The sequence below is a fragment of the Podarcis muralis genome, chromosome 6 (assembly GCF_964188315.1).
Source record: "Podarcis muralis chromosome 6, rPodMur119.hap1.1, whole genome shotgun sequence".
Lineage (NCBI taxonomy): Eukaryota > Metazoa > Chordata > Lepidosauria > Squamata > Lacertidae > Podarcis > Podarcis muralis.
Window position 1 is genome coordinate 73,535,119 of NC_135660.1, and position 72,089 is coordinate 73,607,207.

The 72,089-nt window shown below is 42.8% G+C and overlaps 1 protein-coding gene across 1 annotated transcript; it reads left to right on the forward strand.

Moving 5' to 3' along the window:
* Positions 1 to 21,014: 21,014 nt before the first annotated feature.
* TMEM26 (transmembrane protein 26) lies at positions 21,015 to 43,674 on the forward strand. The gene is made up of 6 exons (XM_028729356.2): positions 21,015 to 21,410; positions 27,120 to 27,198; positions 35,181 to 35,273; positions 38,351 to 38,571; positions 41,229 to 41,305; positions 42,128 to 43,674. Exons 1-6 carry the CDS (start codon positions 21,220 to 21,222, stop codon positions 42,544 to 42,546), a joined length of 1,080 nt encoding a protein of 359 aa, XP_028585189.2. The 5' UTR covers positions 21,015 to 21,219; the 3' UTR covers positions 42,547 to 43,674.
* Positions 43,675 to 72,089: the final 28,415 nt, after the last annotated feature.

Genomic DNA, 72,089 nt, shown 5'->3' on the forward strand with positions numbered 1-72,089 from the left:
AAACTGTGGGAGACAGTGAAAGACAGGAGTGCCTGGCGTGCTCTGGTCCATGAGATCACGAAGAGTCGGACATGACTAAACGGCCAAACAACACATAACTATATGCATACCAAACATGGTGAGATGCAAACAAAAAAGAGAAAAAGAAAAAGAAAAACACAATCCGTGCAGGACAAAGGAAGGAGGGGGGAAACCCCAAACTGTATATTTTACAAGGTTGTTATTGTACTTCACCAGACCTTAACCTATTACAGTATATGGAAGAACGAATTCCAAATATCATTGAATTTGTCCATGGCAAGTCTGCGTTTCTACGCAAGTTGTCCATACGTTGCGAGTTTGTACAAGTCTTCAATCCAATTGTAAAAGGGAGCCGCATTTTTATTTTTCCAATTCATCAGTATCAGTCTTTTTGCTGTGGTAACGGCACTCATATTGTCCTTTCTGTAAGGTTCCATGTGCTGGGTATATAATTCAAGAGGATATTTTGCCCTGTAAATGTAAGGTTGTTCCATACAGTTCTGTTGGTGGTTTCGGTTACATTTTGCCAAAATCTTTCAATATAGCACAATATAGGACAAAATATATGTTTTAGAGAAGCATTATCCCTATTGCATCTCCAACAGTTAGATATCTTAGATAGCCCATTTTTAAAAAACACACAGTGGGGTCCAGTATATTCTAAAAGAAGTACTTTCTTTTGTTCTAAACATGCCTACATTCAGCTTCATCAGAAACCTTCAACTTCCATTGTTATTGAGAGGGAGAAAAATGTTTCTCTATCAACCTTCTACACAATGCCTAATTTTATACACCCTTGCCATGTCTCAACTTACTTTCTTTTTCTTCAAACGAAAAATCCCCAAATGTTGTCACCTGTCCTCATAGGGGAGTTGCTCCACCCCCTGATCATTTATGGTTGTTGTTTTCTCAACCTTTTCCAGCTGGAAAATAACCTTGCTGAAGTGAGGTGACAAAGAACTGTACACGTGCAGTTGTATCATAGATTTGTGTCCTGACCTTATGAAATCTGTAGTTTTATTTTCCAATTCCTTACCACAGGGTGGAATGCAGGCTAATGGAGGAGACAAGGAGAGAGAGAAATTTGATTCTAGGTCTGTTTAGAATTCTTTTATATTTCTAAGAAGAAGATGCTGAGTCTATGCTTTGACAAGCATATGTCTTATGGAACTATTTGGATGTGTCAAGTTTTTGTTTTGTTTTTCTACCTGTTTTGAAGAAGTTCTGATTAGTAAACTTCGGATAATATTTATGGGAGCTGGGGGCACTGTCATACAGTGGTTTTGCTCCTTCCTCCTGGGCTGCGTTCAGAAAGTGGTGGTGGGGGATGAGTGTTCAGACCCCTGGTCCCCTGAAGGAGCGTCTCCACCCCCATCGTTCTACCCGGACACTGAGGTCCAGCACCGAGGGCCTTCTGGCGGTTCCCTCACTGCGAGAAGCCAAGTTACAGGGAACCAGGCAAATGGCCTTCTCGGTAGTGGCGCCTGCCTTGTGGAATGCCCTCCCACCAGATGTCAAAGAGAACAACAACTACCAGACTTTTAGAAGACATCTGAAGGCAGCCCTGTTTAGGGAAGCTTTTAATGTTTGATGTATTACAGTATTTTAATATTTTTTTTTGGAAGCTGCCCAGAGTAGCTGGGGAAGCCCAGCCAGATGGGCGGGGTATAAATAAATTATTATTATTATTATTATTATTATTATTATTATTATTATTATTATTATTATTAATCTGGACAATGTTTTATTACAAGAGGAGTAAGTTTTTATGCACCCAACTGCTTCAAACTGCACAATACCTGCAATATAACCACCCTAAACTATTTTGTATGATCAGCAAACTTGATAAGAACGTACTTAGGGTGAACTCTGAGGCCTTCCCCACTACCATTCCTACTTGTGTTAGGGGAGGCACCAGACGCAGTCTCTTTAATGCTGCAAAGGATGGGTGCAGGAGGCATCTAGGACTCAAGTGCCAAGGAAGAGCAAGGGCTGTGGGTCAGCTGTAGCATCTTTATCCAAGCAAGGAGGCAAGCAAAAGAAAACCAACCAAGAACAGCCTGGACCTGAATGGATATGCACACCTCCTGATTCACCCCATTGTTGTGGCATTGTCAAACCGACCTGTTTCCCCCTCCCTTCCCTCTGCCCTCCCTTTCCTCCTTGTAAGTCTGGTCTTTGTAACTTGTAAGCCTGAGGACAGGACCCCTCTCTTTCTTAAAAAGAGAGAAAAGAAGAAAAAAAACCCTCTGATGGGAGATTTTGGAAACAACATTTGTCTCAAAGGATGAATTAAAACCCTTTAAAAAAACCACCCACCACCCTCATATCTCTTCTTTATATAAAAGGTTTTGATCGTATTGAATTCATCGCTCCCAGGTCTTTGCTACCGTGCAATATACTTCACAGAAAATGGAGAGTTCCATTCTGTGAGGGAAGGCCTTGGGCACTGTGATAAAGTGGATCGAAGATGACAGGTAAACAATTTCCTTTTTATATATCTAAAAAACTTTTGTCAATGAAGGGCCTGCTTCATTCCATATTTCAGTTAACAGGATGGTGGTTGTATTCAGCAGAGAATTATATCAGACATTTAATGAAAGGCTCAAATACAGCAGGGCTGTTTTGCACTAAAGAAAGCAATATGATAAAGTTCTGTGGGAACACCTGTGTGGTGACTCGGTTTGAAACTCTCTTTTGTGTTTGGGGAATTGGTCCCAGGGCACATATGCGAGTGTTCTTGACACAGCAGGGACCCTTGACCAATTGCCAGAACTGCTTGTGCCAAAGTTAGAAATTTGGACACTTGGTGCATCTTTCAAAACGAGATGTTGTTGGATTCCAACTTCCATCAACCCAAGCCAGCAAGGACAATTGCCAAGGATGATGGAAGAGGGAGTTTAGCAATATTTGGAGGACCACAGGGTTTCCCACCCTTTTTAGAAAGTATGAGCAGATGTTGGTGTAGGAGAGAGACTGTGTGTTTGTGTGTGAGAGAGAAACCACCAGTTTGAGGCCAGGTACAAAGGAATGAGGGTGTGCAGAGCATCTCTCAGTATACCATTTCACATTCAGAGTGCAGCACCTAAGTGTGGTAGTTCCTCTGTAGTTTGGCCACACAGGCTCTGTAGAGATTGTAGCTAAGCTCCAGAAGGAAAAGGAAATGGTGGGAGCAGAGCAAGCTGCTTTCCTGCACAGCTCCTTCATTCTGACCCAGAGCTTCAGCCCTGCTGGGCTCTGTCCAGGTAGCAGAATGTTCAGAATCAAAAGCTGGTAACTCTTTGCTTTCTGGTAATTGTTAAATGTACAGCCAAGCACTGTTTTGTATTGGAGAGTGCCTGGAAGCCCCACCTAGAGCACTCTGCTCTTGCCAGACCTCCAGGACTGACCTGAAGTACATGCTCCTTGGATTGATTTGTAAATAGGGAAAAAATAGGAGAACAATCCATTTTCTATTATTTCAGCCTTATAACCTCATGAACCTGCCAAATATAGGCCATGCTTGCATTCCAGAGTGATATGTCATCATCATCATCATCATCATTATTATTATTATTATTATTGCGTGGACAGGCGGAGTCCCCAGATCCCGCGCGGTCCCCCCGTCATGTGGAATAACGACTCAAGACAACGTGCTATGGGATTAAATTGGCCACAACTTTATTAAATTTCAAATGTGGGTAGACCTTGGCTCAGGCATTCGGCGTTCTCCCTCCCCAGTCCCCAGCCGGGGACCTAGGGAGCATTGTGTGTGGGGGGGGAGCATTGTGTGCGGGGGGGATGGGCCGGCTCTGGAGAACATATGTTTAAGCAGAGATAGCCGCCCCCGTAACGCCGCCGCCGCAGGGGAGAGCAATGACGACCTTTCGACGTATGGTCAAAGCCTCCCTTCAGAAAGCCCCTTTAACGGGGAACCCTGGTATCGCCGCCGCAAAGAGGAAGATGGACAAAAGGATTCCGCCCAAGGCCTGATACCGCCAAAGTTGTGACGTTTTGCTACGGGAAAGGCGAAACCTGCCAATGCAGGGAAATTCCTTTCTGGCCCTTTAACAGCGACCTTAACGTAGCAGCGCCCGCATACCTGTGAAGAAAAGTTAACCTGCAAAACCTGTGAAGAAAAGTTAACCTGCAAAATAAGACATTAACTGAGGGTGGGTAGGGTGGGAGAAGCTCTGGAGCCAAGTGAGGATTCCCAGATAAGATCCTCCCTCTATTGTGTGGGCAGGTAATCCCTCCCCTACCTGGCCTGGTCTCCTTGGCAACGCTTCCCCCAGGTGGGATTGGACAACTGACTGAGGTAGGCGGAGACCTCCAGGTATCCCACCTGAGGGAAGGCAAAGCCAAGCCTATGCTGTTGGAGCCGCTCCAGATCTAGGGGCTGCACGCGTCCACGCAAAGGGCGCCCCCCGTTTTAAGCGGGGAGCGGTCATTATTATTATTTGTTATGTACTGAAGTTCTCACCCTGGGCCAGCAGGGGGATACTGTAGATAGTTTTCACTCAGGTCCACATATGCAAATAAGGAATTGAAAGTGACATTCAGTGATTGGATAGTTACAGAAAGTTGTTACTGTTGCTTTGTAGTTGACCTCTATATAAGCAGGTTGGCTGAACCCTTCAGCCCAGTTCTGTTCTGGCCTGTGAATAAACAAGAACTGTTTGAAGTATCGCTGCGTCGTCTGATATGTTCACCCACAACTTAACACTATTTATTTTTAACAGCAGTTAAGGGATACAGGCAGGATGTGTTTGCACACCTGAAGAACACCAATAGCCCAATCCTGTGCACACTTACATGCACCTACCACCATTGTTTTCCTTAGTCCTAGACTTGCATAACTTTGCAGGCTGTTGGTGAGTGTCTGAAGTTATTCCAGCTAGGCTTGGTGGCCGTGTATGCTTAAATACAGTGGCTTTTGTCCTGGCAAAGTATAGCCATTGTTGGTTAAACTGTGCTCATTGGAAACTAGCCATAAAAAACAAATACAATCTGCAGGCTACCTTTTTAGGCTACTGTTCATAGACTGTCTTTTTGTTGTTGTTGTTCCCATATTTTGATAATGAAGTGAAGCAAAGACTCAAAGGCTAAAACTGCCACATTATTCAATGGCTACCCTCTCATGAAATGTTCGAGGCAGTTTAGAAACATGAAACTGACCAGCTTTCCCCATGAACAGTCTCTCACAGACGATTGCACCATACTGGAGAACACCATTTTCCAGGGCCCCTCTTCTTGAGCCTACAGAACAGTCCAAACTTTTTACAATAGGATCTCAAGAGCCAGTTCACTCCCCAAATGCCATTCCCATGTCCACAAAGGCCTTATCAAGATGAACTCTGTATATACCTGGCCCCCAGCCAAGCATTTCAGTGGTTAGCTGCTTACAGAATGCAGCAGTTCATTAGCCTGGTCAGGAGCCAGTGATATGCATTAGTCATCCAGAAACATCTGCTCAGCTTTGCAGATGCATCATAATCCCTCTCTGTCTCTAAAACATGTTGCAAGGAGCATCACAACCTCAGTTCTGAGCTCTTGCTTAGCCTAAGGCTGAGGACCGAAGCAAGCAAATTTGTCCAGTGCATCAGACCATATTTCAGTGAGCCTTCTGGATTTCTCAGTGTATGTGTCTGCCACTACTATGAATGAAAGGATGCCCTTTCTCTTGTTTCCGACGTTTCTGAGCACAATTCAAAGTGTTGGTGCTGACCTTTAAAGCCCTAAACGGCCTCAGTCCAGTATATCTGAAGGAGCGTCTCCACCCCCATCGTTCTACCCGGACACTGAGGTCCAGGGCCGAGGGCCTTCTGGCGGTTCCCTCACTGTGAGAAGCCAAGTTACAGGGAACCAGGCAGAGGGCCTCCTCGGTAGTGTCACCCGCCCTGTGGAACGCCCTCCCACCAGATGTCAAAGAGAACAACAACTACCAGACTTTTAGAAGACATCTAAAAGCAGCCCTGTTTAGGGAAGCTTTTAATGTTTGATGCATTCCTGTACAGTGGTACCTCGGGTTACATATGCTTCAGGTTACATATTCTTCAGGTTACAGACTCCGTTAACCCAGAAATAGTACCTCGGGTTAAGAACTTTGCTTCAGGATGAGAACAGAAATTGCGTGGCGGCGGCGCGGCAGCAGCAGCGGGAGGCCCCATTAGCTAAAGTGGTGCTTCAGGTTAAGAATAGTTTCAGGTTAAGAACAGACCTCCAGAACGAATTAAGTACGTAACCAGAGGTACCACTGTATTTTAATATTTTGTTGGAAGCCGCCCAGAGTGGCTGGGGAAGCCCAGCCAGATGGGTGGGGTATAAATAATAAATTGTTGTTGTTGTTTGGATGAAAATGGCCCTCAACACATCAAGCTCCACCCTTCCCTAGCTCTATACCCAGCTCCATCAAGCGGACCTTACAAAAAACCTGAGGGGAAAAGGCCCACATGCCCCTCCCCCCACTGTAAAACATACAATAATAGCGCATTAAATAAGTAGAAACTTGCTGCTGTTTCATAACCCCCCCAAACCAGCTGCCTGTGGTGGCTGCTCACTTTGCCTAATGTTATGGCCCGGCCGTAAGGAGATGGAGCATTAGACTATTCCAAGAAACAAAGAAGCTAAGAGAACAGTCCCAAGTTTCAATTGTACTAATGCTTAGCATTCATATATACTACACTTAACAGTGTTCAGAGCACTTTGTGAGGAAAACCCCCTCAAAACTTGGCTTTACAGAGCTGTTGAGCTTGTATTACTCCCATGTTTGAATCAGGGATTGAATCTTTAGGCCTCTTTGTGAAGTGCAAATGTGAAAGTCGTAAAATAATTTCTGTCGCGGTTTGCTGAAAGTACACATTTCTTCGCTTTATCAAATCCTCTGATTCACATTCCATTTCATTAAGCAGACATTCTGTACTTGATGTGTTACTTGAGGAAGCTATTAATGGCTCTCTCACTGCTCGGTGTTACACAAGCTACCTCTTCTGTAAAGATTGCTGAGCTTCTCCCGGTCCTAAGCATTAACTGGTCCATGCATCATTCGTACGAGGTTCACCTGCCTCCAGTCTAAGCTTCTGATGAAATAATATAATTTCAATGAAACGTCTTGTAATTGTCTTATGTGCTGTAATTTGAAGGCATGTGTACTGTAATGGAAAGGGCCATGTGTTGTATGCTAGTGTTACATAAGCACTCAATGAATCATTTGAAGAATCAATTTTTTGTGTGTATGTGTGTGTAGGAAGAAACTCTTTAGCACGGTGGCTACCCTCTGAGGTATTTTCAGACACTGAAGTGCATCATGGATGGCAATAACATGTCTGTTTTGATATCACACCATAATAGAAGAACAGAACTGAGGAAGTAGGTTAGGCAGAAATAATGTTATCCGTGAGAATAGGTTTAGTTCAAGTTTTCGTTTGGCTCACATGGGGTTAAGTTAAAAGCCGGGATCCTTGTGCAAATGAAATGAAATAAAAATAGCAGCAGTTTGTGAAAATCATCCTTTTTCCTTTGTGGGTGTGAGTAAGTTTGAAACAGGGGAGAAAACGTCCACACATTCTGAGAGGGCAGAAAGCAAAATGAAATGAAATAAATTGACACAGTTTAGCCAGGGCGAAATGGGAACACCCTCAAACTTTGTGTGGGGACAGGGTTAAGTTAAGCAGGAGGGGAATTTGATATTGGTAGGCCAACGACAATGCGAAAGGCAAAGCATGTGAGTTTGGTTGGAATTCGCTGTTGACGCTGCTTTCAGTCCACTAATGAAACATAATTGATTATTCCCTCCATATTTGCATTATGGTTTCTTTGCCCCGGAATGAATGGAGTGGAATACTGTGGTAACAACCTAACTGACATAAATAATTACATAAATTGCATAAGAGAGATAATTTCACCACAAGATGAATAACACAGTTTTTTGGTGTAAGATGAACTGTAGTGGAATAGAAGTGGTGCTGCGGGCAAAGAGAAAAGGGCAGAACAGAAAACGATGCCTTCCTACATTCCTCCTCAGAAGTACCATTTATTGTATATATGTTGCGTACAACATATTCGGTGCTTTCCTTGGTTCGAAAAGAAATTGCAAATTTTAAAGTTCTTACGATAATGCACTGGGGATATTAGTTTCAATATAATAACTTTTCCAAACAATGACATCATTGGTAACTTTTCCAGAAAGTACGGAGACACCTGGCCTCCTGTCTCCGCCTTTCACGGCAGTTTTCAAGCTTCCCCCTGTTTCGTTATGTTGCCTCAGAAACGTTCATTTTTCTTGGGTAAATTGCCGTCATTCCATATGTGTTTGTTTCTGGAGTGAATAGCCGAGAGAGAGAGAGAGAGAGAGAGAGAGAGAGAGAGAGAGAGAGAGAGAGAGACTTTGGACAATTTAACTGCTGAAGAAATTTGACTTCCTGATGGAGTCCACGTTTTGAAGGACCACTGCTATTCCGGTGAATCCTTTGGGGGAAGCCTGAGGCTGTGAAGCTGCACTCAGAAGCACACTTATTTGAGAGCTGAGCGTTTAGTTCAGGTGGGGCTTGCTTGCAAGTAAATGAGGGAGAGGTTGGTGCTATGGGGGTGGGGGCTCCAGATCATAGCTGTCAACTTTTCCCTTTTCTTGCGAGGAATCCTATTTGGAATTAGGGAATTTCCCTTTTAAAAAAGGGAAACATTGACAGCTATGCTCCAGATAGGGTGCTCTGAGATTGCTGCAGAAATGTAGAGAACCACATTTGAGATTGGAAGAACGAGAAACTGAGAAAAAGGAAACAGACCGATCCTTCCATCTGCATTGCTTGACAATACGAACTGCTTTGCAGTGGGATAGATTGCCAAAACCACTGGTGGTTGGTTTTTAAGCTGGTTCACACTGCACATCACTGCCAGCTTGGCTGCACTGCTGCAAATACCAAAAGCAAATAAGCAGATTTTTTTGGGTTGTGTGTTTTTTAACATTTTCATAAAATAATATTAACTTCCGACTAGTTCATACATTGTCTGGATTCCTACGTAACTGAAGTCTGAAGAAAGGAATCCTTGAACAGGGTATAATAGCCATTGACAGCCAGTGCATTAGTATAATTTATGCATTCATAAAAACTTATAATAGACACTTATTTCTAAAAAGTAATGGTAATAATGGAGCAAGTCAGCTCTTTGTCACTCCTAATAAATCACTCTTCTCAGATTCACAACATTCAATTTTTGTTCTGGCTATTTGAGGCACAGTGATTCTTTGGCAGAAGTTTCACAAGTCCACTAATCACGGGCATCTCCTAATTGCAAAGTCCTAGAAATCATTCTATCTCCACTACTTTATGGTAATTTGTAAAGCATTAGTCATAATGCTTCGATTTTATTTCTAAAAGCTACTTTCCCTTGCAGTGACCACGATCTAATTAAGAATTTTAACTAGAGATGAAGAATGCCAGGAAGCTGCTGATTTGGTACTCTAAGGTTGAGAATCGTATTACCACTTCCCAGGAAGTTCTGTTGGACTCAATTACTTGCTTCTGAGTAGACATGTATAAGATTGCATTGTGACAGTGCAATCCTACTTAGAAGCCTCTTTCTTCTAATGGGCTAAGACTGCAATCCTAGACACACATACCTAAAGAATGAGCCCATTTGGACTCAATGGGACTTACTTCTGAGTAGATGTGCACTGAGGTATAATATTATTTTCTAATATTTGTGTTTAGGATTGCATAATCCTTTGCAATCCTTCTTTGCATAGAAGTCCCCCCCCTCCCCTTAATGGCATTTAAAAGCACATTTGAGCTCATTAAAAGTGTCCATCTCATATGGATGGCTTGTTAACTGATTCCGGGTATATCACTACGACAGACGCAGATTATTGCCTTGAAGAATTATAAAAGCTTCATTGGTTCTTAGGCCCATTCCACTAATACTGTATCTCCTTCAGCTATTTCTTGTAACTATTAAGCTTTCATTTACAATTAAACAGTAAGCTCATGCCTAATTTTAGGACGTTCTCCAAATAGTACAGAGATGAGGATCAACATTGTAGGCCGAATCAATGAGAACACATTATTTTCATGCTCCTTTCCTCAGTTTGTGGTCTCTGGAGCCTCTCCACTCCATGAATCCTTTGCAGCGCATGAAATTAGCTGAAGCTGAGTCCCTGTCGTGAAAGAAGGCTAATGGAGAAATCTTGTCTGCCAATTAGAACTGGCAAAGAAGATGCACATTATGGAATCTGAACCATTTAAAAGGAAGCGCTACCAAATGTCATTGGTTTAATTTGTTCAATTAATCAATTTAAGCTTAGTTTAGTTCTGTTGCAAGGGGAGGCAATTTTAATTAGTGAGGATGAGAGCTAAAGGCATGCTTATTTATTTTGAGGGACACTTTTGTCCTGGTGGGTGGGTGTCACAGGGACAAACTACACACGGCACTTTTATTTTGGAGATGAATCAGCCATGGGCCCCTGATTCAGAACACGCTCCCAGTCCTGGTTGGGACTCTGTGCTGGTTTTCAGCTGAGGATTGCCCCTTGCTGGCTCCTGTTTGTCCCTCAATGTGTTTTTCTATATTTCGGGGGAAATGGGGCTATTTTCAGCAGAAAGCAGGCACAAGCTCCTGCTAGAGAAGGGAAGTATATTTCTGATCAGGGCTCCAAGACTGTTTTTTCTTGAGAATAAAAGCAGCCAAGCTAAGCATGCTTTTTAAGAAGCACGAATAATGCCACATATAGTTGGACATGCTAAAAAAGAAAAATTGGTATTTCATTTGAACAGTCGAAACTGGCAAAGCCCTCTGCAGGTATGCTCAGAAGACCAATGTGTTCAATGGGGCCTCTAATACGTATTGCGGTCCAACAGAGCACCCCTAAGGGAGGCCGCAGAGGAGTTGAGTGGTGAATCTACTGCAGCATCTCAAGCCCTGTTGGCTCTGGTTGGCCAGGGCAGAAAAGGAGGTGGGTTATGAGCCCCTTCCACTATGCCAGCTATAAGCTGGTATAACAGAGGACTCTGAGGATCAAGATCCATGGAGAATCCGCTGGGCTTTGGAACCAGTGGGTCTGAACCCTCCAGCACCCCATCTCAACAACACCTTCTTTGGGTTTCCCCCCATCTGCTACTGCCTAGGAGGAGTTGGGGTCTTTCTGGCGTGGTGCTTCCCTCTGCCACTGGGGGCACCAAACACGCAGTGCTTCCCTCTGCCACTGGGGGCACCAAAACACCATCAGAACCTCCACCAGTAATCAACATTCGGTGGGTTGCATTCCACATTACCTCGTTTTTAAATATTTTTAGCAAAAAGGCACAGCGAGGTTTTCGTAATACATATATTAAATCAGTAGCATAGTGGGTCACAGGTTTGAGGCAGGACACCTCTGGTTTAAATGTCACCTGAAGCCTCTATCTCTGACGTGACAATAATAATGTTGAGCTACCCTTACTAATTTCAGAGATAATATGATCCCAGCACTTGGAACATTAAAAAACGTGCTATATTCTAAGTCCTAAGCATTGTTCTTGTTATAAGAATAGTAGTGGCTCGGGGGAGGAATTGTGGGGAGGAGAGACACCTAAACTGAGTCTCTGGCTGAAGACCTTTGCCAGTGCTGTAGCTATTTTCTCCCTGTCCTAGAGGATGGAGATAAGGGCTATTGTGTATACAATTGCAGGAAGAAGGCTCAAACATTAAGCACGTCGTGTTTGGATTATTTATCATGACCTTTCTGGCTATGAATCCTGACTAGCCTCGTTCCAGCCTCTTTGATTTGTACCCCTTTCACTGACATTTAGAAAGTGGTGTCAGATAAGACCCAAAACACTGTGTACCCCCAAACACTTCCCTGAGCAGGGAGATATAACAGGGGAAGTGTGAGCTGGGTTTGGTTTCCTTTTCAGGAGGGAGAGCACTGGAGCACTTGTCATGTTTTTTGGAACATGTGCTCTGTGTACACATATATAAGTCAAAAATCTAAGATGTGTGCCTCTCAGGCAGTAGATCTGCTACCCAACATCCTCAGCCCCACTGCCACAAGGTCCTCCAGCCTCATCCGGCTTTCAGACTCAGCATTTCTTACACCCCCTTGCCCATAAAGTTCCAGGGTGGGTTGCAACAATTTCAAAATTTGCCTCTGTTGACATCTGTCTGTCTCAAGAGACAATGGAGTATGCCTCTGGGGGTGAAATCAAAGCGCCCCCACCCCACGTTGTTTTTTCTGCATTAGCAGCTCTGAAGTGACATCTTTGGGGAGCAAGCCAGGGCAGTGGGTAACACAAATCACAAAACCTCCTCAGAGTTCCAGCAGCTAAGTAAGCCATATTTCAGATTCCGTTAGAGGACAAAGTGGGCTCCACAAGAAACAGGGCCTTCTTAGTTGCTGCCCCAGATCTGTGCAATGCCTGTTTCTTTGGCCGGTCATACTTCTTCGCAATAGAGGAAGGCCATTTAATAAGGATTTTACTAGCCTGTAACCACAGTGCTTCTGTAATATTTTTTTTACAAATAGCTCTGTCGCTAATGAAACTTCCCCATAATGCAGTATTAACGTATAATTTTACAGACAGAAAGGCATTTGTGAAATGTGCTAATACGTTGCTCCAAAATCTGTGCTCATTTATTGTATCTATCCACCAGCAAAGCAGAAAGCCCATCAACTGTGGAAATGCCAGCATAATCTGTAACTCTGACATATAAATGGAGCAACATAAACAAATGATAAATAATAGATAAATGTTATAATCGCTTATAATACAGTTTCTTTCAGTTCCCTCACTCTAATCATCGCCGTTCTGGGAAGCTGGCAGGTTTTATACTCTGCCCTTTCATTTTGTACATGACATCTACCGAATTACTATTTTATCTCAGGCAAAATACGTAGAAGACAAATAAAGGCAGGAGGAAAGGTTACAGGGAATCAAGGCAAGATTGAAATACATGGGCAAACAAGCTACAGAGATACAGATCAGATTCAAAAACTGTTTCCCTGACACCGTCCACCAAAACAGTAATAGCAATATGTCAAAGTTTTTTGGGGGTTTTTTTTGGCACCCGATATTTCTCACAGTATCAAATTTGTTTTGTTTGGTAAGTTAGATGCCGGTTTCATTTCTCTTTCTTTCACACCTAGTCCTTTCTATGGCATTGATTTATATCTCCAGTTCCTTAAAGTGTTCATTCTGCACTCAAAAATAGGCAACTAATATTTCCAGCATCATACATATGCAGGACTGATATTGGAGGAAAAACTCTTGCCCACTGGGACATAGCATTTAGTTTTATTGATATGCACGCTGTGTCTCCCTATCATATTATTTTTAAAGGGACACACCTCTCTCAATGAATTTGAAGTTCTAAATTGGAAATTATGCAGCAAAATGAATTTATTTCTCTCTTCCTCCTCTCTTTCCCCATAACTGATTTATCTCCTTGGTAACAAAGCAAATATTCTTATAGTAAACGTTTTTTGGGTTGTTGGTTTTTTTTTTTGTAAAAAACAACAACCCATGGAAGTAATTTTGATGTTATCATTCCATCAAATTCTAGTATTCGTCTGTCTCAGAGGAAATTGGATGCTTCCTGAAATGACACATAATTCAATAATGGTAATTAGGCACCTCTTTCCTTACCTCAGAATTAGCAATCGCTTTAGATAATTAATTGTTTCATGATTTGCTTTACCTTATGCCTCTTTTTATGCCTCCCTCCCTCCCCTCCCTCCCCCTCCCCTTTTTATGAAGATTACCCGCTCTGGGATCCCACAGCTAATTCTCCCCTGGTTTCCTCGCTGGCCCAAATAGGACTAATTTAGCCAGCTAGCCCTGGTGATCATCTAATGTTTATTGGATGGATTTCCCTCCTAAATTGATTTTTGAATTCTGAATTTATTTTTATTCACATTTTATACTGTATTTTATGCTGATTTTTGTTGCATCAATTAAGTGTTTTAAATTTGTTGTTAGCTGCCCTGAGCCTGGTTTTCTGAACTGAGAAGGGCGGGATATAAAAAAAAAATTATTTAAAATTATTATTATTATTATTACCCACCATCGAGGAAGCACAATTTATTTGCTCATCACAAGAACATTTGGATCCCACTCTTCCCTCAAGGAGCTTAGGGACTGTTGAAGGACAAAGGAAGTTCCCATCAGTCTTCACTTGGTGTCCCCTCAAAAGGAAAAGCTGAACGTGAGACTGAACCAATATGTAAACTGGAACACAGAAAACATTCAAAATTTGCACTTGTCTTGAGTTTTGCAATGCAAAAACTGAAATTGACTGATTCACCCATCCCTATGCTACCGATAGTGGGAGGCGGTGATGTCATATGCTCCGGCATTTCTTTATTTAAACAAACTTTCCCCACATATAAAGAGCAAGCATGTTATCGGAAAGGCTAAACTGGAATCCTTCTCCCCAATATGGTAGTTTTCTACACTGAGGGAAAATTGCTTGTATGGGCGAGCTTTCACCTATAATATTCCCACCTGGTGCAGTCCAGAAACAGGTTTATTACCGTATCTTTGTGTGTATGAATGAGGCCATAATCATGACTAACCTTGTCTGGTTTGCTCCCATGATATTTAAGAGTACAGTGGTACCTCGGGTTAAGTACTTAATTCATTCCGGAGGTCCGTTCTTAACCTGAAACTGTTCTTAACCTGAAGTACCACTTTAGCTAATGGGGCCTCCTGCTGCCGCCGTGCTCCCGGAGCACGATTTCTGTTCTCATCCTGAAGCAAAGTTCTTAACCTGAAGCACTATTTCTGGGTTAGCGGAGTCTGTAACCTGAAGCGTATGTAACCTGAAGCGTATGTAACCCGAGGTACCACCGTATAGCATCCAAAGGTGTTTTTCTCCTTAATGTGCTATATAACTGCCAGTAACAGGGGGGAACTAGTGTGCCACATTAATACATTTGTTGAAATATTTTCAATATGCTGGTTGTTGGGGCTGTCTTTTTTTAAAAAAATGCACACAGTTATTTCCATTGTATTCAGTCACTGGAAGCAAAGTGAACCAAAGGTCAGTTCCAAGCAGTATCCTGTATCCCAGATGTCCTGTGTGAGGAAGTGCATAGGATACAGGATTTGTGGGCTGTCGGTGTTGCAACTGATTATTTACAGGCTCACAATAGAGATTTCAAAAGTAATCGGCATATATAACGGTCTTGGATGGACTCATAGCAATTGTGGCATCTGCGATCAGCATGGATAAGAGACATGGCCTTATCAGTACTGATCACACTGAGCTCATAGTGAACCAATTCAACATTGCATCTTGACGTGAGCAGCAATAAGCTGCAGAATCATGCGGTTGTCTTTTGCCGCAACTACATTTGCTTGTCCTTGACTCTTAGAATCACAGAACCCTGAGGAGCATCGAGTCCAGCCCCCTGAAATGCAGGAATATGCAGCTGTCCCATAAGGGGATTGAACCTGCAGCCTTGGCATTGCATGTCGAGGTCCCCCAAGCCACCCCTAAATAATTCACAATTCACACATAATTTTTGTTTTTTGGCATAATTTTGGCCACAACTTTATTAAAATACATAAATGTGAGTGGTTACTTAGGCATTGGTTATGACTATCTGTCCCCCACGCCCAGGGACAGAACTGACTTCCGGATACCAGCGAAAGCCAGTAAGGGAAAACAATATTGGGGAGAGCATGGAGCCGGGCACCAGACCCTCATCCCCCCCCCCCCGCATGCTCCTGGGGACTTGTGCGGCCCTAAGCCCCATTCAGGGGTATGGACGAAAGAATGGCAAGCCCCTGGATTCCTTTAACGGAATTCCCTTTCCGCAGCAGCATTGAAGGGGCAGGCACCGCCAATCCTTACCCCTCCACCAACCAATTTTTTAACCAACGCCTAACCGCAACCTTACAAGTTGTGACGATTTGCTACGCAGTAGGCAAAAACCAAATGGCACCAGCCAATCAGCCAAATAGACAAAATTCCTACCAGGCCCCTGCCCCAAAAGCAAATGACCTGATGACAGGCATATCAAGGTCAACGCAATAGCCATAGATTAGGGAGGGTGGGCGGGTGATCCGATGCATGCAGCAAAAGAGCCCAGTCAGTGCTGCGTGGCTTGATTTTATAACCTTTGGTCCGTCCCCCTAAATGGGAACACCAAAATTTGCCCAGAAACCCAACCGCCCATACTAACCCGCCCAGCAACAGAGGGGTGGCCTGTCAGACCCCACCGCAACACGTGCTCTCTATGAAAGAGAACACGCATTATCAGCACCACACTCTAACCAACTGAGCTATCCGGGCTGTCATGCTCACTGTTGGTTTTCATGTAAGACCGCAAGAAGAAGAAGAAGAGAGTTTGGATTTGATATCCCGCTTTATCACTACCCGAAGGAGTCTCAAAGCAGCTAACATTCTCCTTTCCCTTCCTCCCCCACAACAAACACTCTGTGAGGTGAGTGGGGCTGAGAGACTTCAGAGAAGTGTGACTGGCCCAAGGTCACCCAGCAGCTGCATGTGGAGGAGCGGAGACGCGAACCCAGTTCCCCAGATTACGAGTCCTCCGCTCTGAACCACTGCACCACACTGGCTCTCACCACACTGGCCTGCAAGGGGCAGGCTGGTGGCTGCAGGTGCCACTGAGAGGCCTAAGTGGCAGTGTGTGCTGTGGATGAGGCTGTGTCACGATTTGCGTCCTGCTGTCTATCTGACCCATTTCCATGTGGCCTGGGAGAGAAGGACTGCCACTGTCATTGACTTCAGCTACTCCTGCTGCTTCAAGCTTTCAGAATCCATTTCCTATGTAGCGTTAGTACAAATGCTTTTGTTTATCTAAAATACTATGGGTGGGATTCAACTGAGTTGCTGCATGTGCAGAATGAGGTTTGCTCATGCAGCAAGATTCTCTCCCCCCACCGCCGCTGCCACTTCCACCACCCTCAAGAGGTGTCTCTCCAGATTTCATGGGAAGCCTGTTTAAAGGCTCCTCATCAAATTGTATTTGCAACCATGTGTGCTGTAGGTTTATGAATTCAATCACATTCTGATGTGAGTTGCACTTTGAGAGAAAGCATCTTAGCACCGTCAGGTTACATGCTGTGCATCCCTCCCCCCTCTAAAAAAAAAAAGCGCTATTGGCCTTTTTAAAACATCATGGCAGCAGCTATGAGCCACAAAGTTCTCCTGTCTGGATCCACAAAAAATAACTGAATCCAAACTCCTAATTTTAAGCATTGACATCACATCTCAACAAATCTTTGCAAAAAGCTATTCAACAGTTACTTTCAAAAGATACACACACACACACACACACACACACACACACACACACACTGCTCTTGGTATGAGCTATATGGCCAGGGTTTATGCATCTAGTCTTAAATCAGGCACTTTTCTGTCCAGCGCATGATGGCAGATACAGATAGACTGTTAAGCACAGAGATAATCTGGCATAGTCTGAGGGCTGCCCTTGGAGACGATTTCCCCAGAGTACAGGGGTCCAGCAGATCTAGAAGCTTTATAGTAGGCAGTGATAAGGGGATGTCTTTCCACTGTTGCCTGATTCACAGTGTGGGGATTTTGCAATGTGGTGTTGGCATCCTGTAATAGCTGCCCTGGTGGAAATAAGGGTCTTAACTAGAAATGGACCATGCAAGTTTCATATGTGTTTCATGTGCTATTTCTGGTGGCCCACCTGCTAGTTCAGGTCCCAGTCAGGTTAACATGAACTCATTGGTAAATCCATCACATCCCTGTGATTTAAGGGCATGGGGCTGAGGGAGAAACATGAACATTCGTATTAAAATATGCAGCCAAATACACATTTCTGAACGTATTTTCTCACATCCTGTATATTTCTAGATACATTTTCTTATAAATTAGCCACTTATAATTTATTTTATCCTAAATAAACATCCGTATATGCATTTTGGTACTTTGTATTGCTTTGTTTTGAGCAAACCACATTGCGCGAAATCCAAAGGACAGCTGCATTCTTATCTGTATATATTAGCCGAGGATCTGCGGATTAGGTCAGCTCATATAAAAAATCTGCAAAGATCTGGTTGCTCAAGCATCCCTGCTCTGATTCTGGTGAGCATCCGCTGGAAAAAGGGCTAGCCAACTGGAAGCTCAGCGGTGACCCTTGGTGTTCCTGAGTAACTCACCTGAGGACTGTTGAAATGCCCAGAACAAGCCAAACAAATAAACATTAACGTTTGTTCCACTTGCATTCTATGGGGAAGAAATCTGAGAGCGAAAAAGAAAAAGAAGTTAGCAGACTGACAAACGAACAGCGTGTTCTAGCGGTCACGGAAAACGAGGCCACAATTAAAGGAGATTAGAGGCGAAGGAAACAGAGCAGCAGCGTCTTATTGCAATAAGTGTTTGCTGCAAAATTCCTCTCAAGTGGCTTATGACATATTGAGCATCGGGAATGGGAACAGCCCCCCGACCTATAATGCTGAGGCTCCTTCATCAGATAGTTCATGTTGAGCCAATCGAGTTGATGAACGTGCCTCTCAAACTAGCAAATATAAATGACTTATGGGGATAATATTTCAATATGTAATGACACAATTACTGTGAGGATTCTTTGAAGAACCAGCTTATTAAATATTAAATATCAAAGCTGTAAATTATTGTAGCAGCTTTATATAACTAAATTAAATTCAAACAAAACCTAATTTTCTTAATCATTGACTGTAATCCTCCAGGAACATATGTTATTAACTCGGCTGCAAATGGCAGAGAAACGGTAGGACTTCAAACAAGTTATTTGATATTAAAATTTAATCCTCAGGAAAAAAACTTCCAACACTGATGTCCCCCTCCACCACCTGCAGTGGGTACTTAAGCCAGCGTTTCCCAGACTTTATACAGCCATGGTACACACCCCAAAATTAAATCTGGAGGCACATGGGAGAGGTTTGTTTTGGAGTCTGAAAGAGGAATTCTCTGTCCTCAGAGGAGCCCACATCCTGTGTTTCTGTATGAATCCCTCCCAAGGATGGCCCCAAATAATTTGTGGCAAGGGCACTCCCTTTCCATGCACAGACCATTTCATACACAAAAGCTTATCAGTCTGGCAGCTGAATCTGACTGGAGCTGTGGCAACAAAACAGCTAGACTGGTGACTGGGAGTGACTGCTGAGACAATATAACACCTGTCCTGAAAGACCTACATTGAATTCTGAGCAGAATTCAAAGCTTTTCTTTTAGGAATTGTAGGTACCAGCATTACAAAGGAGCAGAAAAGACTTTTCGTGTATGTGGTAATAGCCACACGGATGCTACTAGCCCAAAGATGGAAAGAAGACAAAGTCCCCACAAGAGAGGAATGTCAACTTAAGCTGCTAGAATATGCCGAAATGGCAAAACTGACTGGAAAGCTCAGGAACTAAGAAGACAACAACTTCAAGAAAGAATGAGGACAAATTATAATGTATTTAGGAGATACTGTAAGCAGATGAAAACATTAGGAGGATTTTAGCAACACTTGTAATGTAACAAATGCAATGGATAACATGGGAAGGTATAAAATATGGGTTAGGTAATGATATGCAGGTGAAAATGCTGACAACAAGACCCATGGATGGGAAGGTGGGAAGTTGAAGGATTCAGAGAAATCTCTACATGTGGTTATGTATTTGGTAATGTGATAACTTGTAAAATCAAATAAAATTTATTTCAAAAAAGAAAAAAGATTAAGCTATCAAGGATAGATCCAAGCTTAAGCCACAGTAGTGGTAAAGAAAAAACCACTCCAGTTGCCCAAGAGATAAAATTGCTCATCTTAGGTTCAAAGGTTCTAATGCTCCAGAATTGTCAGCAACCAGCTCTAATCACTTGCCATTGCGATGCTTTTGATCGTGCTGGCCCTATACTATGGTCTGGTTTCCACATATAGGCACAGATCACATGGTTTCTCCTGAGAACCCATAGATTAATCTGTGAAGTGACTCCACTGGAAAGCAGTGCATTTGAGGCAACTGGAAAGATTCATGGGATCCATCATACACCTACAGTAAGTCCCACAACCTGATGCAGTGGCTATAAAGTAATGGGCAGGCATGTGTGAATTGGCCCAAAGTAGTGTACTGCCTAGAATGGTAGCCTTGGCTATGTGAAAAATTGCTTAGAAGTTACAGAGCACCTTGAAGACTAACACATTTGTTACGGCACCAGCTTTCATGGTCTGGAACCCATCTGAGATGTGTAGAATGCTCTCCTAAGATGCCACAAGAGTCTTCGTTGCACACCAATACGTACCAGCAAACATATGATAATATTCCATGCAGGTGATGAATTGGACTCTAGTTCACAAAAGTTTATGCCATAATCATTTGTTAGTCTTTAAGGAGCCCCAATACTTTGTTCTCTTTGCTGACACAGAGTAATACAGTTATCCTTCTGGAAATTGTTAGCCGTAGAGGTGACTGCATTGTGCAAGGCAACGCCCTACCTCTTATCCCAAAATCTCATAGGCTTGTTGTGAGAATAAAATTCCTCTCTGAGGATTGCATTTAGCTAAATCTTACTCAGAGAAGACCCACTGAAATTAATGGACCGAAGTTAGTTGTGTCCATTAACTTCAGTAGTTTTACTCTGAAGTGGGATATGACCCTGAGATACTTGGGGGGGAAAGGCAGAATGCAAATATAACAGATACATTTGTTATCAATAAATGAATGAAATCCTGCATCTACAAGTAGGGCTGGCAAGTAGGCTCCTCCATTAAGATCTATTAAGATCCATTAAGAGGACCAGTCTTTTAAAATAAGACCTCCTGGGTAACGGACAGGCAATTTTTCTCACTTCTTCTCTCTGTTGAACTCAAGAGCAATTGGCAAAATGTGGTGCTGATATAAAGGCAGCAGAAAAGATAGCCCATTTAAAAATTAAAAAATGCACATTTGTGGCCAGGTTCCTGGTGAAGTTAGCCAGCCACAGTTCCTGAGAGGTCCATCTTTCCGGGTCCTGCATTTGACACTGCAAATCTTGCCGTCTGGTTTTGATTCCCTCCCCCCCCCCCTTCTCTCAGAGAGTTTTCAGGAAGTCTGGGGGAGGGACAAGGCTGTTTCTTTTTGTTATAATGGGCCCCTTTGTGGAGATGGAACAAGAGGAAAGTTCTGCCCGTCACATAGAGCATCCAGTGTGACTCTCCCCCTTTTGCTACTCACAGGCACCAAGGTCCCTTTTGGTGCTGGAAGAGAGGAGGAGGAGGCGGGGAAAGAGAGGGAAGCTCAACTCAGGATGGAACTGCTGGTGCTGCTCAATGCCCTGGCGACTCGGCTGCTTTTTGCCTTGCACTCCCTGCTTGGAGTCTGGAGAGTGACCAAAGTTATGGAGGAGCCCAAATACTGGCTGCTGGCATTGCTCAATCTCCCGCTCTGCATAGAAACAGTGCTCACACTCAAGTTTAAGCAAGGCAGAGGCTACAAATGGTAAGCAATTCTCTCCTGGTCTCTCTCTGCCCGCCTGTTTCTTTACATCTGCTTCCTATCAGCATCGTTGAACCGGGCTCTTATTAGAGCTTACAGCCTTTGTCTTTTGCAACGGTTTATCGTCCCCTCCCCCAAACTCCATCCCCAGCCCTCCAGCTTGTCCCATTCTAATTCAATAGAGTTTCCTTCCTTCCTTCTTTTCTTTCGTTCTCTCTCTCTCTTCTTTTGAACAAGGTTTTTCTGAATCAAACTTTCTCCTGGAAAAGCAACGGAAATGCTGCAGCACTTTCTGACTCAGGTTCAGAAGCACTTGCTTGTCTTTATTGCTGGTTGGGAAGGCTAAGCAACTAAGGGGACACCACAGCTCTTTGCATTTCGCCACAGAGAGCAAGAAGGGTGGCAAATCGGGACGACACAAAGCGTGAGGCAGAGGAGAAGCACCAATGCCTGTGCTGCAGGGGGCGGGGGGGGGGGCGCTTGCCAAAGAAGCAACAAGTCCAGCAAAAAAAAAAAAAAAAGTGTGTGCAGACAGAAGGCTTGAGTTCATTTGAGCAATAGCTTATCAGGTGGCAAGTTTATATGGGGGTCAAAGTTTTAGCAACACAGTGGGTTTGTAGAATTCGGTATAAATCAGACTGTGGCTAAAATGATCCTCTCCTCCTGCTATGACATATGACTGGTATTGATCCACAGTTCCCATAGGAGTTGATTTCTTCATGTATTATAAGACACTGTGCCCCGTTGCAACAAAGGCAAGTGAGAGCCAACGGGGAAATGTAGAGTCAGCAAAATAAAGAAACGTACGGATTGCCTCCCCAGCGTTCTGTGCAACTCCAGACTTTTTCAACCAAGACACTTCCCTTGCTTTGGAAATCTTGAAGTGATTAATTGAAGAGTCGCCTTAGTGTACACTTTTGCTTGGAGCACTGTGGAGGATCCAGTGCAATTGCACCGAGCATCCTCTGTTCATTTCACAACTCAGAAAATGCAAGGAAGGCGGTCTTTCCAGAGAAGCAATGATTTGGCAATGCCGCGTAGTCTAGAGAAACGGTTACATGCATTACGACATGTATGGAATGCAACTTCCAGCAGCAGATCCTTTCAGGCAGTTTTACAAACGATGGCATGGTTAAAAGAGAAAAAGGCAGTAAGATCTGTTAACAAATCTAGGCTCAGCCAAACCACACACCTAAAGCTAGCTTGTGCCAAACTTCTAACAGTGTAGCAGCCTACCTTTGTGAAGGCTGGTTCTTCTTTCTCACCATGGTGAAAGGTATGGCATCTTTGCCCCCCTCTGACTTCACTGGATTTCATCTAGCAGGTCATAAGCCGCAACAAGCTCCAACTCTGACCTAAGGGGGAATCACACAATCACCAGTTGCTTTGTTTATGGAAATACACATACAAATAAGGGGGCCATTTCACACAAGATGGAGAGGGGGCCATTTCACACAAGCTTCCCCATCTCTTGATTTCTCAACCACAAACTATGTGAACTGGCTCAGTTAAACATCTCCATGATTTCTTGAGGCAAGCCAATATGAGAATACTACCTTTGGGTAGGGTTGCAAGAGAAATCTGGTTCACATTTACAGCCAAATCTATCAAATTTCTACTTTCTGAAAGAAGATGAGAACTGAAACATAGCCATCCTTAAAAAATCACAATTATCTGTATTTTGTGGTGCAGCTCTACAATGTTTCACAAAATGTGCCTATTCGTGGGAAATGTGCATTAAAATGAACATATTAATGAACACAATATACAAAAATGCATTGTTATTATTAGAATTCGCTTGTAAAAATGTGCATGTTAGTTAAAACAGCCCACAAAATGTTTTTATTAGTAGAAATTCACAATATAGTACTGAAGAACTTTCGTAAGGATTTCATGCAGAAATATGGAGAACTGAATTTCAGACTGGGAAAAAATGAGAAATGGATAGAACTACAATGGACAGATTCTTCCATCCCTACTAGGAGGTTTTCTTTTTTGACTATGTGATTCCTAGTCCAGTTTGCTTTTTTCCTAAGCAAAGTTTTTTGTTTTCTCATTCACGCCAAAGGGGAAAACCTAGGGCTTGTGAGCCCATTAAACTGTCCTTTTTCAAGCCACAGTGAAATGTGTACAGAAGTACTTGCCAGTGATGCATATGTCATGTCATCAGCTGATGCTTTGGCTCTCTGACTTCACTCCCCAAAAATGAAAAGAGTTTCATATTACTTGGGTGTATCTTTGGAAACTAGCCCTGTGTTGGTTTATCAAATCCACATGACAGACAATTGTTTGTCTGATAGAACATGCACATCTCTCTGTCCGCTTCTGTGCACCCACGATGTGGTCCTGTGATGAATTTAAGCAGAGGTGAGGAGCTGGACTGCTACTTGTGATGAGGCAGTCCCAGCCGTGAAGGCTTCACCTTGGAACTTCATAGGTCTTCTGCAGAACCTTCACAGGATCCAAGGAGGAAACTCCTGTGGGGAAGGGGAAGTTTCTGCAGGGTTTTTATTATGCCAAATTACCATTCTTATGAGTTGGGTATGCATATCGAAGGCACAAATCTCTTTGCTCACAAAAGAAAAAGGGAGACTTTCCAGTGCTATAATTTATGCTCATTAGTGTACAGATTTTCTGCAGTTTAATCTTGAAAATATTCAAGGGTGGCCTTGAGAACCTTGGCCTACCACCCAACTCAGAAAAATCTGGAATGGCACTGCAGGGCGATATCAAGGAGCTGCCTGAGCTCCTGGCAAAAGTAGGCAGGATTTGGCAAGAGAACATGACTCCCAAACAGAGAAAGACAGCAGAGTCAATCTTGGGGAGAAGGGTATGTGAGCTTCATTACCTACAAACCCCAAAATCTGGGATCCCCTTGAAACTGGTGCCAAAGTTTTGTAATTGTTTTGTAGCAAAAACCCTGCTATTTGTAGCACCCCACATGCATTTTACCTTTACCTTTACCATACCATAGACATGCAGGCCAACTGGAGCCCATGAAACTGTCCTTCTTCAAGCCAGTTGGCCTGCATGTCTATGGTATGGTAAAGGTAAAGGTAAAGGTAAAGGTAAAGGTAAAGGTAAAGGTAAAGGTAAAGGTAAAGGTAAGGTCAACTGGCCTAGGCCAACCAGAGGCTTGCGACCCTCACCTCTTCCCTTCTGAGTCCCACCTGGGATGTTGGTTCTTGCCTGCCTTATCTTCCTAGAGCATACCTCCCACTGCTCCCTCTCCCTCAGAGCCCAACTTGTTCTGGCCTGAAACCAGTGGCTGTCAGTCCTGGCAGACCACAGCTACAACTTCCTGAAAAAGAAAGGCTTGAGGAAGACCCTGCTGTCTCTAAGAAACTGGAGAACAAGAGACAACAGATGGGTGTAACCCTCAATCCAACAGTCTTTCTGAGAATCCCTTTTAAAGAATCTGCCATATAAATGGGTACCATTCACTCATATGGGGAAAAAATAACATGCTGCACTTCAGGTACTATTTTGCTAGCAACAAAACCAACCTGTTACAACCAAAAAGGACGCAGTATCCCTCTTTACTCTGGGTCTTCCCTCTGACATATGGGCCCCCCCTTCACCTCCGCATGCAGCATCGCGACTGACCTTTCGCTAATTGCAAATAAAGATATATGCCTTTCTTATTGCTTAACGAAAAGGCTGGAGAGATGGTGATGAATTAGTTCTTAATGACAGACACTGGGAGGAAAGAATATAGTGCGGCTGGCCAAGAATGTTTCCTCAAGATGTCTTCTTTTGAAGAGATAGCTTGAGCCAAAGTCAGTTGGCTGAAGACAACTTCATTAGATCAGCATTGGTCCCTGGCCAGCTGGAAGAATTTTTCATACACTGAAATCCTAGTGGGGAAGCCGACATCCAGTGCAGAGTGAGTTCCCCGCCACAATTGCTTCTCAGCTTGGACACCTGCTTTATATTGCAGCAATCAGAGGGAAACAAGTTGCATGGCTTCCTTATTGAAAGGCTGGAGAGAAAATCCATTCGTAGGAACAATGATATAGTAAGTGATCAAAAAGAAAGAAAGAACAGGGATGTTACAGCAATTTGGAAGTTTAAAAAAAGAGCAGCAGCCTTGATCATGATAGCAAACACAGTACAGTGGTACCTAGATTTACAACCATAATCCGTTCCGAGGTCTGTTTGTAAACCAAAACAGGTTGTAACCCAAGGTGCGCTTTCACCAATGGGGCCTCCGAAAAAAAATTTGTTCGTAATCCAAAAAAAATGGGTTGTAATCCAAAAAAGGGTTGCAAACCGGGATACACACTTCTGGGTTTGATGTGTTTGTAATCCAAAACGTATGCAAACCAAAGTACCACTGTATTTTATTATTTAAGCTACCTATATACTGCTGAATTACTGTAGTTTCTAAGCAGCGGTAGAGAAGTAGCATAAAGAACTTACAGAGTTGGCAGTTCAGTTTGACTGGGACTTTTCCTTTGTGTATGCTACATTGAAGATATTTTGCACATGCTGATTCAAAAATTTGCTTCCAAAATTTGGCTGAAAAGGTTTAGTAAGGGCTCGGGTGGTGACAGAGGGCATTGACAATGGACAATGGAGGTAGTATACCACAGAGAGCGGGTCTGGCTGACTTGTGGGAGCAAGGGCTAGTTCATTCATTCATAAACTGTTTTCTAAAAGACTGCGTATATCCAAACATTCAAATTGCATGGCTTCCCCAGAGAATCTGGAGAACCGTAGTTTACCCATCACAATTTCCAGCACCTTTAACAAACTACAGTTCCCATGTGTCGGGGGGGGAGGGGGGAGAGTCGTGTGCTTTAAATGTACAGTCATAGCCAAAGGCCAGGGCAGCTCAGAAAGTACAGTGGTACCTCAGGTTACATACACTTCAGGTTACATACGCTTCAGGTTACAGACTCCGCTAACCCAGAAATAGTGCTTCAGGTTAAGAACTTTGCTTCAGGGTGAGAACAGAAATTGTGTCCCGGCAGTGCGGCAGCAGCAGGAGGCTCCATTAGCTAAAGTGGTGCTTCAGGTTAAGAACAGTTTCTGGTTAATAACGGACCTCCGGAACGAATTAAGTACTTAACCCGAGGTACCACTGTAAATGTAAATCGAACTTGGAAAAGCATTGGGTAAACCATCAGTGCTAAAGATTACATCAAAGCAGTTAAACCCAAAATAAAACCACATTCGAAGAAAAGATTGAACCAGAAGTGCATACCAGAATTATTGTCACAGGTTTCCTGTCATATTTCTGTGTGTCAGATGATCAGTGTGGGTGGCTCTGTGGCAATACTAGTGATCTCTTTCCAATGAAAAAGAAACTCAAGTAGGTTCTGTATTCCTAGAACTCCTCACTGCTCAGAAAAGTGGGGGTAAGCAGAACAATAATGTGTTGTTGTTGTTGTTTTATGAGCCTCAGAATTGCTGCTGTTGTTGTTGTCTGAAGATGCAGCCCCAGCCACCACTTCAAAAAGTAGGGGAGCATTTGGCATACAAACCCTCCTGAAAATCAGAGTTTCAACAATATATTTGGGGGGGGGGCGGGAATAATACCATTGAGTATCGTTCAAAACAGAACGGAATCCCCGTTTCTTTTTCTTCCACATGGCGTCACATAATATTTATCCAACCCATCACTTCATTGTTTTGACAGAAGAAAATGATAGACTGTGCAATTCTGGCTAAGCTTGGTAAATCCAGTTTCTTTTTATTCCTTCCCAGGTTTTCCCCAGCAATATTCATCTACCTGATTAGCATAGTCCCTTCACTGTGGCTTCTGGAGCTTCATTTTGGGAGTCAGGTATTGTTCTTTCCTACAGCATATGATGGCGATGGGTGGGTGTACAGGCGGGGGGGGGGGGGGTGTGAGCCAAGCTGCTTCAGGCAGCTAAATTTGGGCACCATTAAAGGGTGTGATTTGAATTTTCTACCTGAGGTATTGAAACGTCAGCCCCCAACACAGAACACTTGTATTTATATATTTATATACCCAACAAATAGCTGCGGTCGGCAAGAGAGGGCGTCATGCAGATACCATCTTACCAGGAAGTCCATTCTGTATGATTTTGGGGTCAGGCCTTTACTGTGGTGGCCCCTGTTGTTTCGAATTGCCTCCCATCACATATCAGACTCAGGCCATCTCTGTTGTCCTTTCTGGCATCTCTTGAAGACTTTCCTCATTCAACAAGCCTTGTAGGAAGCAATTAATAAGTGAAGCGAATAATTTATTGATACACCGTTAAGAAACCCCATAATAAATCATGCAAATAATTAAGCTTGGATTCAGCCAAATAAGACTCTACAATCCTATATGCCAGTGATGGGGATCCCATAATCCAGAAGTCAGAGTCTGCATCTGCAGGGCAACAGGTTCCCCGCTTACCTGGAAGTAAGTCCCATTGATCTGCATAGGGATTACTTTGACTGAGCAGACATCCACAGGATTGCACTGTAAGTGATGGAAATTAAGAGAGATTGTACAAACTGGCTTGTGTTGCATTTCTTACATGGGCAACAAAGGCCAGCTTTTATTAGTTTTATTACCGAATCTGGATTATAGAATTTTTCATTTTCCACCTATTATACGCAATCATAGTTATAAGATGGAACTCTATGTGTAGTAAAGGGGAAAATTTAAATATTTCTAATAGCTTGCTAGTGTTATAGGCAGTGCATGAGAAGAAACAACTTCAGTCCCTGGTTGCAGGAGTTAACCTCCTGCTGCATGTGGAATTAATTAAGAGGGTTACCAACCCAGAAAGACATCTGTGCATAAGTGTTATGATGTCACTGAAATCACAGTCCGTCTCTTGGTAGTATGTTAGACATTGCTGAGAGATTTTCATGCACTATCACTACTTAGAATCCCATTAAACATTGCAATTTGTGCTCCATTTACATTTCTCCTTTTCTTGCTTTATTACACATGACCGACTACGATTATATTAATGTCATTTTCCTTGCTCATTGCCACGGCTCATTTACACTTGACATTCAGTACTTCAGTAAATCGCAGTATACACAGTTGCATGGCATTATATCAATGTTCGGACCAGTACATCAAGGTCACACAAACAGGAAAATTCAAGCACAACCTAACGACTGTTGATTCAGAAATAAGCTCCACAGTGTGGAATGAGGCTTATTCCTAGACAAGTGTGCACAGAATTGCAGTCTAACAGAACAAACTTATGTACACTTATTGAGGAGCAAGCTCTACAGAACTCAGTGGGACTTATGTCCAGGATGTGTACACACAATGCCATTAAAACACATTTCAAGCCCATGGCTTCTTCCAAAGAATCCTTACAACAGTAGTTTACTCTTTGCAAAGCTACAATTCCCAGCAGTCTAAACAAACTACAGATCCCAGGATTCTTTGGAGAAAGTCACATGTTTAAATGTATGCTGTGTACACAGCCATACTTCTGTATAAATATCCATTGGGTTATGCTATAAGTCATGAATGACTGAATGATATATTATAAAGAACTATTTAAGCATACCTCGGGTTACATACGCTTCAGGTTACATACGCTTCAGGTTACAGACTCCGCTAACCCAGAAAAAGTGCTTCAGGTTAAGAACTTTGCTTCAGGATGAGAACAGAAATCGTGCTCCGGCGGCACGGCAGCAGCAGGAGGCCCCATTAGCTAAAGTGGTGCTTCAGGTTAAGAACAGTTTCAGGTTAAGTACGGACTTCCAGAATGAATTAAGTACTTAACCCGAGGTACCACTGTATTATATATTACAGTTTGTCCAGAGACCCGAAGAACACATGTAGAGAGTTGTTCAACTCTGTCCACAGGAGATCTACAGCAGAGGCAGATTTAGGGAAGTGCGGCCTAGGGGGTGTTGCAGGGCGTTGCAACTATGACGTAATAAATTGAGCAGAAAGGAAGGCAAGAGGTGGGAGAGGGAGCTGCTGAAATTTGAAATACCAAAGTCCGCCCCTGTCTACAGTCATATCACAGGCATGGTTCCTTTGAAACCTGTCCCGATGCATTCAACGGCATTTAGTTCCAAATAGGTGTGCTTAGAATCGCAGACCTAGCTATATAATATATTTATGGAATGTTTTCAAGTTCAGCTGGTCTTCTGTTTTGTAAATTGTTCAGGAACCTAACATGATTAAGAAACTTGAGGAATTAAGAAATATGTTGATTCAGCAAACCTGAAGTGCATGCATCAACTGACTTCTACGAATATGTGATGTAATGAATAGCTGCCTATAGGTTGAACAGAAGAAAACAGCCAGCTACCGAAGGCACCTGAGCAAGCATCTTGAGGTCCAAGGGTGGGGACAGGCCAGATGTGCCTGCAGCTAGATTTCATCCAGCCCTTTGGGTGACCTCCATTGATCAGCTGCTCAGTGGGGAGCGCCAAGGTCCAGCGATCTACTCTTTAGATGCATGGTTAAATTACTCAAGCCTGTTCTGAATGAAATTTTGAATTATTGTCCAGTGTCTCTTATTCTTAATTTTAATTTCCTGTACACCCCACTGGTATCTTATAATGTTATAAAGACATAGGATGCTGCAATTTTTTTAAAAAGCTTTTTACAAACTTGTTTTTTTCTAGAGAAAATGGAAGGTGAAACTTGAGTGGAGGTACTAAGAATTAAACTTATGCCTCTATTTCCATGGGAAATAGCTTTGTTTGTGTGATTTTGTATGGGTATGTGATTGTGTATGAGCCTGTGTGCACCTTAAGGATGTATGATTGTGTATGGGTCTGCTGACCCCTGAAAGCTGCCCCACCATGACAATGCAGTTGTTGACCTGAAAAGAGTTACCCACCACTGTTCTAGACATTAGTGCCCAGCCTTCACGAATGTGTAACCTCCAAGATCCCGCTGATCAAAATCAGGATGCTTGTTTTTTGATCCTGAGGTCTCACGGGCGCTAACTGACTCGTGCGAGAGCAGAAGCCCAAAAGATGAGCATCTTCTGGTCAGTTGTCACGAGCCAGCTGTCTCATGCCAGAGCACTGGACTACAAAATGGGACATGCCAGGACCCAATCAGAAGCTGAGATGGCTTCTTTAATTCCAGGATATGCTGCTCAATTTAGGACAGTTGAGGGGTATGCAACTGGGCTGCTTTTAGTACATGTGGGTCACCAGTCATCAACGTCAATAGAGCAAGCATTTTCTAAGACATCAGCATCTATTGAGTAACATCTTTTGAAATCAAGGCAAAAATACAGTATTGTAATAGCATGCAATATTGAATGGTTGTTATTCTTGGACACTTTTCATGCTACTTTCCCCTACAAAGCCTTCTGGAAATGTATGCAGTTAAGGGGCCAAAATTGGCCAGAAAATGCTACACCTGTTGGAAAGGAAAATCAGGATTCTGTACAACACATATTAGTGGAAGCTTATATACCACAGCTCGCTCCTATACACGAAGCCAAGCCAGAGCACAACTAAGTGCAGTACAGCCATCTTCTCAGAAAAACTCTTCACAAAGTTCAAGAGGTCAAGACACAAAGGCTTTAGCAACTAATCCACACCTAATGACCCACCTAAGTGGTACTCAGGATATCACTCAAGAAATCACTCAAGATATCCCTCAAGCAATTAAGGAACAAAAGAAGAAAAGGCACACTAGCCTGGGAACTTCCTCTCTGCCCAGAACATTGGAGGCTATACACCACACCTCCTCAACAGTATTTATAGGAACTCAAACACTGAGATCCTGCTCTGTTCCAGTAACAAGAAGCCGAAAGCACCAGCCTGAAGATGACGAGTGAGACCTCGTCGAAACGTCGCCTAGACACCCCAACTTTTACACGGGAAGACACCCGAGGACACCAAAACCTGCATTCCTGTACCCGTGAAAATCTACGAAAGCATATATATATATATATATATATATATATATATATATATATATATATATATATATATCCAGATTCTTAAAGTGTCCAGTGGTGCCAGATGTTAGAAATAGGCTAAACAGAGTGTTGGGTATGGCAGTTATAGAAAAATGTACAGCTTATTGAATTCAGAAAAGCTGGAAGAATTGCTGAATCTTTCCCAGGTAAAATGGTCTTCATTTGCTTTTGATAAGGGCTTGGTTTTTCATGCATTACTGCAGGGGAGTTTGGTTTATTCTAAAAATTGTGGTTTGGGATATTTCCATTGTGCATGCAAAGTCCATTTATTGTACGTTTAAAAATTCATCTGTCATATTATTAATAATAAAAAAGAAAAGGCCACGTTTTTATAACCTCATGAATGAATCAAGTCGACTGCATAACTGGAAGAGAGCAAGAGAGATGAATAATAAGCATCTCATTTCAGTAAAATAAAGCAGTTACTTTTAAGTTCTTTTCAAGTATGGAAGGCTCTCCCATGTTGAAGCTGGAGTGGGTTTGTGCTGGTTAGGCTGCAGGTTTGAGCTAGCCCCATGCCACACACAACTATTCTTGTACATAGAGGTTTCTCTTCAGATGTTCCCACTCAGCACAGGAACTTCCTGGGGCAGGCTAACTCGGCAGCACAACCTCACTCCTTCTATCTACGAGAATTCTCCCCCCTGAGTAACATCTGAAGAGGGCCAAACAGTTCAGTTTTATCTTGCAGTGCACTTTGTTAAAGGTAGCCAGGTTTTTGCACACCACACTAACCCAAACCATGGTTTAACATCAACATGTGAGTGTGCGGACTCTCAGAGATGAACCTGCAACCTCTTTGGTCCTTTTTTGGCTGCCATGTTGCGCTGAGCAACGCCATGGTTTTGCAGGCTATCCAAATGGGACTTGTGGTTAAGCTCTCTCCTCAGCAGCAGTTGGCAGGGCTGAGCAGGATGGTTAGTAAGGCGAGAGCTTAACCATAACTTCAGATACACAGTGAGGCAAACATTGGCTTAGCTCAGTGCGGCACAGCAGTCAAAAGGCCAGAAAGGAGCAAAGTGGTTGCAAACCTCTCTCAGAGCCCACATGCTCACACATTCTCTATAAGCTGAGATTCACTTAGGGTGATGTGCAAACCAGGCCATTATGTACACAGCTGTGATATATATATACACACACAAAATCTCACATTGTAAAACATGTTCCAAGAGGTAACTAGCAATTATAGGACTGCTTTGTTTCTGGTAAAGCAATTGCAGTCTTGACTTCATTCCAAGTGTTTCGTTGCATAGCTATGGGAGAACTGCATGGCATTAAATGTGTGTGTGTGTGTGAAAGTAAGATGCAGGTTTTTCAAACAGCCAGATTGCATCAATAGGTTTTTAAGAATGCAAATCCGCACCAGTGGGGAATTTTCTTCCAAGGCGAACACTAGCTTTAGAGGAGGAATTTTCCTCACGACTGTAACAGGAGATGAATTGGTTAATTTCTTTCTTCATGTTTGTGCTGATACTGTTAATAGTCAGTTTTTTCCTTTTTTAAAATGTACTTTGAATGCAAATACACATTTAATGCCATAACTAGTTTGAGGTCCACAATGACTACAACTTTTCTTATATGTGGCTAAAACAAAAGGCAGTTCCAGAGAACCGGAGACTCCTTCCAACAACACAATTGACACTCGTTATCTCTGGAGTTTACAAGCAAAGCAAATATAAAACATGTATTGTAATTCCCTCTTGACATGAGAATGTGCACTGAAATTGAAGCTTACCTTTGACCCTGTCGTAGCAGAAAATCTCAGTCTGCTGGCAGCAGTTCTAAATATAGAAGGAAATAAAGGGGAGATTAAATTAAATGTTGCTTTGTTAAAAAACCTAACCATGGCACATTTGTGAGGATACAAGGAGAGACAGACCTTCATGCCTCAAAATGCCTGTTTTGACTTGAAAAGTCTGAGTGCAGAGAGAGAAATCAAATAATCTTCTTCCTGAAGCAAGATCAAAATGTCTACATGGCCAGGTGTACTTTCACAAACCTGTTTGAAGCTGATCAGCAGATGTAGGTCTCAAAGTATTTGAGAATCACAGAATTACATTCATTCAGAGATAGATAGATGATAGATAGATAGATAGATTATAGATAGATAGATGATAGATAGATAGATAGATGATAGATAGATAGATAGATAGATAGATGATAGATAGATGATAGATGATAGATGATAGATGATAGATGATAGATAGATAGATAGATAGATAGATGATGATAGATAGATAGATAGATAGATAGATAGATAGATGAGAGAGAGAGAGAGAGAGAGAGAGAGAGAGAGAGAGAGAGAGAGAGAGATAGGAGAGTACATTTGCTCAACCCAAGGTGGTATAGCAGGTGTCATGCCTGCCCAATCCTAGTCCCTGGTTCCCCTTAAAGCCTTGGCTGTTATCTGGGGTGCCAATTTGAATAAAATATTTTGTGGTGGGGAGGTAAGCCATGCCCCACATAATCAATCACAAGACATGGCACATGCACACTATTTGAATGGCAATGTCCATCAACTTTAGGGAAGGGACCCCTCAAATATTTTATGGGGGTGGGGCTGAAGGGACCTCAGCCCCTAGGAGTTGGCTCCTATGTCTGAGAGGATTCACAGTCTTTTAATATACAAAATATGGGGGCCCCAGTGCCCTAACTTCACTCATCCGTTGTGTTCAGTTTACAATATAATCTGTGTTTCGTAAAGTGGTGTGAGGTACGCCTGTGAGTAGCTGAATGAAATTTCAGGTTTCCAGCTGAAAACCAATGGATACTTTGGTAAAATAAAACAACTCAGTATGCAGCAATCAGAGAGTTCATAATGCTGTGCATATATTACATCATTAATCTTTACAACCACCTTGTAAATTTGATCAGTATTTATTATCCCGTTATTGCAAATGAGGAGTAGAGACTGAGGCTTGCTTAAGGTTATCCTAATGAATCTATGGCAGAAGGGAGATCTGAACCAGAAACTTCTTGGTCACAACTTAACAGCCCAAAGTTCTGCACGTTTAATCAGAAGCAAAGGCCTCCAATACTCAATGGGCCTTACTTCTAGAAAAGTGTGCATAGGATTGCAGCCGAGGTCTCTCAGTTTTTGACATCTGCCTTACTTTCGAAGCATACTGCATGCAAATGTGAAAGGGTGAGAGAGATAAGAGACATATATCTGCTCTTCATTGAAAGAAATGTGAGAGGAACACAATATTCTGTTGCTTGCATCTCAGTCAAAAATTCCAGAATGAGCTTCTTATTGGCCTGAAATGAGAGATTGTTAGGAAGATAGGTTATAATAATAATTTATTATTTCTACCCCGCCCATCTGGCTTGGTTTCTCCAGCCACTCTTTAAAAAACCTCATCCAGTTTTCCACTTTAGATGTTTTTAATGGTCTCCTCCAGTTAAATAATGAACAAGTCAATGAGAGTCAAATTCAGTTTTCAACCACACATCCTTTTTTTTTGGTGCAGAAGGATTGCTGCCCTGCATTCAAATGCTTTTTAAGGTTTACCTCCCTTGCCTTTCCTCACAATCTTTATGCAATAAAAGATATTGTTTGTCAGTTGCTGTTCTGAAGATATTCACAGGGGCCCTTCTTACATCATGTGTGTGCCAGATGAGCTCCTTCCTGCCTGTAATCTGAGAAGCCTGGAGAGAGGAGGAGCCTATGCTGTTGCTCCTCCCACCCCAGTGTGGATCATTTCGAAACTGGGACAATGCTGCCATTTGGACTCTTTCCACATGTTCTGGGGTTTCTCATGTTACCTGAACAGTGTAGGAGGGTCCACACATTACAGCAGTGTTAAGCAATATGGGTTATTTTAAATAATGTCTATACAGAATTAGAGACTGATTTATCTCCTGAATTGAATTTTTATTGCAGGCTTGCCATAATGAATCGGATATGCGGCCATTCACTCCAAAATATGAACCTGCTTATCAAAGCAAGGCCATAGATGGTCCCATAATAGGAACGGTAAGCAGGGTCTCATGAAATGACAGCATCTACTTAATTCTTGAAATGTTGGTGTCTGAACTATCTTGAATTCTACTACTGCGAACTGTGTTGTATTATCAGTTGTGAGGTCTTCTAAGACACCTACTTTTAAAAGAGTGTCCTTAAGTTGTGCAATGACGCTGTGGCAGATAATGTCACACAAATGCAATATCTCAAGGGTTTAGTATTACAAGAATGAGCCAAACCTCCCCTTGAAGTCACATGCTCATCCTCTGGTACAACCCTAAAGAGACCATGCTTCCACTTCTTTTTAGATTAATCACAGTTTATAGTGATTCAACTGTGGTTAATCTTAACTCCGATTAGTGAAAACAAGCCAGCTTCATAAACAATGGTTTGAAGTACTGTATGCTTATTTCCACTAATTATTGTCCAGATGTTTTGGGACTACAATTCCCATCATCCCTGACCACTGGTCCTGTTAGCTAGGGATGATGGGAGTTGTAGTCCCAAAACATCTGGAGGGCCAAATTTGGCCATGCCTGGTCTAGGGTTTCCCCCCTTCAACATTTGTGGCAATAACAATATAGCTTCCTCACATTATTAATCCATTTCTATGTTTAGCAAATTACTTCCTTGGCATTATCAAGGCACTATCTATAATATGTATTATAAAATGGAATAAAGTGTGTATCAGAGTTGGCTAGGCTGGGTTTTATATCTGTCCTTATATCCCTCTTTAGCCAAGATGATTGTAATTAGAAATGCTGCAGGCTTATTTGCAACCCCCCTTTCCCCAGGATGAAGAAGTAAATTCTTTACTTTGTGTTGAGGTGAAAGCAAACAAATATCTCTTTCCATTCAAGCCATATTACGCCGAAAGCATTTGGTCCAGAAAACTGGGTCATTTCAAGGATCTGTGAACCACAAACCTCTGGCACCAAGTCAAGAAGTGCTGCCAGGATGCATATCCCTTTATAGCCCTCAAATGTCCACAAATGCAGTGAATGAGCCAAAAGCGGCTAGGAGCAGATTCTGCCCCTGCACACTAAAAAGCATGTTTCCTATGCGTATCTTCCTTTGTGTATCTTCCTATCTGGGAGCGGCCACTGAACTGGAAGCAGCTGCCAAGAACACATAACACTGGTCTTGAAAGACCTACATTGGCTCCCAGTACGTTTCCGAGCACAATTCAAAGTGTTGGTGCTGACCTTTAAAGCCCTAAAGGGCCTTGGTCCAGTATACCGGTCCAGGATACCTGAAGTATACCTCCATCTTTCTGCCCGGACACTGAGATCCAGCGCCGAGGGCCTTCTGGTGGTTCCCTCGCTGCGAGAAGCCAAGTTACAGAGAACCAGGCAGAGGGCCTTCTTGGTAGTGTCACCCACCCTGTGGAACGCCCTCCCACCAGATGTCAAAGAGAAAAACAACTACCAGACTTTTAGAAGACATCTGAAGGCAGCCCTGTTTAGGGAAGCTTTTAATGTTTAACAGATTATTGTATTTTAATATTTTGTTGGAAGCTGCCCAGAGTGGCTGGGGAAACCCAGCCAGATGGGCAGGGTCTAAATTATAATTATAATTATTATTTAGGCAGAGCTCCACACGATCAGGAACCTTGAAAAAGCAGGATTAGGAATATAGGAATCTGCTTTGTACTAAGGCAGGTCACTGGTCCTTGGGAAGATAGGAACTGTAGTCCTAAAATTTCTGGAGGGCTACTCTTAGTGGTGGAGCAAATGTCAAGTTCTATTCCTGGGATTTCAGCATCACTGAGAAAGACCCCCCAACCTGAGACCTTAAGCAGCCATTCTTGGTCAGAGCAGATGATACTGAGGTAGCTGGGCCTATGGACTCAGTACAAGGCACCTTTGTAGACTGTCAGAGTTCATGCAACTGTCAAAAGCCAACCCATCTTACATTCAGATTGTCATGAGGCCAGGGTGACATGAACTGACCTCATCTTCCACACCTACCATGCACTGAACAGTCATGTGAATTGGCCTCTAGTGGCAGAACACCGACAAGATTCCTTTGGTTAGCTTTTGCTGAAATGTTCAGATGAGTCCAACATATTGGGTTTTTTAGAAGTGCTGAAAACCGTCTATCCTGCTTCAGGTATAGGGATGAGGAAGAAATCTGATCCAGTTCACATTTAAAGGCAAACCTACCTAATTAGCACAATATTGGAAATGAAACACAGCTGTCCTTCAAAATTTGCACTTCATCGAATTTTGCAATGTAGTTCCTGAGCCAAGTAATTTGTACATACTCCCCAAGGAGCCCAGGGTGGCAAACAGACCCACAATTTACAAACAGAAATATTCTAAATGAGTTAAAACTTTCTAAAAGCAATTACGGTTGAAAACATTCTTAAAGCAGTTACAACTAAAAACCTTGTTCCATCCAGTGATATCAGGGTTAGTTGTGCATCTAAATGCATCTATTAATAAAAATAACATATTAAAGGCATCGTTGTTTGGGGAAATTTATTTACAAAGATGTATATTTTAAGCAAAATTGCATACAAAAATATAGTAAAGGTAAAGGTACCCCTGCCCATACGGGCCAGTCTTGACAGACTCTGGGGTTGTGCGCCCATCTCACTTAAGAGGCCGGGGGCCAGCGCTGTCCGGAGACACTTCCGGGTCACGTGGCCAGCGTGACAAGCTGCATCTGGCGAGCCAGCGCAGCACACGGAAACGCTGTTTACCTTCCCACCAGTAAGCGGTCCCTATTTATCTACTTGCACCCGAGGGTGCTTTCGAACTGCTAGGTTGGCAGGCGCTGGGACCGAGCAGCGGGAGCGTACCCCGCCGCGGGGATTCGAACCGCCGACCTTTCGATCGGCAAGCCCTAGGCGCTGAGGCTTTTACCCACAGCGCCACCCGCGTCCCCACTACAAAAATATGTATTCACACTAAAATACTGGTATTTGGGGGGAGGATTTAAAATGTGGAAATGTGGAGAATTGTAATAAAGATTGGACTAATGAGAGACAGGACTTGACCGAATCACGCATCCCTACTCCTGTATCTGTTCATATTTCCCACAGTTCTTATGTTGATTCTTGTTTTTATGGCTCTTTGCAACAGGCCATAGAATTTGTCAACACAATCTCCGCTGTGTGTGAGTCAGTTTGGATGCTTGGTCTCCACCAGACCTTTCTACTGCTGCTTATCATTGGGAGATGGCTTCTTCCCATTGGGGGTGAAATCACCCGGGACCAGTTGTCACAGCTCCTTCTTATGTTTGTGGGGACTGCAGCAGACATACTTGAATTCACAAGTGAGACCATGGAAATTGAGAACGTAAGGTAGGTAATTTGCTAGAACACTAATTATTTTGGAGGCCTTGGTCATGTCAGTCCCTGAAGAACTTCACCTGAAAATTCAAGATGTTCTTCAGATAAATAGGAAGAGGCAATTTTTGTCCAAGTAGGCTTGTGAATTTAAGAATTGCAGTGTTCTGTATCACTTTGCAAATGAAAGGCATCCAGCTAAATAACAATAAAAGAAAGTTAGGCATTCCTGAGTTCTACCGAACAGCAATGCTACAAAAGCTAATCTCAACTGACTTCTTCCTTTGCTTTCAATGGGATTTAGCTGCAGCTAATTTATTGCGGTGTGAGATTTCAGAGGCAATACCTACATTACTAGGTGCATGGAGTGATAAGACAGATAGTGTATTTCTCTATCTCGCTGCCCATTTACCTATGTTAGACTAATGCAACATCTGCATTACATAGAGATTCAGTCATTAGCTTCTGATCAGTACCTGCAGACAGCAGAAGTGGGAATGAGGGAATACTGTAGCACACAACAATGACATCTGCAAAGGGTAATGGAACAAACTTGTTTCCTGTTGATTAAATATGAAAGGCTCCTAGACACAGCATTTTTCTGCCTTTTTCAGCAGTACTGCTTCTAAGCAAAATGTCTCATTCCAGAATTGCTGAATTACAATGGTTTACAGCATTCTGGATTCAGCAAATATCTGAAATGAAAACGTTCACATGTGAATGCTGTCAATCCCAGAGAAATGTTACAAAAATAAGGAATCTCAGGGGTGCACCCGTCATAGACAGGGAATGTTGATAGCCCCCTATTGTCAGCACTCACTCATGGATTTCCCAAAGCAGGAATCAATTTTTAGGCATACACAAAACATATTTGGGTTTGGCAATATTTGCATGCAGTAATTCTCCTGATTTTGAACATTCACTGCAACATGCATAATAGTACTTCCAAGCAGTAATCAGCTGCTACATCATTGTCTAATGCGTAGGCTGGCTCAAGAACACATTCAAGACAGGGAGAGTTTGGGGCACTAGTCAAAAACATTATTTCACAGTTGGGTATTTGATACTACGTATTTGAAACTGCTGGGGTGCGGGTGGCGCTGTGGGTTAAACCACAGAGCCTAGGACTTGCCGATCAGAAGGTCGGCGGTTTGAATCCCCACGACGGGATGAGCTCCCAGCTCCTGCCAACCTAGCAGTTCAAAAGCACGAAGTGCAAGTAGATAAATAGGTACCGCTCCGGCGGGAAGGTAAACGGCGTTTCCGTGTGCTGCTCTGGTTCGCCAGAAGCGGCTTAGTCATGCTGGCCACATGACCTGGAAGCTGTACGCCGGCTCCCTCGGCCAATAAAGCGAGATGAGCGCCGCAACCCCAGAGTCGGTCACGACTGGACCTAATGGTCAGGGGTCCCTTTACCTTTACCTTTATTTGAAACTGCTGCTAGTATCTATCTAAGATAGCTACAGAACTAATTTAATTGCTGTTATATCATTGTTTCATTTGTTATTTGATTGTTGTCTCTATTGTCCATTTGGTATTGCACTTTATTGCATTTTTGTTGCTTGATAAAAGGGGAGGGGTGCAAATATTTTAATAAATTGCAACAGGCACTACATGTGCCTCTAGGACTGAGATGCCCCAGTGTGTAAGGGAAAATGCAAAACAGAGCAGCTCCAAAGAACTTGCTGATAGCTCAATCCTATGGAAGTCTATTCAGAAGCAAGCCCTGTTTAATTCAACGAAACTTACTTCTGAGCAGACATGCATAGGAGTCTGCAATAAGAGACCATTAGGGGCATTATACCTTTGTTCAGGCATCTCAGGCCCTGACCTATATAGAACATGCTTTGTCCCCTGCATATACCATGGACTGCCTTATCACCACCTCACAGGTTCCCCATATCCAATTAGTTTCTGAGCTATATTTCCACTTTGCACTAGGCAGGAGGATACAGGCCAGAAGCTGGATGCTGCCCATAGGATATTATTTGGTCATTCCTCATCCTGAGATTCTGAGCACAAGGGTCTGGGAGACATTACTGTAACCATGCTAGAATGCCATAAAATTCACAAATGCCAATCAAACTCTTGGGCTGCAGTTTTGCTAATGGGTCCTGTCAACATGCACAGAAGCTTGGATTTTTTTTAAAAAAACAAACCCTTAATTGGATGTCTTGTTTTCAGGCTGAATTGTTTTATAGCATGTTTTGGTTAATAAGTGAGAAAATTGGGTCTTTGGTCTTGTAAAATATCCTTAACATTATTTCTATACCTGGATTGGATTCCATGAATTTTCACACTACAGTGGTACCTCGGGTTACAGACCCTTCAGGTTACAGACGCTTCAGGTTACAGACTCTGCTAACCCAGAAATAGCACCTCAGGTTAAGAACTTTGCTTCAGGGTGAGAACAGAAATCGTGTGGCGGTGGCACAGCGGCAGCAGGAGGCCCCATTAGCTAAAGTGGTGCTTCAGGTTAAGAACAGTTTCAGGTTAAGAATGGACCTCCAGAATGAATTAAGTTCTTAACCCGAGGTACCACTGTATTGAGGGGTCCTAAGAAGTTCCCAGCCCCATGAGCTGGACTTGGTTGCATTTTAATATGATGGCATTCCATATGCTTTGGAGGGATTGCTTTTTAAACATATGTCAATCATTTTTGTTAATTTTAGGACCAACCGCGCTGTCGTGTATGCAATCCTAGCCGTATGGACTTGGAGCATGCTGCAGTTCCCCCTGGATCTTGCAGGTGAGGGACAGTAACAAATACCAAGGATTTAACTCAAGAGTTTAAGGAGGGGGTTATCCTACATGCCACTAAATAAAGAAAAAACCCTCTCCATTGAAACCTTGATTAGCAAGGACTAACCTCCCCCACCAGAAGCTTAGGCCACTCTGACTTCCTTAAAAGTAACATAAGCCAATGGGAACAACTGCCTTCTTGTCTTGTGAAAAGTTCTGGGTTGCTGGCATCTGTCTAAAGCCCTTTACAAGAAGCTATCACTTAGCTGAGATGGCAAAGTTCACATGTGGCACTAAAGTGGATTTCTGCAGATCCCAGAAGTGTAGTCTCTACACTGGCATTTACATGTGAAATGTAACATGGGAGTGAAAGCATACCAGCAGTTCTACACTGTAGATAGCAAATCACAGAAGTTGCCACACCTGAGATTATAAACTGCTGGCTCATGTAATCTCACTTCTGTGAATGAAAGCTTTGGATGCAGGAGAAATTCAATTCAGCTCTCATTTAAAGGTGAACCAACCTAATACACACTTCCAAAACAAGACACTAGTTGAAACTCTGCCCCCCCTTAAAAATTCACACTTCTCTGAATTTTCCAATCAGTTCTCCAGTTTTGAAAAAAAAATCACATATTAGTGAAAACAAAACACAAAAAATCATTTTATTAGGTAACCTAGCTTTGCAAAAATGTGTATATTAAGCAAAATTGCATGCAAGCTTAGTCAGAAAATTTGCATGAAAATGCCGGTGAATGTTCATGAGGACTTCATATGATGCTTCACTTGATGTTACTGCAATAATAACAATGGTCTTCCTTGTTTGTAGTGCAACATGTTGGCTGCGGTCGCCCAGGCTCCTCAAAGAGGGTCTTCAGTTTGCTTCTTTGCAGACACAGTGCAGACCTATGGAACATTGGCATCAGCTTGTTCATTCAAGATGGCCCTTTCCTCGTGGTGCGCTTGATACTGATGGGCTATTTCCAAGTCATTAACCAGATGCTGGTCTTTTTCACAGCTAAGAATATCTTAATTGTGATGCTACAACTATACCGTCTAGTAGTGTTATCATTAGACTTCCACGCCTCCCTTCGGAATCGGCCAAACAGCCGGAAAGGAGGAGTTGGCTGTTGCCCATGTGAGCCCAACACTATCAGCCTTCCACCCAGCAACTGTGATACCGATGAAAGGGAGCGTCCTTCAGTTGCTCTGGAGGATTCTTCATCAGTCACCGTTGACGGCTTGTGAGCTCAGATCTCTTTTTCATGAATGTTCAGTCATTTCCTCCCTTGGCTACATAGAAAGGGGACTGGCATATCAGAGGCAGTCTGATATATTTCCTGTCCGCTTCAAGATGAATATTTGATTCTAGGAAGCAAGAGGAAGTGTTGGAGCAGCAAACTTGCTTGAATGGAAATGTTGCAATCCTACTGATTTAAGTAGGCAGGCACTAAATCCACAGTATATTTATTTAATGGGATTTAAATAGAGGTAGTTTTTCAGAACTTAAAGAAAATGTGATGCGTTGGAGTACTTCGCTATTGACTCTTAAAGACACTGAGCTATCAGAATATTTGCCTATAGTATGGTAGAGAAACTATTTACCTCTCTGGGGAATCACTTCAACTGTGACAACGGCATGCAAGTGTTTATGAATGAAATAACACATCCCTTCCACTCATCTGATGTGGAAACATTACACAGTCAATGAATGCAAGAACTGTTTTAGTATTATGCCTCTCTTGACTAGATCGATAATAATGGTGGTGTTTACCCCATGTAGGAATGTGAAAAGAGCATGCAGTTCTTTCTTTCAGATAACAGCCAAGCAAGACATTTCCCCCAAAATCTTGCTCAGCATTTCATCAACATCATGCCTGGTTTAACCCCACAGCAAATTCACTTCCTTGAAGGATTTTATAGCAGTTGTTTTATACAAAGGTACCGGTACTTGTCCTTTTCACAATATCAGGTCATTTTACGAGACCACCAATCTGTGATAGCTTTTACCTTCTCAATATGGTTCCAACTGCTGGGCAATCAATAAGAGTCAATTATTTTTTATGGACAGTCTGCATGAAAACTGATGATAGAAACGCCAGATGTTGAAGTTATCTAGTGCATATCTGGTTCTCTGTGAGCATTGTGTGAATTTCCCTCAGGATCTGGTCAACAAATGAAATTGTGAAAAGTTTTTTTCACATATCCTCAGACTTTGAAAAGAAATGTTGAATTAGCAAATGGATTATATGAATGAAGTGGGGTGGAATATTCAGTACTGTAATCACTGTTGTAAAGGTTGCATGCTTACATATTTTTATTTTTTGACAAATGTTTGCAAAGAAAAAAAATAAATAAATGTCCAGATAACACAGACATTTCCTCCTGCTCAAGGTACTCCCAAATCCACATTTGTCTAGATATTGTGAAGTGGGGGAGGGGGGCTTGCAAAGGGCCATGCTGGGTTATTGTTTTTTTGCAAAGCCCCTTCCACAGCTGAGTTTGCTTCTGGTTTGGTGCCACAGGTTCCCCATCTCTGCTATACAGGATGGTTGTAAAAAATGACATTTTGTGCTGAGTCATGTTAGGCTTATTTGAGTGAGATTCTGGAATTGCTTCCTTCCAGTCAGCCACCTCAGAGGGAAGGTAGCTCTGTGGTGTATCTGGAATTATTAACAACAGCAATGTTGAGGGTTGCATTTCCTCCAGTCACTAGATAATGCTATCCCACCTGGCTTGAATTGACTTCTTTACCTAGTACACGACCTAAAATTAATCTGCAGCTTTGCTCATATAAAAACTGCAGTGTCTGTCATTACTTCTGCTCTTTACCTAACAAGGAACCTGTGTTTTTCAGTTAAGGAAAGGCTGGAGGCAGAGTAACTGCTGGCTTTTTACATTTACAAAAATGGGGGGGAGGGGAATCAGCTACTGAGTGCTTCTTGAGCCTAAAAGTAAATCCTATGGGGTTTAAGAGCAGACCAGCTTCCATGTTAAGTTAGAAAAATAAAGAACAACACTATAGCAAAGGTTTGCTGAGATGATCATTTAAAACGCTTTGAACATTCAAATAGAAAAGGTGTATTAAAATACGTTTATCCTGATTTTCACCATTTTGGTATCAGTGGCTTTACAACAATAAAGTAGACAATATGCAAAATTTAAAACATAAATTAAACCCCCATAATTTAAAACCTCAAGACTTTTTAACTTTTCATTTTAAAAAAGGGAAACATCTGAGAAGCATTTGGCGTGCAATGGCCTCCTGAAATAAATATGTTTTGACCAGGCATTTGAAACTCTGTAGGGACTAAGTATTGGGGGACACGGGTGGCGCTGTGGGTAAAAGCCTCAGCGCCTAGGGCTTGCCGATCGAAAGGTCGGCGGTTCGAATCCCCGCGGCGGGGTGCACTCCCGTCGCTCGGTCCCAGCGCCTGCCAACCTAGCAGTTCGAAAGCACCTTCGGGTTTACCTTCCCGCCGGAGCGGTACCAATTTATCTACTTGCACTTTGACATGCTTTCGAACTGCTAGGTGGGCAGAAGCTGGGACTGAACAACGGGATCTCACCCCATCGCAGGGATCCGAACTGCCAACCTTCTAATTGGCAAGCCCTAGGCTCTGTGGTTTAGACCACAGCGCCACCTGTGTCCCTTAGGCCAACTGGTAGGACGTCCCCATTTTAATCGGATAAATGTTGGAGGTTATGGAATTATGTGACCCCCAAGCCAAGAAATTAAGTAACTATACAGTGGTACCTCAGGTCCAGAGGGGACGCGGGTGGCGCTGTGGGTAAAACCTTAGTGCCTAGGACTTGCTGATCGTATGGTCGGTGGTTTGAATCCCCGTGGCGGGGTGAGCTCCCGTCGTTCAGTCCCAGCTCCTGCCCACCTAGCAGTTCGAAAGCATGTCAAAGTGCAAGTAGATAAATAGGTACCGCTTTATAGCAGGAAGGTAAACGGCGTTTCTGTGTGCTGCGCTGGTGCTGGCTCGCCAGCTGCAGCTTTGTCACGCTGGCCACGTGACCCGGAAGTGTCTTCGGACAGCGCCGGCTCACGGCCTCTAGAGCGAGATGAGCACGCAACCCTAGAGTCGGACACGACTAGCCCGTACGGGCAGGGGTACCTTTACCTTTACCTCGGGTTAAGAACTTAATTCGTTCTGGAGGTCTTTTCTTAACCTGAAACTGTTCTTAACCTGAATCACCACTTTAGCTAATGGGGCCTCCAGCTGCCGCCGCACCACCGGAGCACGATTTATGTTCTCATCCTGAAGGAAAGTTCTTAACCCAAGGTACTATTTCTGGGTTAGCGGAGTCTTTAACCTGAAGCATATGTAACCTGAAGCATATGTAACCCGAGGTACCACTGTACAGCCTTTAGAAGATATCGGAAGGCAGCCCTGTATAGGGAAGTTTTAAAATGTTCAGTGTTTTATTATATTTTGTATATCCAGCTTTGGTTGTACACACTGTTATCCTAAAACCTTTTACTCCTTACATAACCAACTTCTGCTAAAAGGAACACTTTGAAAACTGGGGGGATTGAGGTGGGATTAAGCTGTCCTTTTCCTTGAACATGCACACTTGGTATTCCTGCATGCACACACCCAACATGACCTTTCCTTTGGGACTATTTCACAACACTCTGCCAAGTGCTTTAAAGTAATATTTCAATGGAAAGCGCAAGAATCAATAAAGCCTTTGGTTTTGCCTCACTTAAAAATAGTCTTGATGGAGGAAGCATGTATGAAAGGTTGCAGTTAAGGGGGTGATTGTCTTCCAAGCTGCCTTTTTCTGACACGGCTGTAAGATTAGCTGCTGCGTCTCTGCAGATCTGTTCAGAGATAGCTTGTGTTTTTACAGGATAGTTTGTACAAAAGAAGACCCAATGCATGCTGCAAGCTGCAGCTTCAGAAAGGACAGACAGAACCACAGGCGCAAGTAAATATGCTGTGACTCAATGGAAAATCCTAAACATCTCATATTTAATTGAGAAAAGTTACCAGAAGGGGCAAGGTGGTAGGGAGGTTGGCGTGGAGCAAATGCACCAGTGGACCGAATCCCGCACTCCTGTTAGTGCATTTGCACCACACCTGCCTCCCCACCACCTTGCCCCTCCTAGTAAGTAGCACTCAATGGACAGAAAGGCAAGATTTATTAATAAATACACCAAGCAGCTTGAAGACTTCCTTTTCTGTTTCATCAGCCATTCAAGTGCAAAATTAGGAGGCAATACACTTGACAAGCCCACACACGTTGGAAGAGGGAGAGGGGGAGGCTGCCCTGAGTAAAAGGTGCCATGGGCTAGCCTGTAGCTATATGCCAGAAAGTTACTGTGTATGTATGTTGTGTGAATTTTTATCCCCCTAGTCAACATGAAATGAGCCGTTACTATGGCAATATTTGACATTATAAGGTGGTTGTGTTACAGTGCAGTACATCCATAAAAGAAAGCTACACTCCCAGTCCTGTCAAGTTATCCTCTGCAGCTAAGGTGTTACGTGGTCTTAGAAAAAAGCAAGGTATAGGAATTTGTGTGGTCATAAAGGCAGGCTGGGTGAAGCAATGGCACTGTGGCTTCCAGAGGTCAGAATTTAATCAAAGAGCTGTTTCAATGTCACACTGTTAATATGTCAACTTGTGATTTTGGAAAGCACATTTACATTTCGCCAGTTGCACCAGACAGGCCCCCTTCAGCTATTGCAGCTTCCCCAGTGTTTGATGTGGGGTGGATACCGCCACAGAATTAGCCCCATTTCACATTTTCTTGGAGGAACTGAATAGCTCACTATCCAGTCAAACCAGAGTAGTTTGGTTCAAGTTGGGATTGTTTTTGATGAATCAATAAGCAAGTTGCAACTTGACACTAGCCCTGGATCTCACAACATTGTGTGGCTTCTGTGGCATCTATACTATACATATCAACTGGTTCAACAGTATTTCCTCTTTCTAGGGAACTCTGGGAATTGTAGTTCCACTATGATAATTCTTCGTTATCTTTGCCAGACCATGATTCTTCCAGAGGAGGCCTGAAGGCAAATGAGCTTCCATATGAAACCAAATAATTTCATCAAGTAGATAAACTGCAGGTGCAAAATATATTGCTTTCCAATACTGACTGGATTACAACTCCCATTGTCACTGACCATTGGCCATACTGGCTGTTGGCTAATAAGAGCTGGAATCCAACAACATTTGAAGGTCACAGGTTCCTCATCCCTGAAATAAAGACTTTCAGTAACTAAATCAAATTACGTTTTGACAGAAGAGTCCAATTCTTTCTTTTTTAAATGTTGGTGTGTGTGTTATCTGTAGGCTTGCCACTTTCAATCAGATACTGTGGCAGTAGCATTTTCATTTGCAGGTAGTAATTTTTTGCCTCTATGCTGTAAAAAGCTTTACCTTCTGATTTTTGTAGATCAGGCTGCAGTTAAAGGCACAAGAGCAGGCTCAACTGTGGTTTTTTTTTTCCTGGTCAGTTGGCAATCCTGGTTATCTGTGAGATATATTCTTCCTAAAAACATGCTGTGAAGAAAATGTTTTTCGGAGAGGAAAGCTCTGTGAGGTAGCAAGTCCAGACAGTAATAAAATTATATTTCCTAAAACTCAGGGGGAAGGTGGATCCTTTGAAATGATAACAAAGAAAATAACTACGCTCGAGTTCAAAAGGATTCTTTGAAATAGACCCAATGGCTTTGAAATACTCACAGAACTAGAGGTTAAAAAGGGTAGAAATAGGTATCAAAAGGAAATTGATGTAGTCAAATATTTTGGTGGACTGGGAAATAAAGCAGTAATTGTGCAGCTTGGTTAAAAAGAACAAGCATACAATAACTAAACATGCAACATCTAAAGCTGTGGAAAGCAAGGATTTGAAAAGCATGCAGTTACATTGACAAAGGTTACTGACATACCGTACTAAGTTAACAAAACAGCTACAAAGAAAGAGTTTTGGATGATCAGGGAATTCTGGGAACTCAAACTGTGAGAATTTATACCTGAGATTTTATTTTATTTTATAAAAAAATGTTTCATAAATTAATTTAGCAGTTTTAGTCCTTTCCATCTTTGATGTGCTAGACTGGGGGAAGTCATTTTTATTGTAGTTTAGTGTATATTTTAGCTTTAATATTGTGTTCACTACTTGGGGGGCCTTTGAACCAAACGGGGATATCACCACCACCAAGAACAACGAAGCACTTTCTACAGAAGTCCTTGTTCAAGGGCTTGCAGTCATGAAAAATGTAGAGGACGCACCTGCCAGGGAACTAGACCATAACTTTAGTTCTCTTAAGTAAGAACAGAAGACGCTCAGGAAACTCCTGACTCTGCCCAGGCACAACTAAGCCCACTGCCATCTAGTGGCTAATCTATATAATGACACTATCCACATACTAAGTAAGCAGAAGACACAAGAGATGGAGAGCCTGTGGCTCTCCCAATAATGTGGACAACCACTTCCTGACCACCTGCTGTGCTGGCTAGGAGGGCCACAGGTCCCTCTTGAATCTCTTAGCTAATTTGACCCAAATAGAAATAGCTAAAATTACTTTATTTACCGCTCTTGTTAGTTGCTTGTTACCCAAAGGTCTTCAAGTTACTTACAACACTTTGAAAAACATAAATACAAATACATCATACCATTTAAAAAATTGTACAAAACACCTATTATTTATATATAAATATACTAGGGGCTGCCACTTATCAACTCCACCAACCCCTTTGCCAACCTCCCTTTCTTCACACCAGCCACCCCCTTCTGATTTTACCCTTCATCCATTCCCTCACAGATCCCCTCACAGCTCATCCAAACCTGCTGCCTCTCCTCACAGCTTACCCCAGACACCTCCCCTCACAGCTCAACTGTAGCCCCACCCACGTTTCAAGGAGGGGGATACATGTCAGAGAGAAGTTTGGCAAACCGTTCTCTGAAGTGCCCCCCCCTTAAGCAGCTTGCTTGGGCCACCTGCCCCCCCCATTTGCTTGCTTGCCTGCATTTCTGTCATCAAACTGTAGTTGGTGTGGCCTCCTATTGGCAGCCACATGAACTACAGCATGATGATAGCCTTACATTTTTCAGGATATAGGAAGATATTATTTAGGTTGCATAATTAAAGCTGATGTGGAAGTCTTGAACAACAAACACACTTCCCCCTAAGAGTGGACTATTTGAAGAACAGCTTTTTGAAGAAGTGCAATTTATCACACAACTGCTCGATGCAGCTGCATCTAACCTCTCCACTAACAAATCAGATAGATTGCTCAATAGATGGCATTGTCTAATCTCCCTGCCAAAAAAAGTCAGGATGAGTGCTCAATAAACAGGTCATTTGGAAGCAACATTTGGCTACAATCCTGTAAGTACTGACCTAGAAGTACGTGTCATTAAACCGAACAGGACTTATTTCTGAGTGGACAAGTGTAGCGTTACATTGCTGTGGTGCAATTCTATGCATTTTTACTCAGAAGTGGTGCCTACTTTGTTCAACAGAGTTTACTCCCAGGTTACTGTGCACAGGCTTGCAGCTTAACAATGAATATGCAATAAAATAAAAGGCAACACATTTACCATGCCGTGCACAGAGTAATCTGAGCCTATTACTTTTGAAATGGAAAAATATGGTTTGCTGTACCAAAAATTGCTTTGCTTTACGGCAGGGGTGGGAGGGAATACACAGCTGGCTGTCAATCATTCTTCCATCCATAGTGCCTCCTCTATTTAGATGCAATAGCCTAAAATGATCCCTGTGTCTTATATAAGTCCTTTTTATTAAGCTATGCTTTCCCACATCAACCTCTCATTGTGGAGTTTGGATGAATTGTCCGTCTGCGTAGAGCCTTCAGGCTCCTTGCCAAGCCTCATCATCACTGCCAATAGCTTGGAAAACATTTTGTCTTCCTTTGGATTTAAAAAATCATCTTCACAGTAGGCTGAAGAATCAAGAAAAATAGATATTGCAAGTAGCTTTTCTGACCTCTGTGGCTCTAGGGAAACAGCAGCTGGGGTACTGACTGGATGGATATTAATAGAGGGACTCTCCATTTCATAATGGACTGCTGTGAATTGCAACCAGGTTTTCGGGTCATACTTTCCTTCACCTCAAAAAACTACAGCAATGCTAGTCTAAATTACCTGAATTAAGGAGGGATATTAACTTGGGATGATGTTCTCACTGTGCACCAGCACACTTGCCCGTTCATACTAAGCCACAGTTTGGCCTAGCATTCCATGTGAATGAGGCTACTCTAGCTATAGTATGTTATTTATCAATTAACAGTAGAGTGTTTCTTGCAAGTCACTATAGCCATAGTACTGAAATATGAGTGGTACTCAAACCCAGCTGATCTTCCCTCATTGTCACCCACACTTAGTCTAAGAATCCTTGCAGCTCATTTGGAGATGGTAGCTACAAACCCAGAAGTGACACAGGAAACACCTCACTGATGAGTGTGGTATGGATGTTCTCTACCTCCCCACCCCAATCCACCCTTGGAGTAATAGTTAACACACACCTAGCTGAGGAGGTGGGATATTAAAGAAGAAAGTGAGTGCTGCTGGATGAAAAGGTTGGAAGCAGAGGCAAAATAACAGCATGCAAAGAAAATTAAAAAATTCCTTCCAGTAGCGCCTTAGAGACCAACTATGCTTGTTATTAGGGATGTGGGTGGCGCTGTGGGTTAAACCACAGAGCCTAGCACTTGCCGATCAGAAGGTCGGCAGTTCGAATCTCTGTGATGGGGTGAGGTCCCGTTGCTCGGTCCCGGCTCCTGCCAACCTAGCAGTTTGAAAGCAAGTCAAAGTGCAAGTAGATAAATAGCTACTGCTCCGGCGGGAAGGTAAACGGCGTTTCCGTGTGCTGCTCTGGTTCGCCAGAAGCGGCTTAGTCATGCTGGCCACATGACCTGGAAGCTGTACACTCCCTCAGCCAATAAAGCGAGATGAGCGCCGCAACCCCAGAGTTGGCCACAACTGGACCTAATGGTCAGGGGTCCCTTTACCTTTTTAAGTTTGTTATTGGTATGAGCTTTTGTGTGCATGCACACTTCTTCAGATACTTCTGAATAAGTGTGCATGCACATGAAAGCTCATACCAATAACAAACTTAGTTGGTCTCTAAGGTGCTACTGGAAGGATTTAAAAAAAAAATTTTTTTGACTACGGCAGACCAACACAGCTACCTACCTGTAACGAGCATGCAAAGAGTGAGGAAGAATGATGCAATTGAGTGAACAAGGGAAGAGAAGTAATGACAGCAGGTGGGTGTAATTCACATCTAGGAAAGGTAAGTGCGTAGGGATGTGGAATTGAGAAATTGCCTTCTACCAACCTCCTCTGAACAGAAAACTTGAGAGCATTCCTCTGCTGGACTAGGGTGGATGAGGGCATTCCCACCAGATTTCCCGTGTCACCACTGAGTCAGTTCTGTCACATTGCTCCCGCTTTCTCTCTGTGCTTGAGAGCTTTTATTCATTTATTGTTCCTTTGACTCCTCCCCTTTCACAAATAAATACCTTGCCATCACAAGGGGCTGAAACAACAGTTGCAGGTGGTTTTGTAAAACGGCTGGTGTCCCCATTCCACCTCCATTCACACACATAGACTGATCCTGCCTGTATGGCTTTCACTTAGCAATGATGGGGACTCACCCAGCTGATGTCTGGCTTATAAATGTTACAGATAGTCACCCACCAAAGCCAAAGCAGTTTGTTCCATGAAACCAAGACCTGGAAGCACCATAATTCTTAAAGATATGACACTTAATCATACACTTGAGGGATTGGAAATACCAACTCAAGATGGGATATTAGGTGGAATTTCTGCATAAGGGAGCCATGCATGTTTAATTTGAGTCATCTAGTCCTCATTGGACGCGGGTGGCGCTGTGGGTAAAAGCCTCAGCGCCTAGGGCTTGCCAATCGAAAGGTCGGCGGTTCGAATCCCCGTGGCGGGGTGCGCTCCCGCCGCTCGGTCCCAGCGCCTGCCAACCTAGCAGTTCGAAAGCAGCCCCGGGTGCAAGTAGATAAATAGGGACCGCTTACTGGCGGGAAGGTAAACGGCGTTTCCGTGTGCTGCGCTGGCTTGCCAGATGCAGCTTTGTCACGCTGGCCACGTGACCCGGAAGTGTCTCCGGACAGCGCTGGCCCCCGGCCTCTTGAGTGAGATGGGTGCACAACCCCAGAGTCTGTCAAGACTGGCCCGTACGGGCAGGGGTACCTTTACCTTTACCTTAGTCCTCATTAGTATTGTGGCCCTATTTAATTAATTCATGTACACAGACTTTCTTCAGAGAATCTCAGAGCTATTATTTTTTTAAAAATGGCAAAGTTATTTCACCTCTGTCACTGATACAATCTGAGCAGAGACATTTCCACAAAGAAAACGGAAAAAAGAAAGATGCAGGAAACCTCAAAAAACACACTTTGTGACCAGCTGCTGCAACATCAGGTCATGCTATTTAACAGAACAGTATTTTACATTCCTAAAAAAGACATTGCTGGACACTGGGAATGTGAATTAATAGCTAGTGTGACTCCATTTACTTCATTGTGATAGAATTCATTTTACTTTGCAACATAGCAAGGAGGGGGTGGAATCCTACAGAATGGTTTAGTGTATTCTTGTTCTCAGATATTATTTTATTTTGGATCACATTGTGTTAAATGATGAAAGAGTACAGCAGGTACAAATGTCAATTAAGGAATCTAAGCAGGGCCAGATTAACTATTATGCTGAACCTCAAAGAGCATTGCACCAGCCCCGTTGGGATTCTGAATTTTTATATTTACAGTTCTATTAGAAAGTGGGCCTCTTTTGCTCTCTGCGCTCTACAGCTCAGAACCTGTGGATGTTGCCATAGCTACCTGACAGTGGAACAGTGGCCAGTGCAAGCCTTGGATATTTTTGTACTTGTAAGAAAAAGTCATGTGTGTTGCACACACTTAGATACTAGTCCAAAACGTGGAAATGGAGGAAAATGGCAAACTTTCTGGAACAAATGTATTAATCAAACTGCGCTGCTTGAATTCCCTCCCCCTTAATTTTGATGAGCTCCTTGTCAGACCACAGCTATATGTGCTGAAAAATAATTTCATTAATGCAAGAGAAGGTGTGTGAGAGAGATATTTGTTGAGTCATCAGTTCAGCAGCAGCCACTCCTGTACACCCCCCAGATGTGTTTCAGGGTTGGCGGGGGGAACCATACAGAATGGCATGGAAAGTCTCTCCATTTCTTACATTAGCAGAGGCCTTCACTAGATCAAAAGCTGTTCTGCAAATGGGACGTCAGCATTAGATTTGCAAATTGCACTATATGCATGTTTTAATTGTTCCTGTTATTATAAAATTGAGATAGATGACACTGCAAAGCATTATGAACTTCAGCAGTGCTTTTAGATTTTAGAAAGTGTGTTAATTAAGCAGACGTTAAGTATTGCACATGTGAATATTATTCTCAGCTGAATACACACACACACGCACATATATAATATTACACAGTATGTTGAGTGAGCCCTTCTGTTCAGTGCCAGATTTATGTCTAGGCTAAGTAGGCTGAAGCCTAGGGCCTCTAAATCTAGGGGGCCTCTCCAGCAGGCAACCTCCCCTCTCCCAAAATTGCAAACCCAAGACTTCATGCGAGGGCAGGGCAACTTGGCCCTCTAAATCTAGGGGGCCTTAAGACCATAAGAAGGGAGAGCAGGGGCCTTGAAGCTGTTAAGCAAGCAAGCAAGCAAGCAAGCACACAGGTCACCTTTGTCACAGTCAGGATGCCTATGTCCTGGCCAGGCCTGCACCCAATCTTGTTTTTGTACAATCTTCTTTGTTCTCGGTAACCAAAATTATATTATCAACATATACAAGCAGAAAAGTTGTTTTCCTTCATTTGCAAGGAATCGTACAAAACAAAGTGGCACTAATAAAGAAAAGTTACAGGGTGGCAACAGAAAGCAAACTAAAAATGCCTTTGCAGCTCATCAGAACTATCCAGCAATATCAAGCTATAGGAAAACTGGTGCTATTAACAGTAACCCTTCTAGTTGCTTAAATGATTTGGCAAATTCCATGAACATGACGTCTTATGCTAATTCCCCCCCAAAGAGTTAAATGATAACTCATCAGAGGCAGCTACAGTTGCAAATGGAAATAAAATATCTGTGAAAGGAAGAGGAGCAAGTTTGCTCAAGTGTGTTGCAGGTATAAATACTGTTTGTAATGAAGTGAGAGAAGCCATTGCTAGAATTAAAAATAAGAAAGTTTTGAGAATTTACATGCTAGATTAAAATTGATTACTTCATTGAGAAGGGAACTGTAAGAAAAAGCAATCTCCTCCTTTATTTCCACACTGTGGCTGCAGACCAAATCACCTGAGAGGAGAGCTATGAGATTTAGGGAAGGGTCATATGCCTTGTCAATCCCACCAGGTATATAAGAGGATGACGCGGCCTGCCCAGGCCTATATTTTCCTACTACTTCTAAGCATATTTTTTTAATGCCTCAGGTTTCAATCTTTGGAAGAGGATAATGAACTTCAACAGCTGCAACCCACCTGGGGGCAGGTTTTTCCTTGTGTTTCTTGTGGGGAAATGACTCTCCGGGTGTCCCTATTTTCCAGGGACAGCCCTGGATTTACAGGCGCTGTGATTTGATCCCAGAATGTCCCACTTTTCCTTAACAAGTCCCTATTTTAAACAGGGAAATGTTGGACGGTATGGCAGGATATCCCTACTTTCATCAAATAAATGTTGGAGGATAATTGATTGTGTTTGTGAGTGTGTGTGTGTTTTTAATGCTGTTTACAAAAGCAGGCTTTTATCTTCAAGGAGTGTGGGACACTGCTAACAGCTCAGTGTAGGCCTGGGATCAGATCTGCAGAGGACAGGGTGGCCAAGGAGGTTTTGGGGCACAGAAAATCCAGTTGATGGATCTGGGCACTTCTAATGGTTCCCCACCCACCCCCTCTTTGCAGGGGTGCTTTCGTAGGGCCATTCCCAGGCAAGGGGAGCCCACCACCTGGAAAAGAACATTAGCAGCCCATATGTAATTTGTCATGAAACTGAAGCCTTGCTCAGTCATAGAATTTTTGGTCAATATTTGTTAAAGTTTATTACTTGATAAAGAAGGAGGGGTGTTGAGGAAGAGATGGCCATCTGCCATTGTTATAGGATATCATTGCAGGAAAGCACCCAGTTTTATATCATAAACATATGGTACTGACAGCATTTCTGTTTCTCTGGAACTCTCTTCCCGGTTTTTAATAGACCCCCTGCTGGATTAGACTAATACACTTTCTTACCATTCTGTCACATGAGCTGTTGCACATATCTGTTAGTTGGCTTAACAACGGCAAAACTTTGCTTAAACAATAAACGGAGAGTCTCACGAGGCGGCCACAGGAATGCAGTTTCTGCAGTTTATTTGTGTCCTGGGTTTTTTAAAAAAATCTCCACAGGCTTTATCTATATTTTCTGTGCAGAAAATAAGCATGGCATCCAAATGTGATATGACTGGAAAGACGAAATATCAAATAAAGCCAAAATGAATTGGTTCAGTGGTTCAGTATGTCCGTCACTTCCAGATGCCAGCATCAAAGGGTGACTTGCAGGTTATGAGATATCATGTTCATATGACCTTACATCCCTTCAAACACAATAGTCACAAAATTCAGCTGCAAGTCATCATAAGAGCGTTCAGTTGAGCCCCCAACCCAGGCAATGCATTTTTGTAAAAAATAAATAAATTGATAAGTTCTCAGTTATACACTCATATCATTTTCCATCCTTATACAGTAGTTCTTTTGGACTTCCCATCTAGCATTCCATGACAGTTCTTTGTATATCTTAATTAGCTGTATATACAATAATACCTTCACCTTATTTTCCACCTTACAATATTGTTTATATTGTCAAGAGCTGGCCAAGAAGTAACCCCTACCTGGAATTTATATTTAAGATCATTATTTTTGGGGGGTAAATATTCCCCTAAATACTCCCACTCACTCCTTGTCTGTTTACCGTCTACATTTCTTATTTTAGATGTCATACTTGCAAGCTCAGCATATTCGATTAGTTTATTTAAACATTGTTCTTTCCTTGGGATCTCTTTTTGTTTCCAGTACCTTGCGTACACTATCCTTGCAGCTGTTGTTGCATATAAGAATAAATTATGGGCTTTTTTTGGTAACCCATTTCCAATTATGCCAAGAAGGAATGCTTCTGGTCTCTTGTGAAATGTAAATTTAAAGATTTTTTTTAACTCCTTGTACACCATTTCCCAAAATTCCTTTGCCCAATTACATCTCCACCATAAGTGAATAAATGTACCCTCAGCTTCTAGACCAGGCTCCGGCCCTCCAGATGTTTGGGACTACAATTCCCATCATCCCTAGCTAACAGGACTAGTGGTCAGGGATGATGGGAATTGTAGTCCCAAACATCTGGAGAGCCGGAGTTTGCCTATGCCAGTTCTAGACATTTCCAACAGATTTTTGAGTTTTTCTATACATTTTGGCCAATTTGACCGGAGTCAAATAAATACCATAGGTATTGCATTTTTAGAGCATGTTCTCTTATTTGATATCAAGCAGAGAAACTCGTTGTTTGGTTCCATAGTTTTTCCCACTTGTCAAGTTCAATATTATACCCAGTGCTGATGGCCCACTTAATCGTTGCTTCCTTTGTAAGTTCAATAGCTTTTTTATTGGATCCCCACATCCCTTTTTCAAATTCTGAACCTTCTTGAATAAATCCCAATGCAATTCATTTTTATGGTTGCACCTTCCACATGACTCCCCACTATTGCACACTGCAGTAGATTCACTTCAAACACTGAAGTGCATGTCAGACTTTCCCAGTCATTTGGAGGAGCCCCTAAAGCCTGTGCATGTATATAGGCCCCTTCATACTGATGCCACATGTGCAGACTCCATGGTGTGTTGCTGGCATGCATGAGGCATAGCTAGCAGGCACGATCCTGCTGCCCCTCAATTCTTCATGAATGCATAAGGGTGTTTGGGTGGACAGTCCTCAAGGGACTCCACTCTGGATTTGTGTAGGGTTCACTCCTTAGCCCTTTCTTTTCCTGAAGATATCCCAGAAGGCATCAGAGGTTTAGGATCGGAGTTTACCTTCTCCTAGATAGGCTACCTTCCCAAGTTTTCAGGTCCAACCTGCCCCTCACTTCCCTCTACAGCATGTTCAGAAACTGCCTTCTTGACTGATGGACCCACTATCAGTCTCATCCGCTCAACCTACTGGAGCCTGTCTTCTCATGCAGGGGAAGTCCCTAACTCACCCAAGGGTTTGAGACCCATCAACTACTCTCACTTGGCTTAGCCAGCCAGTCAAAGCCATTCCAGGAGTGTAGCCATTGTTGCATGCTGGCAACTTCTAAGAGACACAGGTGACAGCTGAGTGCAGGGGGTGGGGACCAACGGTGGACAAACTACCCCAGAGGGAGCAAGCTGTGTCCCCCACCAGAGGTACTACCCCTCCCCTAACACCACATACACCCCAAAATAAAATACAATATATAAAAGAAGCAATACAAATAAACTTTAAAATCAGTATGAACATAGGCTGCAATAATACATGGGATGACCTTAAGGTAAAGGTAAAGGGACCCCTGACCATTAGGTCCAGTCGCGGATGACTCTGGGGTTGCGGCGCTCATCTCGCTTTATTGGCCGAGGGAGCTGGTGTACAGCTTCCGGGTCATGTGGCCAGCATGACTAAGCCACTTCTGGTGAACCAGAGCAGCGCACGGAAACGCCGTTTACCTTCCCACCGGAGTGGTACCTATTTATCTACTTGCACTTTGACGTGCTTTTGAACTGCTAGGTTGGCAGGAGCAGGGACCGAGCAATGGGAGCTCACCCCGTTGTTAGGATTCAAACCGCCGACCTTCTGATCGGCAAGTCCTAGGCTCTGTGGTTTAACCCACAGCGCCACCTGCGTCCCGGTATTTGAACTTAGGTCCCATTAAAATCAATCACTTTAGTTAAAAATAATTAATCAATGGAAGCTAAGTGCAACTATTCTAATCTTGATCCAACCTAACATACAGGTGTGGCTACATTTGCAATATTGTTATGTTTTCCTATGACTTACTCAGTGAATGACTGCACATAATTGTCCAGAATAAAAGGTGACAGCTAGATTTGGCCTTCCAAGATTGGGCCAAAACAAAGCCATTTCGCAATCAGTCTTGCCAATGAATATTTTACGTTTCCACACAACTGGTGTTTGTTTTTTGTTCAAGCTGAATTTCACCTCATGAATGCTGCAGTACAGTACAAATGTTATTGATGGATGTGGCTTTCTTAGGTCATGTTCTTCCGAATGCATGAAATAGTTATGTACCTTTTCTCTCAAGCATTGAAATGTAATCTGTGGCACGGGCATAACTGTGCTCTTACAGAGGGAGTAGTGGAGACAACCGAGGCAATGCACACACTCTCTTTTCTGATGCAGCCAATAATCTCAGATGTAACCATGGAAAAGCCAAATAAGGGACATTTCAGTGGCTCAGGGAGTTTGGCTACATTGCGGAATTAATTCCCAATGGATCTCTTTAAAGCTATGTAACTTGTTAACAGGAGGATTCAATGATGTGATTCAATAAAGATTGCATAGGTCACATTTGCACTTCTTAGAACAGAACTTTTATTGAATTACCCAGATCCATATTCCAGTCAGGCAAAAGCACTGGAGAATAATGCAGAGCTGACTCAGTAGGGTATGTGGCCTAGGAAGGGGAGGGGTGGTCTGGGTAGAGTTCCAATGGTGAGAGAGAGAGAGAGAGAGAGAGAGAGAGAGAGAGAGAGAGAGAGAGAGAGACCAGGATACAAACCATACCCTCCAACATGCTGAGGTGAAGAACCGAGGTGCTCGTTTTCTGGGGCCCCGTGTGAATCACATAACCAGTGTAAGAGTGTGGCCTCCCCCAAAAACAGGATCCCAGGAGGTCCCAGTGCCCCAAAACATGTGTTTTAGGGTACTCTGCTCTCACGTGAAAAAATAGGGATGTCCCAGAACAGTTGAATATGACACACACACACACACACACACACACACACACACACACACACGTGCTATATTGCTATAACTATATGAAGCCTTAGCTCCCTTCTAATTCCTTGAATAGCCAAACTATTCCACTTAATGGCCAATCACCTCACCAGGAAGCTAAAGGAAGTGGCTCTGAGTGAGTTGGCAAATGGGTGGGGACCTTCCCCCAGCTCACGGGTAGTTAGAAGGTCAAAGGCAGAGTTTAGAGGAGAGAGTTGGGAGTGATGTGAGAAGTTGGAAGAAAAGCTGAGGGCTGGGAAGCAGGCAGAGAGAGGCATGATTGATCTCTGTTTGAAGCCAAGGCTGCAGATAGGAGAAGCAAAGTCCTCTCAGGGGGTTAATGCTGTGAAACCCTCCATTATAGGCTCAGGTTGTATATATGTGCAGATAAACCATATATCATAAAGACACCACAGTCTCCAATGTGCCTCATTTCGGAGTATAGCTGAAACCTGGGTAAGTGCCTGGAGCCCCTGGCTTCTCGCACCACTCTGAGATTGGCGTGGCGTGCAACAATATGAGTAGACTATGCTTCCTGGAACTATTCTGAATGCAAGTTGATTTTCCCTGTGTATTTATTTCGTTCACAGTCCTATTTGCTCCAAAGAAAACTATGTTTTGGACTTTAAGAGAATATTCAGTTAGAGTCTTCCGTGTGTCACAGCATTTAGTCCTTTCAACACTTCTTAAAAGCAAGGAATAAAAATGATCCCCAAAGGACCTATTGAAATTTCTCAACTCTCTGGGCATGCATTATGCATTCACCAAATTTGCTGCCGGTGTTGTAAGTTTGAAACTCTCCCGCTGGTTTTCATTACAGCTGCATAGCCTCCGATTTGAACAGCAGTAGACAATTGCTCTGCAGAGCCTCCGTGTGTGTGTGTGTGTGTGTGTGTGTGTGTGTGTGCCTGTCTGTGTGCGTGTATCCTTGTTTCTTATCACATCAACTTTCAGCTGGGGTTACTTCAAAGTAAATTCCTGGTTCCTTCAGATTTCCTCCACTTATCATTTTAACAATTAGCCAAATGCATTTCCTCCCACAAAGCGGATCCATTTGCATATTAAAAGGTCGGTGCGCAGGTTAAAGTTATTTAACTATGAAAGAGATGATAATTTTGCAATCTTCCTGGCATCCAGATAAAGCACAAAAATTACCTCTGGGTTTTTAATTTACACATTTGCCAGTGCACAATGAAAAGCATTCTAGGAGAATGGATTAAGCATTATAATGAACATTCAATTAGAATGAGGCATGTATTTACGGAGAATCGTTGTGTTTATCACATCCACTTATGACAAATTTGGAAAACTTCATTCAGAATTTCCAGCAATTTCTAAACATGGAATATCCACTCTGGACCCTCGATCCTCCACAGAGCTACCCTCCTGGCACTGCCATCACTGTGGCTTACCTGGGTGGGAACGGGCAGCTGCAAGGTCAGGATTGCACAGGTGGACCAACGGGACCAGCAGCCACATCCCAGTCCTCCCACCTGTGCAACTGGACCTCTTCCAGCTCTACCAAACCCTTTGGGAGGTGGGGTGGCCAAAAGTGGACACAGTATTCCAACTGTGGCCTCACCATAGATTTGAATAATGGCATTATGATACTGGCAGTTTTATTTTCAACCCACTTCCCCGATAATCCCTAACATGTAATTTGCCTTTTCCGCATCTGCCACACACAGAGACAACATTGTTACGGAGCCGTCCATTATGCCCACAAAGTCTCGTTCCTGGCCAGCCATTGCCTGTTCAGACCCACCCCCATTAGAGTATATGCGAAGCTGGGGTTGTTTTGTACATTTGCCATGTTAGTGCCCAGCATAGGAGCCAACTCCTAGGGGTGAGGTAGGGTGATGTGTGCTCCGCCATTGCATACGATGACCCGGAATGTAACCCCCACACAAATTGGGTGTTGCCTGTACTGAAAACAAATTCCTGATGGTTTGAATTCCAAGTGCACCAATATCCAGTTGGTGGACCTCAGGATTCCATTGCAGACACTTACAGGCAGCAGCACCAGTCTTGAAGTGATACAGTGCCTTTGCCGTGTGTTTATTTTCATTCCCCAACCCCCACTGTCATCGCCATTATTCACTTGTAGAGCTTTGTGTTAATGTGATTGGAAAATCACGGCTGCATTGAGAAGCTTTGCTTGTAATTTTCCATTCCATTTCGGTCTCTCCATGTACAAGCAATTTTATAACCTGGCTGTGCATTAATTCCTGCCAAGGTTTTTATATAGTTCCAGGGGGGGAAATGGAAGCTGGCAATCTTCCTTTGCAGTATCTTTCATTATTTATATTCATAGACAGCAATTGTTATGATCAGAGATGTACTCAGCGAGACCTTCGGTGTTCTAGCTACTTTCCTGCTTTTGCAAAGGGGAGAAGTTTCTGGGAAGCCACGGGGAATATGCTGTTTTATGTGCTTAAATTTTGTCACATGCACCCTGGTGCATCTCCGCACAAACCTATTTTGCTTTCAGGGGAGAACAGTACAAGATAAATAACCTCAGGCCATAATAAATTGCATTGCCTTGTCTTCCAGGTGGTGGGACAACCACCTTTGGGCAGTTGTTGGGAGAACCGTAAAAACAATTGACACTGAGATGCATCCTGCCCATGTATTCCTTCTACTGTCATTAAGTTCCTAGAGAGACAGGAATCAATTTAGGTCAACAGAATGACAGTTGAATGGTGTGATGCATATTTGTGGATCCAGGAGTTGAAGGCAGGTTTTCTGTAGCAAAGGTAGAACAACTCGCCCCCTTTTTCGCCCAACACTGGGGAAATTCCTAAGAGACGCTGCAAATTAAAACTCATGGGACTCCCTCTCCCTGGCTTGTGAAATCAGAATGTTGTGATCTGTGTAATTTGAGTTCCATGCCCTCATCTCTTAGCTGCCTCTTTAAAATGGCAACATAGTAAACTTTCTATTCCTTTTTTAAAAATTCCCATTCCCTGCTGAAGTTTTCTTTATAGGCACAAGACAGGATGTCTTGCACACCAAATTCTGGAAGGCAGGATAGAACTCTAACAATAAAAAATGTTGGATTTTGTCCACAATGAGGGCTGTTTCAGAATGCCCTCCCTGGAGAGTAACAGTTGTAGTCTGAGAACTATAACCAAACATGAACAAAATATTCACAACCATCTGAAATTCACCAACACACCCAGTTTTGCATTTGGAGTTCTGAATTTCAAATGCTGAATTTGCATTTTGAATGTAAAGCTTTCCCTCAAAACGCCAAGTGCTGAAGCAGGGCTTGACAGCATGTGAAACCATATGTGAAATCTCATGTGTGGTCAAAGAGTTAATGCAGTTGCACGTTGATCAAATTCCATCAGATATTAAAGGACATTGCATGCAAACTCTCAGATTCTGATGAATACTGAATAACAAATTTAAAATTATCAGCTGCTAAATATCCAGTACCAGACTCGAATGGCATGGGGTATCAAGTATTGTGGCAATCTGGAGAACATTAGACAGCAAAGTTTTCAGAGACCTTTTGGGAACCAATTTGTTCCAGTTGTAGAAAGCAACATGTATAATGAAATGAGTGACAACATGAAGAAAAGTCACCCTCTGAAATATACCCAAAGTATGAAGGTGTTGATATCTTGGTGGATTTATCCTTTTCGGGGGGAGGGGGGAGCACTCCCTGTTGGCCAACTTTCTGAACGCTCCATACCACTGCTGGGTGTGGCCAAAGTAAAAGTGGGCATGAGCACCCCCCCCCCTCTCTCTCTCTCTCACACACACACACACCTGATTGGGAAACAAATGGTTCAGCAGTAGGGAAGAGGGGACTGCAGAAGTAGTGCATGCACATACATGCACCCAAACTGTAGTTGGTTTCCCTCGCCATTCCAGTCCTTGATCAATGTGCTCCTAGATGTGGACCTTTCCAGCTAGGGAGCTGCTCAGAGTCTTCTGAAAGATCTGGGTTCTTGTTTCCCCCACCCGCCTACTTTCACTAGCTTCTTATCTACTTTCCCCAGCTGAATAGATCCACTAAAACAATAGCCATGAAGCATGAGAAATGTATGTATGTATGTATGTATGTATGTATGAACAGAGAAGTGCTGACATGCTGAAACATTGGATGTTTTGAGGCAGGTTTTCTATTTGATTTATGAAACCATTCAAATAACTGAAATAGGATCACTTTCAGTACAGGGATGAAGTTCTCTTAGTCTGTGGGATGGAGTGGATAGGCTGAAGAAATCTATCACTTATCACATTCCTATTACATCACAGGGCAACAGTTTAGGGTGAATTAGCAATTTTCCAGTCTCCACATTCAAGTCAACAATTTTATATTGTAAAAAACCCAACAACCTCTTTTCTGCTTTCTGGATTTCTCCATATCCAGTCCAATACTAACAACCACAAGATGGCACTGATGTCTGTTGACTTCAGCAACTGTAGCTCTCTCACTTAAGTTGTTTGGCTTTACTCTTGCTATCACAAAATGAAAAGAAATATATTACTTCAGTAACCTGCTACACTGATTTGAACTCTCTTTTATTTGCTTGCATCTTTTACTTTGTGACAATATTATCTCCAATTATTAATAAGGTCATTATGGTAATGAAACATTTATTCTCTTGTTTTTGGTTTGTGCCTGTACATTTTTGGGTGTGTGCGCACAGCGCATTAATAACTTAATGATAGGCCTATAGAATGATGTTGAAACCTGAGGAATAGCAATGCTAGCAACTCATAATAGCTGAGTTTTCCTATCCCCAGAATCCCTACTATCCCCACAAATCTTCCAAAAAGGCAAAACAGGGACATTGTTTTAACAGGAATCGCTATCAGAAAATCGAATCTGCCCTGGTCAATAAGGACAGCTTGTACAGACTGTGGGATAACCAGTCTCATATAACCAACATGCTTAAGTCTAATTGATGCATGAAGGAGTTAATACCATAGAGTAAGCTGCCCTGCTATGCTTAGCTATGTCGCTTCCCCTTACGTTGGGAGGAAATAGGTAATCAAGCCTATTGTTTTCTCCAGTCTACCTTAGATGCCCACAGTGTGAAAAGGTTTGAGATGGTTGCTTCAGCTCAACCATATGACTCTCACCAGCCACTCTTGAGTTCCTATAGTAATAAACCAGGAACTTTTACCACATTACTGCCTGTGCAACTTTTCTGAAGCACATGTACCTGACGTTCAAAGAGTTTGGTAAATAAACCAATTTTTAACTTACCAAACATGTCTTTTCCTATGCTGGGGGAAGAGGGAAATTTTGGTACTCATTTAGGTCGGCATATTTTAAAGGTCTAACAGCCCATATTTCCACACATTACTATGCTGCATATTTTGTGACTTTAAATCTCTGTTGGGGTTCTCTCAACAAAGAGTACTTGCCCCAAACTTGCCCCAATACTGACCACTCAGTGTGAGACACAGGTAGAGAATAGCTCTATCTAGCTGGGTGAGAGAGACAGAGAGAGAGACAGAGGAGATGCTTAGGTTGCAGTTTATATGACATTATATTCCTGAGGATGGAGGTGGGAGAATGAGCTGCTTGTAAATTATGCTTAATACTGCTGAGTATTTTTGCAGAATAAACATTTACTGTGTAATAACTGGTTGGCTAGGGATTTGTTGAGTTATCTGCACGGTTGGTGGAAAGGAATGGAAGAAGCTTGACTGATTGAGACAGGAGCAATTGTCTTCTCAGTACCCACATCTAAATTGTGCCCACTCCTAAGCTGAGGCTAAGCTGGCCCCCACTTTTGCTATCTTTCACCAGATGGTAAAGGCATTTGTATTCTGGCAGACCTGTGTTTTACTGGGGAGTTAATGTTTTTGATATGATGATTCTGGCTCTGTTTTATTCTGGTTCTGTTTTATTCTGCATTGTTTTAATGGAATGTTATTGTATTCCGTAGCTAGCTTTAATTGTCCCAAACTACCCTGACTGATGTGCATGCATTAGTCGGACATGATATAAATCTGACAAGAGCAACTATAAATTTCCATCGCCTTCCAGCTTCCAAGAGTGAAAGCAATTGGTAGTATAGCAACAAAATGCATTATTATTAAGGGATTGTTTGAAATCTCTTTTGCAACACAAAACTCTGTGTAAAGAAAAGAACTGAAAGAATTAATTTTTTTCCTATAATGCAACCTCTCCTGCTTTGATTGCAATATTAATCCTTTGAAAATGATTCTCTTTTTACATGCACTTCAGCAGCTGGGGCAATTAAAAAAAAAAGCCCAGTGAAAAAGAGAAAAGAAGATCTATTTCCACTCCACACAAGCAAACAAGCAAAAAATTGTCACAAAAATTGTTCTACCCCCATATTGTACAGCTACAAGCCTACCTTTATTCACTTGGGAAATAGCATGTTTTATACTAGTTAATGGATTATGAATTCTTTCAACCACATTCTTCAAATGATTATTCAATGGCTCGCATGAAATGGGTTGCAAAATAAGCATCATTCCTTTTGTCACAGTGGGGGAAACATCAATTTAGTGAGCAGACTGGGGGAAGCTACTATTAATGTACAAATATATACAAACAAAGGGGAAAGAACCATAGCTGAATGGCAGAGCACTTCTTTTCCATTCAAAGAATCCCAAGTTTGATTCCTGACACCTCCAGTTAAAGCAGTCAGGTAGTCAGTGATGTGAAATAGCCTTTGCACAAAAACCAGGAAGGCCGCTGCCAGCCAGAACAGGTAGTACTGGGCTAAATGGGCTTGCTTTCCATTTTGGGGGCCCCTTTAAACCTGTCACTGGGTGCAAATGATTGCTCATTCCTCCTGCTGACCGTGGTCCACTGCCTATTTCAGCTGATGACCCTCCCGCTGTATACATCACCATTAGTATCAGTTTCCTTTGTAGGGTGGTAAAAGCAAACCCATGGATAAAAACATGTGTTTCCTCTTTCTCTCTGGCAGGGAATGAGCTGAGAAAGGAAACAGTGGTGGCGGCAGCACCGGAAATCTCTGAACTTATCTGGCCAAAGAATTTTTGACATAGAGAGCGTTCTCTCTCTCTCTGCAAAAATATAGATACACCACTTTAATTTTCACTGATAAGCTGGAAAGCAACTTACACAACCCACTGACCAAACAGGCAGATTTAAGTACTGTACAGTTTTATTGTTCTTTAAAAGAGAATAGTTGGCTTTTCCATAGATTACTGAAACATGGCAGCCAATTTTTCTTACAGTTTAGGTACAGATGGTTTTAATATCAAGGCATTAACACTCTGCTTCTCTAATTGAAACGACATAGACTCTTACATCATGTAGAAAATGCCATAAACCCCAAGCAGTAAATCTCAGCCAAAGCATTTAATTCAAAATAGCTGGAATACTACTTTTGGAAATTACTCTTCAAAAATCCACAAGCATTAGCAAGGCTCATAATTTCCCAGAAGGTCTCCCGATTATGGATTTGTTGCTTTCAGAAACTGTTAAAACTACAAGGTAGATCAGTCCACCCCACTGCAAACTCTCAACACTCTGAATAGTCAGAATATACTTGGGGTATTGAGATGAACATTCAGAGTATACTCGCAGAGAGGTGGCAATGTCAGCCTTGTTTTTACACTGTAAGTGTGTGTGTGTGTGGGGGGGTAGGTTTCACCAAGGAATGTCAATGGAGGCAGAGAACTATATCCAGTGTTCTCTGTCCACCAGAGCAAGGGCTATTGTGTTGGTGAACGGGTTAGTTTTGATGTTGAACTGCAGGATCCAATGCAACAGTCAATGCAACAGTTGCACTCGTGGAAACTTGTGCAACGTGTGTGGGGTTGTTGTTTTTTTTTGCCCCAGAACTTTCATCACAAAAACCCTGCTCTTTAGCACTCAATTGGAGCAAACGTCGATCTGGGTTTTTCAAGTGTTGCCACTTGCTCCAATTGAGCTTTTAAGAGTGAGTTTTCTCAGGGAAGCTTCCGGAGCAAAATAAAAAGGTGCTTGGAAATAACACAGGAAAGGTAAATGTGGATAAGCCCTTTGTGCTACCCTGATACAACCCAGAGTCTTGAGCCCACCCCACTTTTCATACAACTTTCCCCTGAAGCACCTGAGTCTCTGGTTCTCATGGGACATACTAAGTAACCACAACAAAAAAACTCTTAAATCTGAAGGGCTGTCACACAGAAGGATGTTTGTGCCCTGTTCCTTCATGGGACAGGACTAGAACCCCTGGGTGGAAGTTGCAAGGAATCAGGTATCATTGAAACATTTGGAGAAGTTTCCAAAAAGTAAGAACTGTTTAGCAGTGGAAGAGATTGCCTAGGTCTTCTTCACTGGAGTTATTTAAGCAGAGGGTGGATGGCCATGTCAGGAATGCTGGAGCTGCCAGATTCCTTGAAGAGGCCACTGAGATAAACACAGCCTCTTAGCACAACCCCTCTTCCATCATCCATGCCTTCTTTCAGATCAGCAATTAGAAATCACAGGAGTGGCTTGATCAGTGCATTCACAAGAAAACTTCACAATCCCTGCTGGATCAGAATCAGAATCCATCCCAGTCTCCACTTTCTAACACTGGCTGGCCAGATACTTCTGCAAAGCTCACAAGCAGGGCACAAGGGCAACATTGCTGTCTTCCCTCTTTTGCTGTTCAGAACTGTTGACTTCAAAAGAAGAAACTTCTCCAAAATCAGGGGACTGGACAAGAAAGAGGAGGTTAAAAAGGAAAAGAGGAAGGGAACAATTATGTGAAGCAGAATTAATAAGAACTTGTCTCCTCTCATATGACCGTGATGACATCTGACCTTCACTTGCTCAGAGAAGGCTTTCACACCATTGGCTTACTAAGCTGGAATTCTCCAGAAAACTCTGATTCTCTCATCTTAGCTGTCTTAATACTATTTTGCACTGCACAACCTTTGGTCCACCAAGCTAAGCACAGGCAACCAGTCGCATCCCATTGCCCTTTTTACCTTTTGCTGACTGTCTGGGTCACAGGGGTTGTCAACGTCTTTCAGTCCAGAGTGAAAACTTACTCCCACTCTTCAACATCAAAATCACACTCTTTAAAGTAGGGGTGACGAACCTGTGGCTCTTCCAGATGTTGCTTGACTCTATCCCTGCCTTAGGTATGTGTGTTCTTTAATGCACAGTGATGGCAGCTTGGTGGCCCACTTCCAAGAGTTCCATCATTTACTGCCTTCTATGACTTGGTCTTCCTTGATTATTCCAAATCATCCAAGACATTTTGAAACCATCCATGACATCCCTAGACTTCAAAGGAGAGGAAATATTTTGTTGGAGATTGGTAGGTATTCCTACTACATCTGCTAACATTTTGTGACCCTCCTCCCATTTTAAAGCAATTTTCTTAACTTCTTTGTCTTCGGTCACAGTCTCTACAGAAAAATGAGATTATTCAAGTCATTTTGACATGTGTGTGTCAATATGTAATGAACTCTTGAGGGTGATCAATGGATGCTGTCATGGACTGATTGGACACAGAGGAATGGTAGGATGAACTAGCTGGGGAGCCACCAGGGGAAAAAGACCCAGAGCCCAGAGATTGGTGGTGGGATGACAACGCATGGTCAAAGAAAGAAGACTGGGAAGAGGCGTTGTCGGACGCTGAAGGGGTATTAGGGCTTAGTGCGTTGGAAGAGTCTGTGGCAGAGAGAAGTCCAGAATCAGAAGCTGAAGCTGGCGAGTGGGAGGTCAAGAGGCTGAGATGAGTCAAGCTGGTGAAGAGTCACATGTGGCTCCCCCTCCTGCTGAGACAAGCTCCCCTCCCCCTCTGTCTCCCAGAACCAGAAGCGGGCTGAAATGGGCGGAGCAGTGACAGGCTGCATGTAGGTAGCAGTCTACAGTTGCTTGGGGAAAGCACTGGAGAGGAGGGGACTTAGACGGCTATGGGAAGGCAGGGACTTTCAGTCTCAGCAACTGATTTCATAGAGGAAGACCCATTGGGAACAAGCTGATGTGCTCTTTAGGCTCTTATGGAGACTGTTTTTGCTTTGGACTGTGTGTTTACTGACCAGCATGCTCTGTGACAGATACAGCCTGTCAGTGGTGTATCCAGCCTTTTGGGAACCAGTCCTCCTTAGCACTGCCTTACCTTCGAAAGCAGGCTCATTCACTTAAGCTTTCTTGGGTCTACGCTCCCAGCATTCCTTGCAACAGGAAGCGGCAACTGATAGCTTAGACAGAAGCTTATTTCCAACCTAACTCCTTGTGCTTCAAGCATGCGTAAAAAAAAGTCACCCCTTGTCTTGTCCTGCTTTGACCTTCCCTGACCCTCTAATAACTTCTGTCATTTGTTCTGACTCTTATGCGATTACACCTGCTATATCCTTATTTGCTCTTAATGGTCTTTGTTGCCATTTTAGGTTTTCCTTATGGTGTTCTCTGATTCAGCATCCTCTCTGCCATTATTTGGTTTGTGATGCCTGAGCACAAGTCAATTCTTGAAGAGATAAATGGCTTAAGTCTTTGTGATCTGTCCCCCTGCCCTCTGCCGTCTTTCATCACCATCCTTATCACTGTCACATTGACATGCTGTAGTTTTATGTTTGGCATGTGACAAATGATTTTCTCGGGAAAATAACAACCTGTCATATCCTCTAAGATACCAGCAGTAAATCTTTGTGTGGACACCTGCAGATTGAAAGACTGTCATTTAGCCATTCATTCTTCCACCTTTGCACCACACTTATGGATTCTTTCAAGACAATGCTGGAAATTTATATTGAAGTTGACTGACGAGCAAACCTGATGACACCAAAGATGTAATTTCCCAGCTGTCTCCACCCACACCCCACCCCGAATTTTTGAGATTAAGTCGATTTTTGATACTGAGAATGAATGAACTCAAATTGATTGGCTGGGGGGCAGAGAGGAAAGGGGTGGGGAACAGTTGTGGGTTTTATGGCACAAGGAATAATTTGCCTATTGTCCCAAAATGCACTGAAAGTTCCACTGGTTGTCATGACCAGCTCCAGATATGGAGGGGGGGGAGCTTTCAGTGACTTAGTTTATGGGGAAGGGTCCATAGGAGGGGCATAGTGCTTGCAAACTAAGAGGATGCCCTTAGGATGGACTGATCTTTCTATTTCTGATTTGTGTCCATTCATATGTATATTCCATTCCTGTATCATCTCCCTTTAAAAAAGGGGGGACAACCACACATGCACACATGAAAATTTACATTTAAAAAACTCCACAAAATCTGCACTTTTACATGGACTTCTTTTGCCCTTCCTCCTTGCCATGCCCTCACTCTGGACACTTTGAGTCATGTAAAATGTAGTCATTTCTAATGTGGCTATTGCAGTAAAGTGGGGTTTTTTTGGGGGGGGGGGGCTAATGGCACTGATAGAGATCCTTGCCAAGGGCACAAGAACCTGGGTACACCTCTACATGCCATAGTTCCTTTTCTGACTGCAAGGGTTTCTAGGGTAGGATCTCACATCCCCAACATGGCATCCATCTAGGTCTAAGCTGGCTAGGCCCCATGCCAAACGAGGACCAAGTTGGCAGTGTTGGCCCTTTGCCTTAGTATTCTTAGACCTTGGCATTTGCCTGACCCTGCTAGCCTCTGGCACAAGCCAATACTGGTTGTGGTGAAATGTGGAGCCGAAAGGATGGACCAAAAGGCACAGAGGATTTTATTCAGGCCACTTTTTCCCACTTGCAGATGTGCTGGGTAGAAAATGGCTCCTCTGGAGTCACTTTCTGGAAACTAAGTTAAAATTCACTTTGGAAAGAATAATGTATGCTTTGAGTCATCTTAAATGTGTAGTTAACATGTAGCTCTCTGGCTATAGTGGGTTTGTTTCTTTTTTCATTTTTTTAATACATATCTCTCAGCTATATTGAAGTTGCAAATGCAAATTCCAGCACTCGGAGACATTATGTGGATTTGTCACACTCCCTGGAGGGCTGGAGGCCTATAAAGCAATGAGTGAAGAAAAGAATGTGAAATTAGAGTCTCTCTTTATGACATTTTACATGTAGCCGCATAAAATAAACTTCCATTCTGCCTTCTGATAGTCATTCTCACGGGGCCTGACTACAGAAGCGTTTTATACATGTGCCCTGGAAAATGCTTTCTCTGTACTACGTTAATAGATATTCATCTCTCCATGATAGGCTTTAAAATTTAATTTTATGGCCCAGCATATCCCTAAAGCTCTGTTGGTAATGCTTCCTTCTTCATGTCATTCATACTCACAACAAACCTCTGAGTCTCTGAGTCTTTTTGCAGATGGCTATCTAGTGAGACCAAAACAGTTTAAAAAATAATAGTAGCAGTTCATACTTGGACTATACTGCTGTCCAATCTAGCTTTTGCCAGAATGCTTGAATATACCGATATGCCTGATACAGTTTTCAAAGAGTTTAATTTCATACACACATATGCTTATTCAAACATTAGGGAGAAATTTGATCGCTAAGTGCCCATTTTGTTTGGTTTTTCAAACTAAGGATGCCATTCCAACCCCATTTACCTAGGGTCCAATGGCTAGCACCCTTGACATCACTAATGCACCTCACCCAACTCTGTTATGGAAATGTTCCTAAACTACTGGTTTGGTTAATGGTAAGAAAATGGATGAAAGTGAGTTGAATCATGTTCTGTTTATAGAAGGGCTTTAGATCCAGTGGAGGGGAAATTGGCCGTCCTTAGTTCATAGACACCTCTGTGAATGGAATGACTCTTTCCACTCACAGAAGAGAACAGCAGGATACAAGGCTATATGCACAAAATAAT

What these genes read in the sequence shown, in the direction of transcription:
- TMEM26 (XM_028729356.2), top strand. Translation starts at nt 21,220, where the DNA reads ATGGAACTGCTGGTGCTGCTCAATGCCCTGGCGACTCGGCTGCTTTTT. An exon ending in ATGGTCCCATAATAGGAACG is followed by an intron (nt 35,274 to 38,350) that starts GTAAGCAGGGTC and finishes TCTTTGCAACAG; the next exon opens with GCCATAGAATTTGTCAACAC. An exon ending in ATGGAAATTGAGAACGTAAG is followed by an intron (nt 38,572 to 41,228) that starts GTAGGTAATTTG and finishes TGTTAATTTTAG; the next exon opens with GACCAACCGCGCTGTCGTGT.